General features: G+C 34.4%; 2 pseudogenes; both read right to left on the bottom strand.

Annotated features, from left to right (window-relative positions):
• Nucleotides 1-40008: 40008 nt before the first annotated feature.
• LOC149569490 (DNA-directed RNA polymerase II subunit 2 pseudogene) lies at nucleotides 40009-42849 on the bottom strand (annotated as a pseudogene).
• A 3223-nt stretch (nucleotides 42850-46072) lies between these two features.
• Nucleotides 46073-47629, bottom strand: LOC149569489 (DNA-directed RNA polymerase II subunit 2 pseudogene; annotated as a pseudogene).
• Between the last annotated feature and the right edge of the window lie 24460 nt (nucleotides 47630-72089).

Below are 72089 nucleotides of genomic sequence, written 5' to 3'. Positions count from 1 at the left end.
ATTGGTTCCATCCAACTTTCCTTTGTTACCCAAGTGAGCCTAGTTAACACTCGCTTTCTACAACTTTTCTTTTGATGCCTAAGTGAACTTGGTAGACACTACCTTCTGAACTAGGCAAACATAGGAGCACTTGGTAAACACTGAGAGTTGTCTTCACTGCCCAAGTGAGCTTAAAAAATACTGATTGATAATGATATGGCATTTTTGTAACATCAAAGACAACACACAATTAACCAATTGTATCCAACAAAAAATATACCAACATTCTAAAATGTCTACATGTAGAAACTTAGATAAAGAAAAAATGCTTGATCTAAATGAAGAAAGAGGTAAAAATAGAATAGAAAAAGGAAAAAATATACCAACATTACAAAAAATGATGATTAAGATATACCTTAAGATGACATAGAAATAAATTGAATAGATAAAAACTTTCAAAAAATTATGTATATCTTGATGAAGGAAGCAAAAGGGAAATGCTTTCTTCAACTAGCTAAGCAACGGGCCAAACTACCTCTACATTATGATGTAGACACTATTATAAACAAAGAGGAAGAAAACCAAACATCCAAAATCTATAAATATATCCAAGCAATGTAGAAACAATTATAAAAAAAGATGAGGGACAAAAATAAACCTTCTAAATAATAAACTTTGAATTCCATTTGTCTATTTCCATTTGACAAGAATATCTATAAACCTACTTTTCCTTGAGGAATTCACATACAAAAATATGACAAGAACTTGGACATTTCTAACTCCCAAGACCATCGAAGAGAGTTTGGCACCTTCTCTATGGAGTTCATGCACTATCAAACTTACCTCATGAATTTTTTTTCATGTAGTATGGGTGGACAAGCTATAGAGTGGCTTTCTAGGTTGCCCAATAGAATCAAAACCTTTGATGAAATTTCAAACTTGTTCATATAACAACACTCCAAAAATATTAAATATTTGATTAATATAAAAAATATTTGTAACCTTAAAAAAAAAAGGAGAGTCATTCTTGAACTTAGATGGAGACAACTGTATACCAAATATTCCCAAAAGATACTTGAAAAATGAGAAAGTGCTATCTTCATGGATAACCTTCTACCTAATTTTGGTTATAAACTACAACTCCAAGTAACCCACTAAACTTGACGAGATGATTAAACAAGCTATTTGCATAGAGGAGTTCATGGTCAATATGGGTGAGTTTATCTTACATAAGGAATACAAACACATATCTAACTTAAGAAAAGATAAGACCAAATATGTCAATAAAAATCATGACATAGTGAATGATGGAGTAGTGGACACTGTAAGTCCCAACCTCCTTAAAGTATCCTTAATCTCATAAACAACATACAAGAAGCTAAAGCTACCAAAATGGTTTTCACAAATGCTAAACCAACTAGAAACATCTTTAAAGATAGACCTCTAGGGCTCCTAGACCCAAGCATGACTATACACCTCTTAGTGAACCTCTAGAAGTGATTTTTAAGAAACTTCTCCAAAATCAAACCATTAGTCCCCTTGATAACTATTTACCATATGATCAAAAACCTAGACCCAATGGTGGAATAATGATGATTACTATGAATACCACCGCAACAAGGGTTACAAAAGAAACAACTACATATAGTTGAGACACAAGATTTAGGATCTAATCAATGATGGCAACATAGTTATTGGAGGACATAAAAAAAGCTCTAATCATAAAGAATTCAAGAACCATTTCCTTCATATGAGAAATCAGAGACATCTAAACCAAAGGACAAAAAAAAGGTTAACTATGTGTACTATAATAATGATGTGATAACATGGTTGAACCTATGAAATCTAAACAATCCAATTTCATCACCATAAAGGGGAGACCCCATTTGTTCTTAAAAGAGTTGAACATTCTATACCTGCTAAAAAACAATCCAAACTTTGAGAAAATGTTATTACATAATCGTATGTAAAACTAGTACTAAAAAAACTTGCACCTTTTACATCTTAACAAGAAAAGACAAAGGAAAAAACCCATAGCTAGTACTACCAACAATAATTTAAGGCCAGAAACATTTTCTAGTCCTACCAATTAAAACATCTTAGAAAAATTACAACAAGCCAATGTTCAGATCATAATCTTTAAACTATTGAAAATATCACCTGATCATAGGGAGATCCTTGATAAAGTCCTCATTGAGTCTAGTGTACCAAATGATTTAGATCTTGATTGGTTTCAATCCATGGTGGGTCATCTAACTTTACCACACTACTATAAATTTCTAAGAAGGATGATAACACTCTAATTCATCCTCACAATCAACCACTACATATGAAGGTCATGATCCATGACCTACCTCACAATAGGTGTATAATAATCATGCTCAAGGCCATGCTTAGGAATAGTATATTCAATCCAAGGATTATTTTTCCTCACCATGAGGTGCATTTAATCTTGTCAACCCAAAGACATATACTTGAAATGGTCAGAAAAGTATGTGTACTAGGTCTCTTATGATGCAAAGGTGGCAAAGAAATATGGTGGAAGCAAGGTCCCAAATACAAACTCAATCCCAAACACAAACTCAATCAAATACACAATTGAAACTAGTGACCAAAAGTGCCTCCAATAAGTGAAATGGTAAATTATCAACCAAAAAGTCTTATGATGTGATCCAATAGCCCTAAAATATATAATCCAAGGTACTTGAACAAGTTTCAGACTTTCTTCAATAGTTTAGACACCAAAACTTCAATAGTCCTCAAACTAGGCCTAATAACGTGCCTTGTAACAGCAGCAACAGTAATAAGGACTTTTCTTCAACTTTTTCCAAAACACTTGGAAAATAAATTATATTTTTGAGTACCCTTTATGGATTTATTTAGCATACCAAAAGGATAGGGTAGGTTTCTTTGGATGGTATATGACTATTTTCACTATTTCTCAAATTTTTAAGGCCTAATCCTTATGCATTTACAAAGGAAGTGCTAACCATTCAAACTCCCAGGCTCCAAATCTTTGCATAGTGTCATAAATAGTTTCAAGTAAAATAAATATGAAGTCAATTTGACTCCAAGAGGCTTCTAGGTACCAAAGCCCCAAATTGTGCCCTCAAACCCCTTAAATCTAGGGCTTCTTCAATGTCACACTTCCCAAAGTTTCCTGCAACAAATAAAGGTTGGAACACCTTGTATACAGCATATATATACACATTCCATCATAAAATAGTGCCCTTGTTTGGCCAAGACTCTCTAACATTCAGCCTACCCTCCAAATTCACATAATTTCATAGTCTTCTTATGGTGATCACCACACAAATTCATCAAACTTGCATTTCCAAGATTGGTAAGATGTTGTACATGTCAAATGGATGTCAATAAGATGCCATTCTATGAGAATCAGAGTGCTACATTCATAGTGTGAAATCTACACAAAAATGTCTTAAAATCTGATTTTCCAAAGACTGAACATCACAAAAATGATGAAAAACAACTATAGTAGGGTATTAGAATGTGAAAGAATTCAAAGAGGTGAAATTTGAATGATAAAACATTATACAAGGAAATACAATCAGCAAGAACTTTGAATCATACAAAAAACCCTTTAACTTTGCAAGAAATCAGATTTTTTCATTCAATTTGCTGTAGAAATTTGTACAATGGATTCTCTTTCTAAACAATAGACTTGTGACACATTTAATAAACTCCTATCAACTACCCTAACTGATCCAAATTGGTTGGATGGTTTAATTTTTCTTAAAACCAGTAAAGAAACTAATTCCCTCCTAAATGTCCATGACCATTATAATTTGAAAATTCAAATTTATAACTTTGTAACTTTTGAATTTTTTGTAATTGCTAAGTGCTAAAACTTTACCAAACCATTTAAATGGACTTATTAACCTATTAAAAGGACTAATTTATCCTATTTGAAACCTTTAACACTTAATTCTATCCTAGACTCCCATTTTAGTCCTAAGGCTTGTTAGGCCTTTTTATTGCAAAGTTATTACATTGATTAACCTTATAGGTCATTATAGGCTCCAAAATACTCCAATTGATGTCATTGGATGTCTTAATTTTCACTGATGCCTTTTTGATCTCCAAAGGTTTATTGAACTCCTTGTGTCCTCTAGGTGCCTCTACACCATGTTCACTAGCTTTGAAAGGATTGTTGTCTCAAGAATTAGTCCATGCAATAGATGTCTGAGTCTGAACCTTTAAGCCATGGTTATGGTGCCTTGGGGAAGGAATGAAGTCCCCTAAGGTCACTAGCCTTCTCTTTGAACCTGTACACACTTTTTGAAAAGCATTAGTACCAAAAAATTTAGGTGGAGGTTTTGATTTTAAATTAGATTGTTGCCCTGCTATTACAACTAGTGTACTGAGTACAGTCGGCAATTTATGCTTCATGGCCTACCTTGGAAAATGTTGTAACCCCTGTTCTTTGATATAGCCTTTGTATTCTTTGATAGGACAATAGATGGAGCCAATTTGAATGCTCTCAAAGTCTACAAATTCTAACTGTGGCAGCCCCAAACATCTCTGATTTGTAGGACTATCTTGCTGAGTTCTGTTCAAGCCTTGATTATGTCCATGCTGCATATACCAACCAATATCATTGTGAATGTTTCCTTGCCTACGAAGAGGTATATTATCACTAAAATTCATCAATATCTTTTCTTTATCCCTACAAGTCAATGGATTCAAGTTAAACTTCTCTTTCTCTCTATGAACAATATAAGTATTTGTGTAGCCATCATGAATTGTTCTTCTCATGCATTGCCATGCTACCTAATATCATGTGTCCACAGTTCATAGATATTACATCATACCAAACTTGATCATGATATGGCCCAATTGAGAAATTGACAAGAGCCTTATGACTAACCCTCACATTCAACTCTTGGTTTACCCAAGTGGCACTATAAGGATTAGGATGTTCTACCAATGCCAACCCCAACTTGGAAACCATATCATGGGAACCAAGTTACTATGTACCCTTGGATCAATAATTAGAGTACATACCTTGCCTTGACCTAAACATCTAGATTTAAATATACATTCTTGTTCTAATGTTGGTAATGATTCCCCTTTCTTCATGAGAATAAATTCTCCTACCTCAGGATTTGCCACATTAGTTTCTTGACTCTCTTCTTCTTCAATCAAATGTATCCTCCTTTCCTTGCCTTGATTATAATCCATCCATTTAGGACACCTAAAAGATTTATGTCCAACTTCATTGCAATGAAAGAATCTACCTATAAAGATTCCACTTCCTCTTACCCCTCCAATTCTTCCACCTCTTTGGGTGTGTCCTCCTTTTTCCATAGGAGTAGTTCCTTTATCCTTTTCCCAAACCTGATTTGTTCTTAAATTGAAGAACCTCCTCTATTGCTGCTATTCTATCTTTTACTCTTCCTCTTCAACTTCTCTTCTATTCTAAGAGCCGACTGGTAACATTCCTTCACACTTTTGGGGTTAGAAGCCACAAATTCATATTGAATACTAAATCATAAACCACCTAAATACCTAGCAACTTTAACAACTTCATCTTCTTCCAATCCAGATCTTATACTTAATATATAAAATTCATCATTATATGTTTTAACATCTAAGTCTTTTTGCCTTAAACCTTGCATTTTCTTATGCATTTGTACATCAAAATATTTTGGAAAAAAATTACCTTTCATCTTTGCTATCATCCTATCCCAAGAGACAATCTTTGGCTTACCTCTTCTCCTCCTATCTACCTCCTCATGATCCCACCATAGGAATGCATGCCCTTTAAGTTTTATTTTTGCCAATCTAACCCTTTGTTCATCCAGTACGTCTTCATTTTCAAATTAGGCATCCAAAGATATTCTTCTTTCAAACTTCCATCATGCATAGGGATATCTCCCCTCACCTTATGCTACTCATTCTTCACAGCCTTCAATATCCTAAGTGTCCTCTACTATTCAAGATCTACTTGTTCCTCTTCTACCTCTTCTCCCCCTCCATTTGGGTTTCTTCCTCTTCTTCACTATCAACACCTTCATCTACCAATATTCTTTGATTGGATTCTATTGCTTTAAGCCTGGCCAAAAGTTCATTGTAAGAATTCTGCAACCTTGTGTTCTTCTCTTTCAACTCCTGGATCTCCTTGGTAGTACCTACATTCCTTGGAGGCATTTTCACAAACAATAGTCAAACTTCTTTATCAAAGTTTTTCTCTTTCCTTTTAAGGATCTATTAATGTGCTTTGATACCACTTGATGTAGAGGTGGAAAAGGAATATGGTGGAACCAAGGTCCCAAATACAAACTCAATCAAATACACAATTGAAACTAGTGATCAAAAGTGCCTTCAATAAGTGAAATGGTAAATTATCCACCAACAAGTCTTATGATGTGATCCAATAGCCATCAAATATGCAATCCAAGGTACTTGAACAGATTTTAGACTTTCTTCAATGGTTTAGACACCAAAACTTCAATAGTCCTCAAACTAGGACTAATAACATGCCTTGTAATAGAAGCAACAGTAATAAGGACTTTTCTTCAAATTTTTCTAAAACACTAGGAAAATAAATTATATTTTTGAGTGCCCTTTATGGATTTCTTTAATGTACCAAAAGGATAGGGTAGGTTGATTTGGACAATATATGACTATTTTCACTATTTCTCATACTTTTAAGGCTTAATCCTCATGCATTTACAAAGAAAGTGCTAACCATTCAAACTCCTATGCTCCAAATCTTTGCATAGTGTCATAAATAGTTTCAAATCAAAGAAATATGAAGTCAATTTTACTCTAAGAGGCTTCTAGGTACCTAAGCCCCAAACTGTGCCCTCAAAACCCTTAAATCTAGGGCTTCCTCAATGTCATGCTTCCCAAAGTTTTGTGAAAAAAATAAAGGTTGTAACACCTTGTATACAGCATATATATACACATTCCATCATAAAATAGTGCCCTTGTTTGGCCAAAACTCTATAACCTTCAGCCTACCCTCCAAATTCGCATATCTTCTTAGTCTTCTTATGGTGATCACCACACAAATTCATCAAACTTTAATTTCCAAGAATAGAAAGATATTCTACATGTTAAATGAATCTCAATAAGATTCCATTCTATGAGGATTAGAGTGATACATTCATAGTGTGAAATCTACACAAAAATGTCTAAAAATTTGATTTTTGAAAGACTGAATAGCACAAAAATGATGAACAACAACTATAATAGGGTTTTAGAATGTGAAATAATTAAAAGAGGTGAAATTTGAATGATCAAACATTATACAAGGGAATGCAATCAGCAAGAACTTTGAATCATACAAAAAACCCTTTAACTTTGCAAGAAATTAGATTTTTTCATTCAATTTGCTGTAGAAATCTGTATAATGGATTCTCTTGCCATACAATGGACTTGTGAAAGATTTGATAAACTCCTATCAACTACCTCAACTGATCCAAATTGGTTGGATGGTTTAATTTGACTTAAAAGCAATAAAGAAACTAAATCCCTCCTAAATGTCCATGACCATTATAATTTGAAAATTCAAATTTATAATTTTGTAACATTTGAATTTTTTGAAATTGTTAAGTGCTAAAACTTTACCAAACCATTTACATGGACTTGTTAACCTATTAAAAGGGCTAATTTATCCTATTTAAAACCTTTAACACTTAATTCTATCCTAGATTCCCATTTTAGTCCTAAGGCTTGTTAGGCCTTTTTATTGCAAAGTTATTACATTGATTAACCTTATAGGTCATTACAGGCTCTAAAGTACTTCAATTGATGTCATTGGATGTCTTGATTTTCACTGATGCCTTTTTTATTTCCAAAGGTTTATTGAACTCCTTGTGTGCTCTAGATGCCTTTGCACCATCTTAATGAGTCATTTTGATTATGTTGTAGGAAAGTAAAATGCAAGGAAAGAACTTACACTAGTGTTTTAGGAAACTAACACACTTAACTGTTGACTTAAACAAATATTGGAAATGAAATGAAATGCTAACATATATTCCAACTCAGTTCATCTACTATAACTATTCTTATAGATTCTATAGGAAAATTCACAAAGTATGATGCTATAGGAAGGAACTCACAACTTCTACTTGCAAAACTAAAAATGCTTGAAAATAAATCTATACTACTCTAATCTAATCCACCTCCCAAGTGGGCCCCCTTGGTTGGCTTTTACTAAATTGCTAACAAAAAATGTAAGGCAAGAACTATTTCATTATGTTTCAAAAATTTATTACATGGGAACAATACAGAGAACTGTAAAACAACTCATTACAAGAGTTAACAATTTGTTTTCATAAACTTTCTTCTTCTAACCATAACATAATTGGTCTAATCCCTATAAATAGAAGATTGACACTTATTCCTAAAATAGAAAAGAAAACTAACTATAAATCCATAGGAGAAAAAGGAAGGAAAGATAATAGCTCAAGGAAGGAATAATAAAGTCTGGACAACCACTTTGACATAAATAAATGCAGAGAATATAGAAAGTCTTCATAGCTCCTCCATCCTCGCAACCATATCATTTGGTACCATTATGAATTTTTTCCACTACGGCTTAATGTATTTTCTCCTTGAATGCTATTGGATGTTCTTAATGTTCCCTTTGAATGCTTCCAACCATCTTCAACTCCTTTTGGTAATCAGGTTGTTTATTATGCAAATATATTTCCAAATAAGCATTATCAAATTAAATTCAAATATGAGAACACACATTCTGATGGTTATATGAAATACTACATTATATATATAATATTGGCAAAAGATGGCATACTATCTACCCATAGGTTAATCATCAATTTAGGTAAATAGAAGTTCACAAATGTCTTGATGAAAATAAAGCAATGTGTTAAATAAAGTGTTTAGAACTATCATAAAATAGGGGCAATAATTAGCCTCATCATCTACCCCCTGGTAAACTAATGCTTGTCCTCAAGCATTACATTTCTTAGTTAGTGACTTGAATTCCCCAACTTTAGTTCTTCATTTCTTGCTACTCTTGAAGGTATAGTAGAATCCTCATGTTCTTTCCCAAACTTCCCTTCTATTGTCTTCCTACAACTTGTCAATTCTATCAGCATTAATATTATATAGAGGCCACATGAGCATTGGTGGTTGTGTAGTGAGTGGGCACCATAGTTCTGGTCTAGCCTATTTCCCTAACTCTATACTTTGGAGATCGGTGAAGGGAAACCTCCAAATTGATGGGACTACGTGGCTCTGACCTTTTTAGTGTCATAGGTAATCTAGCCCATCTACTTCTCACACCAGTCATGGCTCTTTGGAAGGAAAAGTAGGGTAAGTTCTCATAATCTACATAGGTGTATGTTCTAGTAGTGAAGATTCTATCTATTACTCCCTTGTTCTTATCCTCATAAGTTAATCTAAACCAATCGCTAAGAATTTATAGTGGTTTACTACACTCAGCTCTTAATGATAGGTGTTATGTTCTTTCCTTGTATCTATAATTATTTAGTTACCTATCATAGTTTGCTTCATTATACATCTAGGACATCAAATCCCTCAAATGTATATATCCTATATAGAGTAAGGGATTCAGTTAGGTTTCTTATAGGATAATAAAATTGTGCACATATAATTCATAGAGAAAATTATGTTGCTAGGATGGCAGAGTATAATATAAACCATAAAATTCCTGAGCTGAATTAAATTTTGCATTTATATTCTTAAGGGTTAGCATAAGTTGGAATAAAAGAAATTGTTCCTTTAAACACATAGCATAAACCTAAGGTGGTGTCCTGTAGGAAAGTGCTTGATCAACCCATTTGAAGCCATGATCCATTCTTTTTTTTTAATTTTCTAATTGCTCCTTCAAATATGCAATTTCTTCACCTTGGGATGCTATGACTTTCCTCATATTTTTCCTCTCATCTTCCCATAAGGCCACAACAAACATATGTTATCCAAACAATTGGAAACAGAGTTTCTGCAGGGTAATAGAACCATTGTTCTCTTCATAGTTACTTTTCCTCTTTCTCTTTTCCCTTCATAATTGTTCTACAAAACCAATAAGTCATGCTGATTTATAGAGAACTAGGCCAGTGTTTGGATAAACTTTCTTAGGAACTGTTTCATCTTTACAACTTGAAGTACCAATTGGCTTGTTGAGGTATCATTTTGATTTTCATTGACTTCAATCCTACATTCCTCATTAGGGTTTTTAGGAATGTTTGTAGTTTCAGGGTGAGGAGGAGAGTTATTAGGAACAATTTGTACTAGGTATTCTTTAGTAGATGGTTTGGATGGAGTGGATTCTTTAGAGATTTGTCCTCTCATTCTGTAACTTCTTCTGATAGGGGTTTCTTTTGGTATCATATCATTCTACCTATTTCTTCCTTTTGGTGTCTTTTCTATAGGAGTGATTGTTGTAGGACCCATCTTAGTTCTCTTTTGCCTTAGGACTATAGGGTTTGGCTTTTCTTTTACCAAAGTAGAGATCTCTTCTTATAATTTTCGTTTTCTCTTTGCTTAACTAGAGGTAGGTTTTTGAGTTTCTTGAATAGGTAAAGACACATTTTCTTGCACATTCTCAGTTCTAGCATTTTCTTGCACATTTTTGGCTTCAACATCTTGAGTGCTTTTCTCAGTAGGTTCATCAGTGGGAACTACATTCTCTTCACTAGGCTATTCATTATGGACAGCTTGGGGTTTTAGGGTTTTAGCTTGGAAAAATTCTACCGATGACATGGGAGAGACATCCCTAAGAAATCTTTCTATGAGTAATTTAATTAGGGCATGATCGGTGATAGAATTGTCCTTTCCCTTTTGGGTTTGTTCAGCACTAATACATAGCATATTATACAAGAAATTTTGAACATTTGCTAGATAATTATGCCTTATACAACTGAACAATTTAAAATGATGTGCATGTAAATATGAAAATCTTCCTTCACATGTGAGGTACCTGATAATGTGCATGACCAGCTCATTATATGGTGGTAGAAGAGAATTAGTTGGTATGACAAACTGAGCCTTGGTTGATCTTGCATCATGCATATTAGGATAATGTTCTCCTATTTCTAATAACCTAGTTACTAAAACCCAATGACATTCCTATTTATTTGTAAAGATTTTTTCCAAATCTTCATACTTCCTTTATTGATGGAATTCAATTTTTATAAGTATGCAAGTGTCTAGGTGTTGTACCCCTTATTTTTGAATGATCCCTTATTGTCAGGTTGTGACATGATCTATATTTAAATTTCAAGTGTTCTGAATCCCATTTTCAGATGATTTTCACACATCCATGATTTACTCTCATTAAAGCCATATTATTGCTCATAAAAAATCATTATGACATTAATTACCTATTAAATGAAATGTGAAAATGGTTCTGTAAAACAAAAAAAGAAGTCTAAATTCATAAGGGGGAAATAGTGCAAGTAGTGCAGATAATGAAAGTGTTAAGTAGAAATGGGTGGACAATTGTAGTGATGAGAACTAGTGGAGCATACCATTTTTCTATGAGATGTAGAGGTAGTGAGGAGATTTAGGATTAGTTGAATGTAAAAAATTGAGCCCTGGCTAATCTTGCATCATGCGCATTAGGATAATGTTCTCCTATTGTTGATAATCTAGTTACTTCTGTAATTCACTCTTCTGTACCAATCATTGTTAAACCCCATACAAAAGCTTCTCCCTCATCAAATGTCCTTGTGAATTTTTTGGTTTCTTCTTCATCAAATGCAGTTAAACTTAAGAAATACCTTTACTAGCCACACACATTAAATCTCCACACTGCCTCTACATTTGAGATTAAAATGGTATGTTCCACTAGTTCTTGTCCCTACAACTGTCCACCCTTTTCTGCTTAACACTTTCACTATCTACACTACTTGCACTATTTCCCCCTTACGAATTTAGGCTTCTTTTATTGTTTTATAGACCCATTTCCACATTTCATTTAACAAGTAATTAATGTCATAAAGAGTTTTTTATGAGCAATAATATGTCTTTAATGAGAGTAAATCATGGATGTGTGAAAATCATCCAAAAAAGGGATTCAGATCACTTGAAATATAAATATAGGTCACATCACAGCCTAAGAATAAGAAATCATTCAAAAGTTAAGGGGTATGACACCTAGACACTTGTGTACTTATGAAAATTGAATTCCATCAATAAAAGAAGTATGAAGATTTGGAAAAAATCTTTACAAATAAATAGGAATTTCATTGGGTTTTAGTAACCTTTCCTGCCCCCTACAAAATATGGACAAGTGTCCACACTTGTCAGCCTTAGTATGAGGTATGGAACTGGCATAATGCCACCATAATATAAAGAATGCAGTATTAGATATAAGAAACAAAATCTGTAAAATATATATGAATAATAATTTTAAAATCTTATAATTATTAATTGATTATTGCACATACCAAAAGGTGGCAAATGATACATCAGCAGTGAAAACATCCATCATAAAACTTGTGGTGTTTATTGAAAGCATTAGAAAATGATGACATGGAAGGTAAAGAAATCAAATGAGGTGGAAAAAGAAGAAATTAGAAAGTGAATGGATAAATTTGGAACTTTATGTGGGCATAAATTTTTTATTATGAGCATGCACAAAGAAATTAGTGTTGAAGAGTTGTAGGTGGAAAGTTAGAACCTTCAGCTACAAGAAGAGTTACTTGGTTTGTATTTGAATCTGGCCACTGAAACTACTGCAGTTAATCCTCTTGTGTTTGGGGTCATTTATATAACTTGATTCTATGACCATTGACTAATAATTTAAACCGCACTAGGTCAATAGTAGTCAATTGGATGGCTCCATTTTTAAAGACATGGCCAATTTCATATGGACCTAGCCATCTTGTCTATAGCTTGTTTGGCATATCTTTAAATCTACAATCATATAGTAGTGCCAAGTCACCAACTTGAAATTTTTTATTGCTAATGTGGGATTCATGCCATTATTTTCTTTTCTTCTATATAATTTTAGTGCATTCTAGAGCAACTTTGCACATTTCATCCACAGAGTTAAGATGTAGAAGATGTTCTCTCTATGCCACAGGAAGTTCAATGTCCAGCTCCGGTGTAGTTCTTAAAGTTTTATGTTCAAATTCAATGGGGAGCATTGCTACTTTCCCATATAGGAGCTCAAATAGTGTGAACCCTATAGTAGTCTTCCATGTTGTTTTGTAGGCCCAAACAAATTTTGGCAATCTTCTATTCCAATCCCTACAATGCAAATGAACTATTTTTGTTAGGATATTGTCTATCTCCCAATTTGTGACTTTGGCTTGTCCATTAGCTTGAGGGTGATAGGGACTTGATTTTTGGTGTCTGGTGTTATATTATTTCATCATCTCTGAGATTAGATTAGAAGTAAATTGTGCACCTTGGTGAGTGACTAGTTCTTTGGATACAACATAGCAAGTAAAAATATCTTCATATAGAAATTCTGCAACTTTGCGATCACGAGGATGCTTCATGACTTTGACTTCAACCCATTTTGTTAGGTAATTAGTACACACAAGGATATATGATTTCCCATTGGATGGAGAATCAATTGGACCAATGAAGTCCATGCCCCATTTGCCAAATGGTGTTAATGTCATTTTTGGGTTGAGAGGCATTTCATCTATTCTTGTTGGTCTCCCCATCCTTTTACATTTGTCACACTTCCATGTATAGTTGGCTACATCTTTGTGAAGTGTAGGCCACTAGTAACTAGTTGTCAAGATTTTCAAGGCTATTCTTTTTGCTACAAAGTGAAATCCACATAGTTCATTATGACATGCATATAGAATGTCATATGTCTCATCCTTTCTCACACATCTTCTCATAACTTGATCACGTCTAGTGTAAAACAAGAGATTATCTATCTAAGAGAAATGGAAACTTTTCTCTACAAGCAACTTCTTTTCCTTGTAAGAAAAATGTTATGGCATTTTATTAGCTGAAATCTAGTTAGCAATATCTACATACCATGGAGTTTTAGCAACAATATGAAATAAATGCTCATCTGAAAATGCATCATCTACCAAAGTAGTGTTATTCTCATCATGATGGATTCTTGATAAATAATCAGCTACCACATTGGCTCTTCCAATCTTATCAATGATATTTATATCAAATTCTTGCAATAATATAATTAACCATCTTGCTAACCTACCTATTATAGTAGGTTTGTTCATGAGATATTTGATTGTTCATGATCAGTATGAACAAATATGGGATAGCTAGTTATGTAATGCTAGAATTTGTTCAAGGCATAAACTATTGCTAATAGTTCTTTTTCAATCACTGTGTAGTTTAATTTTGGTCCATGAAGGCTCTTGCTAATATAATGTATTGTATTTTCAAGATTTTGAGATTTTTTTCCTAGAACTGCACCTATGGAATATTCAAAAGCACTTGTATATCTATGAAAAGGTAAATTCCAATTAGGGCCTTGTAAAATTGGGGCTATAGTCAGAAGTTTCTTAAGCTATAGGAAGGCTTCATTATAGTTAGGTGTCTAACTAAATTTAGCTTCCTTTGTTAGTAATTTATACAAGGGACTAGCTATTTTACTAAAATCTCTTATGAAACATCTATAATATCCAGCATGACCTAGAAAAGATCTTACATCTTTTAGTTTTGTAGGTATGGGTAATGTTTGAATTACCTTTATCTTAGCTAGATCCACTTGTATTCCTATAGCTGATATGAAATGACCAAGTACCACACCTTATTGCATGAGCATGAATCATTTTTCACTATTAAGTGCTAGATTATGTTCTTGACACCTTATCAAAAAAATTTCAAGATTCATCATTGCTTCCTCAAGGTTGAATTCAAATGTTGTGAAATCATCCATATATATTTTCATACAATCATGTGATATATCAACAAAGATGTTAATAATAGCTCATTGGAATGTTGCAAGAGCATTACATAAACCAAATGGAAAAATAGAGTATATAAAAGTGCCCCATGGGCATGTGAATGTGGTTTTCTCTTGGTTTTTAGGAGCAATACTGATTTGATTATAACCATTATACCCATCTAGAAAAGATAAATACTTCTTTCTAGCTAGAGTGTCTAGAACTTGATCTATAAATGGTAAAGCAAAGTGATCCTTTTTGGTGGCCTTGTTCAATTCTTTGTAATCTACACAAATCTACCATTTTCCTCCCTCTTTGGGCACTATGACTAGGGGTGACACCCATCTACTATAAGATATATGATGAATAAAACCAGAATCAAGAAACTTCTGCAATTTAGTTTTAACTATTTTTATAAGGCTTGGATTTATCCTTCTTTGGGGTTGACAAAGTGGTAGAAACCCTTCACTGATGTATATCCTATGGGTGCACAATGTAAGACTCAACCCTTTCATATCAACATAGTCCCATGCAAAAGCCTCTTCATGCTTTTGAAGCAACTTTTTTAACTATTCCATTTGTGTGGATGTTAATTTGGGGTTAACATGGAGATTATGACCTATAGACAACTCAATAGTATTGGTAGAATCTATCATAAAAGCTTCAGAGATTAGACTTGCTTCTAATTCACACGGTATAAGTTGATGAATAATGTTCGGTTCTTTGAGTAGAGTATAGTTCTCATCACATTCCTCATATGTAATTAATTCCAACATAGAACTTTTAGATACATCTTTTTCTACCACACAATTGTTAGTAAGAGTGCTCTAAAGTACTAAATCTTCCTCCTACAACTTTATAAAGGATTGTCTATGTAACATCATGAGCTGTGCTATAGAATTTAACTCTTCTTCTTCATCCCCTAAATTTGGCTAAACATATGTGCTTAAATCTGGTAATGGTTGTGCTAGAGGATATAAATCAAATTTCTTTGTTGCTTGGCCATTGGATATAGTCATATTCACTAACCTAAAACTTATATTTGATCAGCTATAGCTAACCATGGTCAACCTAGGATGAAAAGGTAACTAGATAGACTAACTTTGGGGGACAAAATCATGAAGTCTGTAGGATACTCTAGAGAGTCTAAGCTTACAATGATGTTTTCAATCATCCCATCAAGGTGACAGTAGAACTGTTTGTAAGTTCTAGAATTGTTGGAGTAGCCCTTAATCCTTCTATTTTAAAATTCTTCAAAGTGTCCTTGGTCATGAAATTTATAGAAGCACCAAGATCTATTAAAGCATTTTTAATAGACTACCCATTTATACTCACATCCATAACTAGACTACCCAGATTAGAATATTTTGGGGTGATCAATTTTCCTAACATAATGTCAACCAATTGTCCCACAACATGGACTATGATGGGGTCCTTTTTTTCCTTCCAAGCCTCTTTATGTAGGCATCTCTAATGGATTCTCCATAGATTGGAACATATTTAATAGCTTGGAATAGGGGTATTTGGACATGCATGTTCTTAACTGATCAACAATATCAAAAGGTTATTCCTTTGTTTGTATAGGTTTACTTTGTATGAGCTTTTTGGGAAAAGGAAGGTTCACTACTGGTTGAGCTTGGACTAAGATAGTGACATTGGTTGGGTCAACCTCTTTAGAGACTGGGGATTCTGATGCTATAGGAATATCTAGTATTTTAGTTATAAGAGGTGGTTTAGGTGCTAGCAAAGTTGTATAAGATCTCAGATGTATATTTGCAACACTCATAGTGTAAGCAGGATATTGCTATTTGGATTTGGCTAAGGTTGCGTAGGTAACTGTGTCTACTTTTGAGGTCTAGGATTTGTAGGTGGTGGCATTAGAGTAGGTTGTGGAACTAGGGGTGGTAATTGTGGAGTACCAGTATTTTGGTTAGGTGACTGTTGCGATCCCCTCCATTGGTTTGTAGACTACCAATTCCCTTAGGGTGATTTCCATTGGTTCTACTAGTTTTGCTAGTAGTTCTACTAGTTCTACCATTAGTTATTCTATTGGTTGGGCTAGGATGGTTGGGAATTCTGAGGCCATTAGGGCTGTTGTGAATTTTTTTTCCCAACATTATTCCAATTAGGTTGATGATATTGTGGAGGACCTTGGGGATTACAGTTTTTCCATTGATTACCATATGAATTTGAATTTTGAAAAGCATCCTAAGGTATACCTTGATGTTGGGCCCATGGCTAGCATTGAGAATAAAAAAATACTTACTCATCATCTCCATCTATCTTGAGGTACTCAGTTGGAAGATGTTGGTTCTCCATACTTGCAACCAGTTTCCATTTGAAATCCTTCTTTTGCTTCTAGCAATGAGGGTAGTATTTAGCTAGTTGTAACTCAACTTCTACATACTTCTTCTTGGCATTCATTGTGTCAAGATGTGTAGCAACATAATTTATGATGTCCTGCTTGAAATTTGGTAATAGGTTAGGTATATCAAGCTTTGAAATACCTTGATTGATTCCTTTAGTGACTATGAAACAAGGTTTGTGGCCTTTCTTCATAGTTGATATTGAATATTTTTGATAGATCTTCTTGAGATCATCCCAAGAAGCTTGATATACATCACCACCAACCATCAAGTCTAGTGCTTCTAGACAGTTATCATTAACACCTCTCGAAAAGACTAGCTTTTGTAAATCCTCAAAAAACACATGTTGAGGGTTCTTCTACAATGTATACAAGAAACATGAAACATAGTATTCCAATTTTTCTTCCTCCTTTTTTGATATCCTAAACATATCATCTCCTCTTGAACCAGATGCTTTGCAATACTCTTTATATTTATCCAAAAATAGAGTTTGCATTTCATCCCAAGTTCCTGCTACATTGGCTCCTAAGCTCATGAACCATCGTAAAGATGACTTTTTCAATGTTGCTAGAAATAATTTGAGCTTATGGGCATCAATGTTATAGTCAAAACTATGATAGAGTATGTCAAATTCAAAAAATAAAGTATCAGGGTCTTTGGTTGCAAGGCCATAGAACTTTGGAAGAGTAGCTATAAGTATATTCTTGAGATTATCAGTATTTATGAGGTTTGGGAGATGAAATTGAAAAGTAGGTTGTGCCTATATTGGAGGTATTAGATTATGAGGTTGTTTCTAAAAAGGAACATTGGGTACTAGATTATTAACAACTTATGGATTCAGAGCAGTATTATCAAGGAAACTTGCCAAAATTTCAGCAAAAGGTTGAAGACCACTCATATCTATAGGTTCTACTCTTGAGGATGGTTTTGTAGGAAAAATAGGGCTTGCATCTTCAAAAGGAAACTCAACTTCTTCTTCTTCAATTTCCTCATTCAAATTAATAGACTCCCATGGAAGAAATTTTCCATATTCATCTTGTCATCTTCCTTTTTGATGCATGCAATTGAATTCTTCACACTAGTGAAGAAAGCTTTAAAACTACAAATTTCTAAAAACTTTAACTAAGAACTATGAATCAAGAATGCTCCTACCTTGACACCGTCCCTAGCAATGGTGCCAAAAATGACCTGTCTTAATCATGCTCAAGGCCATACTTAGGAATAATGTATTGAATCTAAGGATTATTTTTCCTCACCATGAGGTGAATTTAATCTTGTCAACCTAGGGACATATACCTGAAATGGTTGGTACAGTATGTGCACTAGGTCTCTTAATGAGTTATTATGCTTATGCTACAGGAAAGTAAAATGCAAGGAAAATTCCTACACTAGTGCTATGGGAAACTAACACACTTAACTCTTGATTGAAATGAATACTGGAAATGCAATGAAATGCTAACATATATTCCAACTCAGTTCATCTACTATAACTATTCTTACAAATGTTGTAGGAACGTTCACAATGTTAGGATAAACCACAAATAGAAATAAAAACTACATGCAAATATAAATAATAACAGAAAATAATAGATCACACAGAAATGAACACAAGGCACCAAGATTTAACGTGGTTCACCCAATCACTGGGCTAAATCCACCAAATAGCAAGTCCAATCTTATTACAATCCAGTGATTACAACCTGATTACAATTCGTAATCCCTTACAGCACAATATTGCCACAAGAACCAATTTTGCATCACAACATAATGAAAATACCCAACCCTAAACCCTTTTATACAAGTATTAAACCACTTTAGGGTTATAACATGTTGGCCATAATCAGCCATAACTTTAGTGGCGAATCTACGAATGGCGAATAGTACTCTACGAATGGTGAATAGTACTTTCCTAACCCCACTAATTATGAAGTATGTAGAGTACTTTCTTGATTAGTCACCACAATCTAACAATCTCCCACTTGGAGACTGATCCTATAGCAATACCACTACCACATGGGGCTCCCACTGGATCAAACCAACCTGGACTCTACTATTCTTTTATTCATGTCCAGTCTAAAAGACCAACCAAAGTTGAAGAGGAGTTTAGCTTCTCCCATGTTACAACCTTTGTCAACATATCTATGGGATTGTCATTAGTACTTATCTTCTCCAACTTTAACTATCCATCCTCCAAAACTGACCGAATGAAATGGTATCGCAACTCAATGTGTTTGGTCTTAGAATGCAGAGCTGAATTCTTAGCAAGATGAACAGCACTCTAACTATCTGTGAACAAATAATTATCCTTCTGAGGATGTCCCAATTCTTCCAAGAAGAACTAAATCCATATCATCTCCTTGGCTGCCTCTATAGTAGCAATATACCCTACCTTTGTAGTGGATAGAGAATTTATCTTCTGTAACCTAGAAACCCAGCTCATAGCTGCCCCACCAACAGTAAAGACATAACCTATAGTACTCTACCTGGTATTAATATCCCCTACCAAATCTGAGTCAACATAGCCCTGTAAATTAGTAGTAGAGCCCCCAAAGTGTAAACACTTATTGGATGTTCCTCTCAAATATGTGAGAATCCACTTGACAACATTCCAATGCTCAAATCCTGGATGACTCATATACCTGCTAATGACTCCCACTGCATGTGCAATATCTGGCCTAGTGCATACCATAGCATACATCAAGCTTCCTATAGCTGAAGCATAGGGTACGTTGGACATCTTATCCTCCTATTCTTGTGTCTTGGGACACATCTCCTTAGTCAACTTCAAATGACCAAGTAAAGGTGTGCTGACAACTTTAGCATTCTCCATAGAGAAACATTGCAACACCTTCTCAACATAATCAGCCTGAGATAGTGTTAATGTTTTTTTCTTCCTATCTCTACAAATCTTCATACCAAGGATTTTTTTGCTGCCCCCAAATCCTTTATAGCAAATGCATGTGCTAACTGGCATTTTAGCCCCTTAATATGATCCATGTTAGACCCAGCTACAAGCATATCATCAACATATAAACATAAAATAATGTAGCTATCATCATCCAACCTCTTAAAATAAACAAAATAATCTAAATGACACTTGTTATAGCCATGCTCATGCATAAACTTGTCAAATTTCAGATACCATTGCCGAGGTGCTTGCTTCAAGCCATATAAACTTTTCTTCAATTTGCACACTAAGTTCTCCTTACCTTTGAGCTCAAATCCTTGTGGCTGAGCCATTTAGATTTCTTCATCCAAATCACCATGAAATAAGGCTATTTTAACATCCAACTGATCTAAATGAAAATCTTTAGTAGCCACAAGACTTAAAATAGTACAGATCGAAGTCATTTTAATAACAGGAGAAAATATCTCATCAAAGTCAATTCCCTTTTTCTGTGCAAATCCTTTTACAACTAACTTGGCCTTAAATCTTTTCTTACCTCTTTCCTCTTCTTTCAACCTATAAACCCACTTATTCTGTAAAGCATTTTTACCTATAGGCAACTTGCACAAATCCCATGTCTTATTCTTCAGCAAAGAGTCCACTTCATCTTTGACTACAGACTCCCACTGAATCTTAGTATCCACTTGCATAGCTTCATCATAACTTTCAGGTTCACCAACATCAGTAAGTAAAATAGAATACAAAGAGGGAGAAAATCTTTGTGGAGGTCTAATTTGTCTTGTTGACCATCTAACATTCACTAGTGTGTATGGTATTTGTTGTTGCAATTGTTTCACATCATGAGGAATGGATAAAACATTAGCTTTTGGAGTATCATCCAACACTACATAATCATCTTCTTTCTTCTCATGTTGCTACAACAGATCTTTGTACAACACTTTCTCATTGAATATGACATCTCAACTTCTAACAATTTTATGATTTTCAGAATTCCAAAGCCTATAACCAAATTCATTAATGCCATATCCAACAAAGAAACATTTCTTTGATTTAGCTTCTAGCTTGGTTCTATTTTTCAGAGTCTATATGAGCAAAAGCTTCACAACTGAAGGTCTTGAGAAAAGAATAACTCACCTTCTTACCAGTCCATGCCTCCTCTAGAATACCACAACCCAAAGGAGTAGAGGGACCTCTATTAATCAAATTTATACTATAGTATTGATAGCCTCCGCCCACATGTGTAAAGGAAATTCAGCATGCAACCTCATGCTCCTTGTGCGCTCCATTATAGTCTTGTTCATGTGTTCAACCACTCCATTTTCCTGTGGAGTCCTTGGAATAGTTTTCTATCTATGAATACAATTAGTGGAGCAATAATCTTCAAATTCATGACTGCAATACTCACCACCATTATCAGATCTAAGACATTTTAATTTCTTACCAGTCTCATTTTCAACCAAGCATTTCCATTTCTTCAAAGTTTGAAATACATCAGATTTCTATCTAAGGAAATAAACCCATAATTTTCTAGTTGCATCATCAATAAATGTAACATAATAATGAGAGCCACAAAGGGAAGATACCTGAGCTAGTCCCCATACATCTATATGCACAAGCTCTAATTTCTCCTTTTTGTTTTCCTTCCCAGTCTTTACAAAACTCATTCTCTTTTGTTTTCCATACACACAACTTTTACAGAAATCCATATTAACACATTTTAGACATGGTAAAACTTTCTTTGAATGAAGTACTTTCATAGCTTTCTCACTCATGTGCCCAAGTCTATTGTGCCACAGTGCTGTATCAGAATCTACAATAGCTATTTGTTCTCCCTGCTCAACTGTAGCAATTGTTCCTAAACATTCATTTTTCTCAAAAACAATCAAAGTAGAAGGAATAATATGACCTATACAAAGATATAAGGTTCCTACTTTCACACCTTTTGCTACTACAAGGGAACCTTTTGAAACCTTCCAATTTTTATCATTAAAAGTAACTACACAACCCTCATCAGTGAGTTGCCCTATTGTAATTAAATTTGTACTCAACCTTGGAACATGTCTTACTTCATGTAGTAGCCAATGATTCCCATTTTGCAACTTAATCTTAATTTTTCCCTTTCCACCAATTTGACAGGGTGCATTATCCCCCAAATAAACAAGCCCAAAATCCCCTTGGACATAATCAATGAAATAACCTCTATGAGGTGTAGCATGAAATGAAGCACCAAAATCTAAAACCCATGAATCATCAACACTTTCTAAAGACAAAAGAAAAGCATCCTCTTCGAATTTGTTACTTACCACATTTTCCTCCTTGTCTCCATATGATTTATCTCCTTCATTTTTATTTTGATTCCAACAATATTTCTTTTTGTGCCCTAGCTTCCCACAATACTAGAAATCATTTGGTCCTCTTGATTGAGACCTCCTCCCCTTTGACTTTCCTCTTGACTTTCCATGATTTCTAGAGTTACTTCCTCTCTCAGTCATTTTGCCCCTGCTTTGTGCATTCAAAGAACTTCCTGATGTAGATCCACTTAAGGATTTTCTACGAGTTTCCTCACTCAAAATAACACTGATCACATCATCATATTTTAGGGTACTAGATCCAAGAAAAAAATTACTCACTGGCATTACCAAGCCATTCCAACTTTCAGGTAAAGAACACAGAATCAAGAGAGCCTTAATTTCTTCATCAAAATTGATAACCAAAAAAGATAGCTAACTATTAATAGTATTAAACTCATTTAAATGATCTACAAAAGATCCACCTTCTACCATTTTCATATTAAATAAATGCTTCATGAGAAATACCTTGTTTGAAGTGGAGGGCTTTTCATACAGTGTCGCTAGGGTTTTCGTCAAATCTTCATCCGTCTTTGCTTTTGTAATATTAAATGCCACGGATGGTGCCAAGCATAAATGAATTCTTCCAAGTGCCTTTCTGTCCAAAAGATCCCATTCAACCTATGACATAGTTCCCTGATTCTTGGCTTTTCCTTCCAACAGCTTTCATAAATCCTTCTGATATAGATAGTCTTCCATTTGCATCTTCCATAACTGGAAGTTTTGCCCATTAAACCTATCAACCCTCAGCTTACCCTCATCTACCATCTCTCCTACTCAACCATGAGACTCTCACTTAACCATGAGACTTTCCTACAAAGGATAACTAAAAGACAACCTTGCTCTGATACCACTTGTCAGGATAAACCATGGTCAGAAATAAAAACTACATGCAAATATAACCAATAATAAAAAATAATAGATCACACAAAAATGAACACAAGGCACCAAGATTTAACGTGGTTCACCCAATCCTTGGGATACGTCCACCAAATAGCAAGTTCGATCTTATTACAATCTAGTCATTACAACCTGATTACAATCTGTAATCCCTTACAGCTCAATACTGCCGCAAGAACCAATTTGACATCACAACATAATGAAAATACCCAACCCTAAACCCTTTTATACAAGTATTAAACCACTTTAGGTTTATAACATGTTGGCCATAATTAGCCATAACTTTAGTGGTGAATCTATGAATGGAAAATAGTACCAAATTTTTTTTTTTTGATCAGTCACCACAATCTAACACACAAAGTATGATGCTATAGGAAGAAACTCACAACTTCTACTTGCAAAACTAAAAATGCTTGAAAATAAATCTATACTACTCTAATCTAATCCTCCTCCCAAGTGGTCCCCCTTGGTTGGCTTTTTCTAATCTACTAACATAGAATGTAAGCTAAGAACTATTTCATAATGTTTCAAAAATTCATTACATGGGAACAATACATAGAACTGTAAAAACAACTCACTGCAAGAGTTAATAGTTTGTTTTCATAAACTTTCTTCTTCTAACCCTAACAAAATTGGTCTGATCCCTATAAATAGAAAATTGACACTTATTTCTGAAATAGAAAAGAAAAGAAACTAACTATAAATCTACAAGAGAAAATTGAAGGAAAGATAATAGCTCAAGGCAGGAATAGTAAAGTCTAGACAATAGCTTTGACATAAATAAATGTAGAGAATATAGCAGGTCTTCATAGCTCCTCCATGCTTGTAGCTATGTCCTTTGGTACTATTATGACTTTTTTCCACTGTAGCTTAATGTCTTTTCTCCTCAAATGCTATTGGTTGTCTTCAACATTCCCTGTAAATGCTTCCAACCATCTTCAACTCCTTTTTCTAATCAGGTTAGTTATTATGTAGAGATATTTGCAAATATTCATTATCAAATTAAATTCAAATATGAGAACACACATTCTAATGGTTATATGAAATACTATATTATATATAATATTGGCAAAAGATGACATACTATCTACCCATAGGTTAATCATTGATTTAGGTAAACATAAGTTCACAAATGTCTGGATGAAAATAAAATAGTGTTTAAAACTATCATAAAATAGAGGCAATAATTAGCCTCATCAATCCATAAAATTTGTATTTGTCATGTTTTGATAGATGGAGGTGTTGGCCTTAACATCTATTCTATTAGTCTATTAACTCAACATGTCTATTATGAGGATTCTATTAATCCTCATATGATAATCATCATAAAAGAATATGCCAAAGTAGAAAGAAAACACAAGGGACTTTTTCAGCACCTATCAGAGTGGGACCTCTAGAGAGAGACATAATTTTCCAAGTGCTTGACATACCATTGGGTTATAACATGCTAATGGGTAGACCTTGGAGACATGATACATAGAAAGTTCCTTCCACATACCACTAATGCATAAAATTCCTATTTCAAGGGGTGGAATTGACCAAACCCAAAAATGTTAGTTATGGTTGCAATATGCCCACTTAAGTTACAAATAGCTTTGTACAAACTAATAGAGAGGCTATTGAACACCATGTTGAAAAGATGAGAAACATGGAAAATTATTTTAAACTAAAATATATTGGCATGGGGGAATACAAAATAGAGACTATACAATCCTTTACATCACTCCAACCATCTCCCTAATAGTGTGGGGGACCTTTTGAAGAAAAGGAACCTTCTCCTACACCACCTTAAACTATTCATGATGATACTTTTGTATAGACAACGATACCTCTAGAAGATAAGGATGAAGATAGAGCCATTTTTTCTTGCCTATATAATGGATAAGTCACATTAGATATTGGAATCCAAACTTCTAAAATAACTATTGAGAGATATGAGTGAGGCCTTAAGATAATGAAAAGGCTAGGCTAGAAAGGAAAATATCCTCTAGGATGAATCTCTAAAGGATTGATGAACCCCATTGAAGCTAGATTTAGAAGACCTCAAGATGCAAAAAGTCTAGGCTTCAATAAAGTGTCATTTCACCTAGGGATAAAAAATTTTGTGCTAGAGCCTAATAGTCCACTTGAACCTAAGGATTAGTTAGAACCTAAAAATTAGCAAAAAAGATTAGATGGGGAGGATAATTTTCCTTATTCCATTCCAATAAAACTTGCTACACTATTTACAGGTCTTGATGATTTCATCATCCCATGAGTTAGTACTACTAAAATTGATGGTGATTATGATGATATTTCTTCTAATAATCCTCCAATAGTAGAGAGGCTAAGAGATATTCAAATTGAAAACCCTAACTATCAAGGTAAACTATATGTAACTCCACAATTGGGACAGGGTGAATCTAGTTAGGATCTAAGTGTTGGAAAAAAATGAACAAGATCAAGGAGACAATGAAAGTGGAGAATAGTACCCATGGTTGTCGAAGAATACATAAATCTATCTCAATGTAGTACTAATTATCATGAGTACAAGCTCTCTTAGATACAATTGTCGAAAAATATATAGAAAAGTGTTGACAATTGGCTAATGGAGATATGTAATTGTTGTCATTTATGGAGACACATAATGTACATGCTCACAAGAAACCTCAGAAATATAGATACTTAACTTTTGGTACTTAAAAAATTATCTAAGTGTGGAATTTGGTATATAGCAGTGTATTATTTTATTTATAACTTGTTTTTGATGTCATATTATGACTAGAAAAGCTAGATGGAGATTGTATACATGTCAATGATGATGTGTATATTCTTAGAAGTCAATACAAACTGTATGGAAGAAAGATATACATGTTTTTATGAAACATGACAGTGGAATTGAAGGAAAGGATTTTTTTACACAAAATAATTACTTGTCTAATTAGGGATGACATCTTAGATGTTTACTCTAAGTTGAAAAAGTGCATTCTAGTTTTAGCTGACCTAGCAACAATTTGTGTAAAGGCATGGTATTTATGTTAAGGACATCTTGCGATAAGAAGTGTAAGTGATATCTTGAAGAAGTTATGTCGAGCAATTATATATAAACTTTTGTGAAAGTGATATATGAAAGTTTTGTATAAGCTATTTTGTAATCTGAGATCAAGCTAAAGATCAAAGATCAATCAAGGAAGAAGTTACAGTATTTATATTGTAGAAGTTTGATTACTTTTTTGGGTAGTGAGATATTCTTGTAATTGGAAGTTCATGTTTGGGCAGTGGGCTCATCTTGCATCTATTGTACAACAACTCCTAACAAGGTTGAGATCTCCTAATAGGGATTCAAAGTCTCCTAATAGGGACTTCTTGTACTGAATTCACTCATTAACTCCTAATAGGGTCCATCCTCTAACAAGGATCTTATATATCAGTATATTATCTAGTGGGCATCATCACCACTGGGGTTTTCCCCTAGCCAAGTTGTCCCTAGTTAACAAAATATGTCTTATGAGTTATCTTTATGCATGGATACTATTACTATTCAACATTACTTTATTACTTTGTTATGTATGGTTTAAAGTAAGAGAGAATATCCAATTGGTGACTAAAGTTTGTAGATTACTGATTCACCCCCTCTCCCCCCTAGTAATCCCTATTTCTAACAATTTGTATCAGAGTGTATTTATTCTAAAGAGGCTTAATAGTTTGAGTAAGATCCCTATGGATATGGAATAGTTGATGAAGAACCTTGAAGAGGCACTTGAAAAATTTGATCTCTTTACTAAAGAAAGAGATAAGTTGAAGGACAGATACAAAGACTCCAATGTATACATTGGACATTTGAAGGAAAAGATTAAACATCTCAAATAAAAGCCTAAATCTACTGAATCTAAAACTAGTGATGATGACCATTCAAATCTAAAGATAGAATACAAGATCTTGAAGCATGAATTGAAGATTACAAATCTAAAGTTAACTTTGAGAAATGATCCTAGCAAAGTTGAGTCTAATTTGAAAACTGAAAATATAGATCTAAGAACAAGTCTGGCAAAGAAGACATCTGAATTTGAAACATTGAAAGAAGATCATGAAGAACTTCATAAATATAATACTATTATGACAGGTGAATTAACTAAGTGCAAGAAAAAACTTGAGAAACTTTATTCTAGCAGAGAAAATCTTGATGATTCAATGTCAATACAGAGACTTACTTATGCTAAGACTAGTCTTGGATATCTATTTAACATGTATACAAATAAACCTTAGATCAGATTAGATCCAAAAGAAAAAGGAAAATCTGATGATAAAATTGAATCTAGTCAATCTTTTGATAAACCTAAAGAAGTTGGACAAGACAAGGAAGTTGAAATTTTGGATGAACCAAAGCAAGTAGAATCTCCTAAAGAAACTAGGTATGAATTTAGAGTTAATTTTTTTTCATGTAATGAAATAGGTCATATGAAAAGAGATTGTATAGACAAGTCATTTAATCATGTTAAGGATTTTTATTATCATAATTGTCATGGTATGGGTCATAAAGAAATTAATTTTAGAAAACTTAAGTATGATAATGATAGAAGAAATAGTCGAATGTGTAGAAATACTAACCCTACAAATAGAAGAAGATCTAATGAAAGAACATTGAGAGAAGGAAGACCTTATGAATACATAAGATAGATCATGCATTATAAGTGTAACAAATTTGGATACATAGCTCAAAATTGTCATGCACCTGATGATCACTAGAATCTTATAAGTAGAACACTAGAATGTCAGTTATGGAACAACTTTGGGCATACAAAAAAGTATTTTAGAATGGACAAAAAGTTTGGAGATAGAAGGAATAATGGAAGAAACTTTGGGAACAGAAGGAATAATGGAAGAAACATTAGAAATGATAGAAGGAACCATGAAAGGAACTCCAAAACTAAAAAAGACAATGAGAAACAAAGGAATATAGTCAGTGAACTTTGAGAAGAATTAAATGAGGCATTTATAAAATGATTAGACGTCCTACAGATAAGATATTGGATAGTGGAAACCTTATAATGAGGACATTTTAGAATGAAATGAGACAAAGATTTAGAATTGCACCTACAATTTTAGATAGATTTAAATATGAAATTTGTGTTATGGTTGATACAAATTTTACTTATATTCGAGTAGTAGAACCTTGGGAAACATTTCTTGATCCCTTAGGTTATGAATTGAGTGATGATATTATAGTTGGATATATTTATTTTTTGTTGAAATTAGAGAAGGATAAAGAAAAATATAGATTTGGAACATATGATGAGATTACTCAGTCATCGCATCAGGCATCCTTAGAGAAGCTTTCTCACAAGAAAATAGAAACTATTATGAAGAAAGCTTTATCAGAGGTCGGTATGATTGAGAGTATGTTTGAGGCAGTCAGGAAAGCCATGAAACAAGGCATACTAATCAACCCTTGTTAGTACCTATTATAGAGACATCTTTAGAATAGACTATTCCATATATAGTAGTGTTCGATGTTCAACCAAGTGAACCAAAGAGAAAATATGAGATATTAGTGGAAGAAATGACTGCACATACTAAGAGGGTCAAGTAATAAGCCACTGGACCAAGCAAAAAATAAAAGACATTATTGACAATTATTGAGGCTAGCAATGAAGAAGAAGAAGAACAAGAAGTTAAGAAAGAAAAGAGGTGATAATGTCTAAGCAATCAATAGGAAAATATTTCAACATTGGAAGCTAAAGATAGAAAAGATAAACTCATCTATTTCTATTGAGGGAAACTTTGTTCAGATGAACAAATTTGTATAACAATTTTGATAAAGATCAGATTTCTCTAATGTGAGATGCATTATAGAAAATAATCTAAAATTGAATGATATTGAGGGAATAGTAAACTGAAAGGTCTATGATAGACTTATTGAGAAGAATGCACTAGCAAGAGAAGAAGATTTAGAACTTCGGAAGTCTATGCTAAGAACTATTTGCAAGAGTGATGATGAAGAAGAGATTAAGAAGTTATTGAGTAATCTTGTACCTTATGTAAGAAGTAAAGTGAGACCATTTTTTTTTATGGTGGGTGAGGAAGACAATTTAAGAAGTGAGATTGAAACAATACTAAGTCAGATGTTGATAGAATCTAAGGAAACATCTCCACTAGCACCCAGAAACTCAAAAGTGTCACTGAGTGGTGACATTGTGTAGATAGATCAGACCAATATTACCATTAACATTAATGATACTAACCCATTTTAAGGTCCTAAACTTAATGAAACTATTACCAAGGATATTGAAGACAAAATAAGGAAAATTGAAGAGGAAAAGAAATTACTAGAAGAAGAAAAGCAGAAAGCAGAAGAGGTCAAGCAAAAATTGCCTGAGGATGAGAAGAAAAGAAAGGAAGAGGAGAAAAAGAAAAGAATAGTAGAAGGAATAAGAAAGAAAACAAAGGAAAATAAGAAGAAGAAATTGGAAGAGGAAGAGAAGAGAGAAAATGAAAAGAAAGAAAGAGAAAAGAAAGAAGAATAAGAGAGAAGGATCAAAGAGGCAGCCAAGAAGCAAAGGGAATATGACACTAAACCTTCTAGTTCATCTAATCCCCTTTCATTTGTTAGCCTAACAATTGATGATGATGATCAAACTGATTTGATCTCATCCCTGTCAAAACTCATTCAGAAGAACAAAATAGTGAAGAGCCTGTAGAAAACCTTAATGGAGGTTACTAATAGATTACATAGTACTCTAATAGTAAAACACATAGAAGTAGATCAAGAAAAAAGGGCACATACAGTGCTAAATTTATTTGATGAAGAATTTACTAATTTATTAAGTGTTGCAAAAGAAAAGGCACAAATTTAACATGATGCTAAATTGTTTAGCACCATTTGCAAAAATATTAAAAATGATTTGATAATTCTTGATACTTGTATCAAGGAACTTCGAAAATGTCAACAAGATGGCAAGGTATTGTATATTAAGTGTACACTATCACATAAGTTGAATAAGGATCTTGATAATCAGATTGGAGGAAAGTTGAGTGAGCCAGAGGCTCTATCTAGCTAGATCAACATCCATCTTGTAAGATTGATGATTTTGAAGGACAAGTATTCACAATGATATTAGGAACTAAAACTTTAGAAAGAACATATTTTGAAGAGAAAGTCATATTTCAGAGAGTCTATTGCTCTAAAAGTATCTTTCATTGAGAAATAGTTGGAAGAATGTGTCAAGGCCAAGGACACTTATTCTAAATTTTTGTATTCAAACTTTAATCCAGTTGAGATTGCATCATATGCCTTATGTGCAATACTCACCTCTATTGAAACAACCAACAAGACATGGACTAAAGGTATGGATAGCCTAAAAGTAAAATTTGATGATTACATGAAGATCCTATCAGCTTAAGATAGAAGGACAATATTTTTTACAGTAGATGGATAGTTTTTGGATAGTTTTTTGACATTTTGATCTTTGTCATTGATGTCAAAGGGTGAGAGATACAATGGAAAATTTTTAATTAGGTAAAGAAGAGAAAATAATATCATAAATGTTGGGTGATGCGACACACTCCCCTACCCACATGTGGTTAATTATGTGGTGTTCCATGTTCACTGACAGTCATGGCTTTTGGTGCAACGGTAAATGGGCCTGACAATTGGTATCAGAGCCTGGTTTTGGCCTGGTCATGGGTTCAAATCTCCCCGGTGCCATCTCGACCCGCGTAAGAAGCTGGTATGTGCGTCGAGGCGGAGATTGTTGGGTGATGCGACACGCTCCCCTGCCCACAAGTGGTTAATTATGTGGTGTTCCATGTTCACTAACAGTCATGGCTTTTGGTGCAACAGCAAATGGGCCCTACAATTGGTATCAGAGCCTGGTTTTGGCCTGGTCATGGGTTCGAATCTCCCCAATGCCTTCCCAACCCGCGTAAGCACCTGGTATGTGTGTCGAGGGGGAGATTGTTGGGTGATGCGACGCACTCCCCTGCCCACAGGTGGTTAATTATGTGGTGTTCCATGTTCACTAACAGTCATGGATTTTGGTGCAACAGCAAATGGGCCCTACAATAAAGTATATTATAAGAGGGGACATATGTAAAGATGGAAAAATTGTAATAGATGTAATGTTACTGTAATACTATTTTGTTAAGTTTTTGTTACTTAGCCAATTTTCCCTATTTTGTTGCCATCAATGCCAAATGTGGAGATTGTTGACGATTGGCTAATGGAGTTATGTAATTGTTGTCATTTATGGAAACACATGATGTACATGCTCATAGGAGACCTCAAAAATAAAGATACTTAGCTTTTGGTACTAAAAAAATTGTCTAAGTATGGAATTTGGTATACAACAACGTATTGCTTTATTTATAACTTGTTGTTGATGTCATATTATGACTAGTGAAGGTAGAAGGAGATTATATACATGTTGTTGATGATGTGTATAACCTTAGAGTTAGTACAAACTATACAGAACAAAGATATTCATGTTTTAATGAAATAGGACAACAACATTGATGGAAAGGATTATTTTGTTTACAAAATAATTACTTGTCCAATTAGGGCTGACATCCTAGATGTTTACTCTAAGTTGGTTAAGTGTATTGTGGTCTTCATTGACGTAGCAAAAATTTGTGTAAAGGCATGGTATTTGTGCTAAGGACTCCTTGTGATAAGAAGTGTAAGTTCTATCTTGAAGAAGTTACGTTGAGCAATTGTATGCAAACTTTTGTGAAAGTGATATATGTGAAGTTTTATATAAGATATTTTTTAATCTGAGATCAAGTTGAAGATTAGAGATCAATAGAGGAAGAAGTTACAATATTTATATTCTAGAAGTCTGATTACTTGTTTGGGTAGTGATCTCTTCTTGTAATTGGAAGTGAATGTTTGGGTAGTGGGCTCATCTTGCATCTATTGTACCACAACTCCTAATAGGGTTGGAATCTCTAATAGGGATTCAAGGTCTCCTAACAAGGACTCCTTATATTGAATTTTCTCATTGACTCCCAACAAGGTTCATCCTCTAACAAGGAACTTATATATCAATACATTATCTAGTGGGCATCATCCCCACCAAGTTTTCCCTTGGTAAGGTTTTCCCTGGTTAACAAAATATGGTGTTATGAGTTTCTTTGTGCATGGTTACTGTTACTATTCAGCATGAATTTATTACTTTGTTATGCATGGTTTAAAGTAAGAAATAATATCAAGTTGGTAACTAAAGTTTGTAGATTACTAATTCACCTCCCCTCCCCCTCTTTGTAATCCCTATTTCTAAGAACAAGATCTACACATATTAAATTAGATTAAAGTAGGCAAGGGGTATAAGGTTAGGTTTGATGAGTTCAATTCCATAGATTTCAACTTCTCTTCTTCAAATGTCATTAGGAATTAGAGGGGTTTTAACATGCCTCTAAATGAGATTTCTTCAGGGATTGACTTATTGGTCCACAATTTTGACAACTATTCCATGAATGAAACATAGCTATTTAATTCTCCTTCACTCTCTATCTTGAGCTCATATATTTGGACCTCTAACTCTACATCTAGTGAAGTCCTGACATTCCAAAGTGACTATGCTCTTCCTATTACTTAAAAACTATTAAATCTATGATTGATGGGGAGCTTCTTTAGCTAAAAGCTTCTAGTTCCTCCTAGTCCACTATAGGGTCTTCTCTCTTAACCCTAACATAGAGGATCCCTCTATAATCCCCTTTCTCCAAAAAGTTCACCCAACAATTCAAAACTTCAATGCAACTCTCCTAATTCACCTCAAATACAATATTTGGCTTAGAATGCCAAAACTTAGCCAAGAACACCAAGTACCTCAACAACAAAGTAGAACACTCATAATAATGTTCTTAAATCATTACCCATCATTATGCACCATTCTTTCAAGGTTCTCTCACCCAAATCACCAAATTAGCTAATTAGGCCTTATAGCCCTAAAAGCCCCTATTAGCCCTCCTATAAATAAGGAAAGAGCTATAACTCACAAAAACCCTCAATAAGACCTCTTGGTATATACTAGTATTTTGTTCCCTACAACCAACCCTTGAAGATTTTGTAGGTCTAGGGTTCTAGTAATGCACGTACTATACAAATTTAGAAAACCCTACTTTTAAGGGTTTTGGTAGCAATGTTGGTATTTTCTCTCTTGCAAAAATAAAACTCTATACCCATCCTCCACCTTTGAGTTTAGATTTCCTTACACATTTCTCGTATCTTACAAATTAAAGATTGACCCATTCCAATTAGCTATTCTTCATAAGAACACTTTACAAGCATCCCCTTGCACCTTGCCAAGCTTGCTAGTTTTCCTAGGGCTCATTTGCAAACATAGAAAATGACCTTCCACAATCTCCAAAAACCATATTTAAAATATGTATAGAAGCTACTACTTGGTCTCCAAGAGCCATGGTTATTAGACCAAGGACACTCAAGCTATAGTATATTCCATGGTTGATATTCAAAACTAGACATCGGGATTAACTAAAGAAAATAATTTTCTAAACCTTATTTAATGCCTACTAAAAAAAAGAAATATCACACAAATTCAAGACATGAATAGAAGAATCTACTTCATCAAAAAATACCTTCCATTCAATCCAAAAATCCAACCAAAAACTCAAAACTATGCACAAATGCCCAAAAACTATCCTACACTAAATGTTTTCCATACACCCAACTGTCCAACCCTTGGAACTGGGTTGGAAAAATATTAAATAAACTTCTCCTTTTCTCTTAGTCTATTGTTTTAATCATAACTACCCCAAATCATTAGTTTTGAAAAACCACCGAAAAGTTGTCAAGCAATTTTGCAAAAGTGCAAAGTTGTTAATGCAACTTTTTGACAATTTTTTTGCAATTTTTTTCCTAGACTCCCCAAAATTGAAAAGAAAGTTATCAAACCTCCTAGGATGACCTTAGAACAAATAAAGTCCATATTCCCACAACTCTTTTCCCCTTTTCATGGCATTTTACCTCATTTTTCCTCCTAGAGCAATTTTTGCAATTTTCTCTTACTAGAACCTAGTAAACCAAATTAGACTCCTAAATCAAAACCTATCACCTCAAACCTCATAAGCACCCCTTGAGACTTTATAATTAGTCCTTATTAACCCCATGGTTGGTTATAAAATCCAAAATCCAAAAAATAGAATCAGGGTTTGACCTTACCCTAGGTGCTCCTGCACCATTCTCCCTTGCATGAAGAAGTTAAGGTAGTATTGGAGATAGGAACTTAGTTTTGATGCCCACCATCTTGAAGTGACCCTCAATAATTCAAGTTTCCTTAGCCTAAGGTAAACCCATCTATTCCACCAAATTCTCCTTGTAGACCTTATTTCTTGCACTCTTCTTCACCCTGCAGTCTAAAATCATTTCAACCTATGGTTTCTTCTTTTCAGGTATGTTTATATCTTCTACATCCTTGTTCAACTCAACCTGATATTCTATGTCATCCATCTTAGGACCTTTGTATGGTCCTAGGTCTTTAACATTGAAGATTGGAGAAAGAGGCTTGTCCTTTGGTTTATCTATCTTGTAGGCATTGGGTCCATACTTCTTTAGGAGCTTGCATGGCCCAATCCGCCTCATCTACAATTTTTCAAGGATTCTATTTTATGGCCTAGCCTTGTTGAAATACACCATCACCAAGTCTCCCACTTGAAACTACAATTCTCTCCACTCTTCATCCTTCTTCCCCTTCAACTTTTGATTGGCTTACATCAAAATTTTCTTCACCTAATCATGTGCCTCCTTCATTGATTGTAAAAAGTCATCAACTTATCCACTGATCTTGTCTTGTGAGGTTAGGTCCTTGTTGGGCAGTCATTTTACACAAGGTAAACAATAGGAATCCATTACACAATTCCTTTCTTGAAAAGCTAATCTTTTTGGGATCAACTCCAAGGTTCAGTATTTGTCTTGCAATGTACCAAAATCTGATCAGTTGAAGATGTTAGTGTAGTTTTTTATTTTTCCTATTTTGCTAGGTTTTTACTACACTTTTAATAATCTTGCTTAGGTTAATAAAGCATGTCTTATTAGGTGAATGGTTGTGAGCTATCACCTTCCTACATGTGAGCATCCATTAGCTATCTTCGAAAGATACTTTGCTATCTTTAGTTCGATAGATGGTTGCTCTTCATTGGTTGGTGTTGCCACCTCCTCCCTCTTCCTAGCCTATATAAGCATGCTACCTGGCTTGTATTTGGATCTCTTATTTTTTGCATCCTCTTAATGCTATTTTGCTTCTAGCATTTGCATTAATCTCTTGGAGACTAACTCTATGATGCTATTTTGATTTTGTATCATTTGCATTCATAGTTTAGATATTTACTCTTTGCACTAGTTTTCTAGGTTATTAATCTTATCAAATTCTAACATGGTATCAGAGCTTTTCTATGTGCACGAGTAGATTTCAGTTTCCTTATTTGAGAGATTCGGGGGGGGCAAATAAAATTTATTGTAGTTTTTTGAAAAACAAAGTATTCTCTTCTCTTGCATCTTTGGATGATCCTGAGAATTAGAAAAGTTTTGACAAAAAATGATTTTTCTCTAGGGTTTCAATCTCAAATCTGACAACCAACTTGCATATTTGGAGTTTTCAATCAGTTTTGCAGGTTCCAACATGCCATTGATGGAATTAGGAAGCTGATCCAACATTTTCATGTCATATTTTGGTTGCTAGGGTCATTTTTTAATTTTTGGAGCCATTTTTTACTATTAAAGGCATCCAATTTACACTACAGCAACATCTTTTGTACATCAAAAAGAAAAATGCTTTCTGGGTTTTGTTCACAGCCCTAAAAAATCGTTTGGGTATCTTTTAAATTTTGCATGCAAGCTATATATTTTGCAAAATCGAGCATGCAAAGCTATAGCCATACCCCTCTCCGTTGGCAGTTGCAGATTTGAACGTAGTTTTCAAATGTCTCGATCTTGCTCATACAGACTCTGATTTTGATGATTCTTGTTATGAACTTGGATATTTTTTTGTGCTCTATCCACTAGTGGAGTTGTTTTTTTATTTTCATGCATGAATTCTTCAGAAATTGCAGATTCTCAGTCGTGACTGTGCACAATTCTCGTTTTGGAAACTTCAGAGGATCATAACTTTCTCATATGATCTCGTATCGAGGTGATTCTTTTTTGAAAGTGCATGATTTTTTGAGTAGATCATAGTGGTGCTATTTTTTCCTTGATTATTGTGCCCAAGTTTCACTTTTAACATATGCTCTTCATGAGGAGGCACTGTCAGTTTTTCTTCCATAACTTGAGCATACAGATGTATTTTTTCAATCTAAAAAATGCGTCAGAAAGCTGGTTCTAAGATGGAGATAATGGTATATGTTTTTTTGATATTTTCTATAGTTTGGTTGCCTATTTTGGCAGTCAAAGCCAAATGTTCTATTTTGCCTTTCGGGAGCCATATCTCACTTATTCAGACGCTTTTCTAGGCTCACCAGATATCGTTGGAAAGCTAGTTCTATGAGTTATTTAGTTGCAAAGGTCTTTTATCTAGATTCTATGCTAGGTTCTTTCTCCTTTGAGTTTTTCACTTTCGCACTCTAAAATCTCTTCTTCTATTCTTTTGGCTCACTCTTCTTTTTGACTTCTGAGCATTGTATGCTTCTATTCTGTTGCATTCCTTTTTCTGTAAACACACTGAGATAAAGTGCCTACTTTTGTATATCTAGGATCTTGTACACCTTGTGTTTGTTTGTACTCGCACTCAGTTATAAATTGCCATGGGGGGTCATGATGTTTTGCCATTTTGTGCTCATCCACCTTTGTCAAGTGAATTTTTCTTCCACGACATTAGCCCATGTAGTGTGTCGGTGACACCACCCTTTATCCTGTGCTTGTACTTCTATTGCACTATTGGTGTTCCTGATTCTTCTTCTTGTAGATGTTTTTGGCATTGCATTTTAGTGTTCCTATCACCCCTCTCCCTGTTTAGTATAATGGGGGGCTTCACCTGTTAGTTCTATTACTTCTTTGGTTCAGTTGAGTGATCTACGTATTCAATTTTTGTTCCTATGTACTAGGCGGATGCAGTGGCTAGGCACCTATGCATTTCGGTGAGATGGTTCATCTACTATATAGACACTCATTCATTCCTACCTTTGGAGGTCACCTCTTCAATTGATTAGCTCTTCAGATTTTGTCTTCTCTACCTGGTCATTCACTATTTCAGTGGGGGTTCCAGCAATTTCTTCTGATAGTGTTTGCAGCTTCATGCTTCAGAGATGCTTCATGCTCTTTTTTGTTCCTCTTTTTTGGACATTTCCTAGATTGGAGGCTTAGTTTCCTTCATCTAGTTCTTTTTCTTGTATTGGGTACCTGATCAGGCCTTATTGTCGGGACCCATTTTCCTACTTTCATAGCTTTGCTAGGTTAGCTTCCTCCCAAGCTTCGCTTATGGGGGGGTGTTAGTGTAGTTTTTTATTTTTCCTATTTTGCTAGGTTTTTACTACACTTTTAATAATCTTGCTTAGGTTAATAAAGCATGTCTTATTAGGTGAATGGTTGTGAGGTGTCACCTTCCTACATGTGAGCATCCATTAGCTATCTTGGGAATATACTTTGCTATCTTTAGTCCAATAGATGGTTGCTCCTCATTGGTTGGTGTTGCCACCTCCTCCCTCTTCCTAGCCTATATAAGCATGCTACCTGGCTTGTATTTGAATCTCTTATTTTTTGCATCCTCTTAATGCTATTTTGCTTCTAGCATTTGCATTACTCTCTTGGAGACTAACTCTATGATGCTATTTTGATTTTGTATCATTTGCATTAATAGTTTAGATATTTACTCTTTGCACTAGTTTTCTAGGTTATTAATCTTATCAAATTCTAACAGAAGATAAATGTGATTGTTCATGAGGAGGTCGTTGTTGGTTCTACTATGATCTTAGAATGAAGTAAATCTCTTTGTTGTCTCAAAATCACACACAAATGAACAACATTTTTTTATTTTTTTATTTTTTAATGAATGCAATTACACCAATGCAACTAAAATGAGTTCTTATTCTAACAAGGGGTTAGCAAAGAAAATAATGAAACTGAAAAAAAATAACATAGAATTGAAAAAACTTGATATTAATATCCTAAACAAACATAAGCTACTAAAAACAACATGCTACAAGTTAAAATTTCAAAGAAATTGGTAGGAAACCAATGAAAATAGGAGCAAGGCTTCCTAGAATCCACTGATGTAATCATTGATGGGAAATTTAAATAACTAAATGATGTTTCACTCTTCATCAAATCGCAACGCCACAAAAAGTGCACTCATGCGAGACAAAGAATTATGCAAGCACAATTTGGTGATTTCTCCTCAAGTTCAATACGTCAGTGGAATTCAAAAACCTATAGCAAACACCAAACCTAAAAGATTGCACAACCAAAAACAATGCAATAAACCTTTCGCTCAATCACAATCTCATGAATAAAATTCACAAAAATATGACACATTCAAGCAAGAATCACTACACTCCAAATGCAAGCACCAAAACCATAATTTTATTCCATAATAATGGCGGCCCTTGTTACATTTTACAATGGGGTATTTATAATAAATCATCTCCTCAATTTTTGTTGAGAGTGAGAGATATCTTCATGCAATAGAATTCTCTTAAAACATTAAAAAGAACTAAATATATACAGACTAACAATTAATCTAGTGCCTAGAGGGATTCCATCCATATTTTATTCATTAATTGGATGCATGAGCCCTTTAAATGTCAAAAATAGAGAAATCATGATAGAGAAAGTAGGAGGAAGCCTTCAATCAAAGTAGGAGTGTCTGGACGTGCCAAAAATAGAAGGTGATCCTTCACTAGGCCTATGTCAAAGTTAAACTGTCGTCAGAATGAGTTCCTCATGCGTGGAAAGTGTTATTTTTGTAACTATTAGTTAACTATCAATGCACCTCTAAATTTTGGACCTATGTACCTATGGATCTACACACCTAAAAAATGTGGAGCTACATACCTTTAGAGGTGCGCACCTTAATAGCTCAAATGGCCAAAAAATTAGAGTTGTCAATTTTGAAAATGGTTTCTAGGTTATGCTCAAATAAGGTTTTAGATCACTTTTTGTGTACATACTTTGCCCCTTTTTGATGATTTATACCCTCTTTATAGCCAATCACTTTCATAAACTTGAACTCCTTCTACTTCTTCAATCTAAAATCCCAAGGCACCTGTGTTGAATCTTGTCATTAATAGCTGCATAAGATGAGGAACCTATTTCGCTTCACATGTCCAACCTCTATATCTTTGACCTTTTTCTTCTCTCCAATTGCCTTATCCTTCTCAGTGAGAAACCAAGTGATCCAGATGATCAAATGTTTGAAACTTTTCATATTTTTTTTACAAGATTTTCTAGGCATTTTTAAATGGCTTTTTCGAAGATTTTTTGCTCAAAATTTCAAGTCAAAACCTTCATCAGTCCCTAAAATTGGGTATCCAAGGGCTCACTATTTTAGGGATTAAAATTAGATCTTTAGTTCTTCTTTCCAACGGTGTAAATGGTTTTGAATTATGAGCTCCAAGTCAAAAGTTATGACCCTGACAAGTTAAGGATGCCTTTTTAACCTACAAAAAGAAGAAAATATTAGTCTGTAGAATTGAAAAATGCTTAATTAAGACACACCCTAATGACATCAGAATAAAAAACACTAAAAACTAGTTGTGTAGTGCACGGGAGGTGAATGGGAGGTGTGGTGGCATGCGTGGTGCAAATGAATGTGTAGAGGAGTGGAGTGTCCAGTGCGATGTGCAACACATTGTGGTACGCATGACGCATATGAAACACACGCTCGGTCTAATCTTTTGTTTCCATAATGATCTTTGTCATCTTTTGGTCGACGACCAAGAGCACATAATAAAAGTTGATGGATGATGTATCCAAAAAAAGTAAGCTTTCTTAGTTTCATTACTCCTACACCAACATGAGGCAGCATTTCCTTCTAAAGAATGTCTTTTACATACTTTATATGCTTTTCTTTGGTAACACCAACGATTGATCCTTGCTTCCCAATATAATCCAAGGTAACCTATTGGTTTTGAATTATGAATGCCTCCTCCAATGATGGTCTGAACAACTCCATCATTGTAGCATCACTAAAGTCGTAGCATATATGCTCTAGAAAATCTTTGTCAGCAACAAACCCAAGGGCTCTAAAAACAATAATAATTAGAATGTCCGAACGAATATAAGGCAATGTTGCTCAGATAAAATGCCCAGATGAACCCCCTTTGGACTTGCTCTTGAAAGCATGCGCATAAACATGCTACTTGGTGGTCTATTTTGTGCTTCAACCATAGACCTCACCTTGGAAACATAAGAAAATTTGTTTGGTTGACGTTTCTTAAAAACATAGACATGATTTGTGCAGATTTTTTCTTGAGCAATTAGAACCTTTTCACTACCATTTATTATGCAACCTTGGTCATATGGACACTCCCCAAGCTCATGGAGATCCTTTTCATTGTTGGAGATAATGTACAATATGTAGAATGCAACATTATTGGTACCTTCCCAATAAACACTTTTGTAAGATCTTGTTTATCTGCTAGCTCTTCACAATCAAGTCCATTTCTGAAAACACGTTTAGTAACATCAACATATAGTGGGGCTGAGTAGGTCAAATTCCTTAAACGAGCTGCTTTGGGAAATAATGTAGCTGTTTCCCCATCAGATTCTGTCATCATAGGTTTGTTCAAATATATCTGACCAAATCTTATCTTAAAAATAGTCAGGAGACATTTGGTGATTGACTTATATTTGACTCATCTGCATTCAATGGGGAGCTAACATCTTGACATATAGCAACTATGACATGAATCGTCTGTATCATGAGTGGTGCATATAGCTTGTGTTCCCTTCACTGCCATTAACATCTTAGGAACCCAAAATTCCCAATTTGAGTTGAGAACTGTGTAATCTGTAGTGAATTTAATGGACGATTAAATCATAGTGTTATTCATCTTTTCTAGGCTATGCTCATGCCAACTGAGGTCATTGAGTTTGTATAAGGAAGTACGGGGAACTTGACCATTGATTGGTGTTTAGCTCATTTCATCAAATAGTTGGCTTGTACTCCTTTGTATTCTTTTACATCTACCCTAACTTTCATCGAATTGAAAAAAGTTTATGCTACTAGCATCATTGGTGAATGATCAGGCAATACAACTTCAGACTTGTTACTCCACTGGCATGTAGACACAAGAAAACTTTCTGCTGATTCCTTGCAAGTGCCTGAAGATCAAGATCTATCATCATCATTTCATCTTATAAAGGACATCAATTGGAGTACCATTTCTTTGCCAGGTTGGGATCTACAGCCTACCCAAATAATGAGACTTTTAAGACAACCCACCCAGCTAAAACAATGAAGGCCATGGAAGGAAAACCCAACAAAGATTTCTTATCCTAGAGGAGACCTTAGGCCTAGACACCAGATTGACTAGACTGACTTGACATGACCATGTGACTCAATATTGCCAAAAAAAATGGGTGACTTAAAGTCAGGAAACAGTTGGCTCTGACTGGGGAATATGTACTACAAAGTGCATAGAGAATCCAACATCTCTAGTTAAACAAGTGCCTTTAGCATTGGGTTGTGGAGTCTAGACCAAAGATCAATGAGAAAATGCATATAGGGAGGGCGGAGGGGAGCAGGGAAGACTAAAACAAAGTGAGAGAAAACAACCACAATAGACTAAGAAAGAAGAAGCTACACTAGACAAACCAAAATTGGAAGGAAAACTTATTTACAAAAGGTGAGGAGACCTCACCAATAGGACCAAAAGCAAGTAAAGATTCAAATGTGGCCATTCACAGGAAGAGAAAAATATGAACCTCTTCTGAATAGAGGAAGATACTCCATCAATCTGAAACAACATTGGTAACCTTTAGCCACTCCTTCACTGTTGAACTTAAGCCCCAAAGCTATCTACAACATGATGACCCACAAGACCTTTCCAAGTAGCCATGCCTCATCAAATACTTCTATTTCTTCTATACTTGCCTGCATACTATCTTTCACATGCTCCATCCTGTTTTGTGAAGAAGAAAACTCACTGGACTCTGAAAACATCATTGAATCATACTTACCTCTATTATCCTCAACCTTGTCACTTATAACAAAGATATCAATATTCAAATCCAAACTGGTAGGATATTCAAGCAATTCCAAATGGACTGCTTGAAAACACTCACATCTGTTTACTCCATTATAACTCTTAGTAAAGATATCACCTTTCAAATCAGAATGAACATAACTAGAAAATTGAACAGCTTCTTGAAGTGAACTAGCATCATACCAATCACAGGCTCTATCATTAGCAACTTCAGATTTCAAAATGGGGTTGAAATTGAAGGTTTCTCCATTTGCTACAGCGTGCATCCAAACTAAGACATTTTCTTCATTTTCTATAGCAAGATGTTCATCTGAATCCACAATTTCAATATCTGGATTAATTATGGAAGAGGACTCACATATGATTGGCACCATAACTTGATTAGATTTTATTTCAAGATTAGAAAAATCTTCATTTATTTCTCTGTCTTGCTACAATACTTCATTTACATGCTCAGAATATGTTGTTGCATTGATTTCTTCAACATTATTTTCAATAAGTTGGATATCTTTTTCATCCACACAAAATTGATTAGCAACATCTAGCATTGTATCATCTTCAAAACAAAATGTTTCAAGAATCTTATCTTTATCAGTCATAGTGAAAAAGGAATCATCACTATTATGTTCTTCCATAGCATCAAAAATTCCATTTTCAAAAATTCCATCAGCCTTAGAATAGTTTTCTGGAAAACACTTTGAAAATCATCCACATTCTTTTCAACTAATTCACATCTTTCATCAATACAAGGAAATGAAAACATAGATACATTTTCAATTTTGTTTACCTTTTCTTCATGATCTTCAAGAATCTCCATAGGCTAGAAATGTTCTTTTTGCCAGTGCCTCTTCCAAGGTAATTCATTATCACTTTCATCCATCTCATAAGAAGTTACATTCTCAGACTTAGTATGATGACCATTACAACATAATGCAGCCAGCACATTTGTTTCAAGACAATTTTCAGGAAGACAACAATTTGAAGCATGATCCCCATTTATTTCTCTTTCAATTTTGCTTATCAACTCTTCGACCATATATTCAGATTTGACAAAACATGTTTCCACTTTTTCTTCAAGACACATAGATTCTAATATAGTATCATCACAAACCTTTGCAACTTGAAAATAAGTTTCTCAACAATTTTCAATTGAATTCAACTCTTCATGTTTTGCATTAACTATCTGATTATTCTCATCAGAGACTTCATGCAAAGGTTTACCTTTATTTTCTTCAAATCTAAAACTTTTAAAATCAGAGGTAAATGAAGGAATGGAAGAAAATTCTGTGTCAACTATTCTTACCGATTCTTCATCATTGAGAAGGCTGTCTGAAAGTTGTGCTTCTAGGAAACCAGGTTTCTCTTACTATTTAGAAATCAAACCATTGGTTGATATGATCTCTTCATTCTTCTTATTGATTCTATCCACTTTAGGAATGCTTTCTGCAACTTCAATGATTTCAACATGCTGGACTGAAACTGATTCTTTTGTTTGCAGTTCTGAGAGCGGTTCTAGATTCATACTTACTACATTAGGTTTAGCATTAGGAGAACAAGTCTCATTTCCAACCTTAAATGATGGATCTAAAGGTGTAACTAATGATTCCACAGGAAATACTGTTGAGAAGCAAGGAATAGTAACAACCTTTTCTTCTTCTTGTGATGGTTCAGGCTGGAAATGCTTTTCATGCTTATTACTTTCTTCATGCTGATGGCTCATCCATGGTAACACTAAGGATGAAGAAAATTTAGGCTCTCTTAAAGCAGCGAAGATGGGGGGAGATAAAGCATCCTTTTTAGAATTCACATCAGTGCTTTTCTATCTAAACTCCTGGAGAACATAGAATCTCTTTTCAATCAGCTTCAAAAATTCTCTAGACTGATGGTCTTGAGCTCTACTCAAGTTATTTCTTGTGGCATAATTGATACTCTCTTTAAATTGACTCCAGAGTTGTTGAAGCATAGGATCATCATCAATCACAATCTCTTTAATAGATGGTGAAAATCTCTTTTTATATTTTAAACCATTTCTCAGAGGAATTTGACCTTGATACATTTCTTGAGATTATTTGCACAATAGAGTAAAAAAAATCTAAATCAAATTTATTGAAAGATAATGATGTTACCTCGATCATGAACAACCAATTTTCCAGATAGTTCTTCAAAAAATTGTTCTTATAGCCAAGATAATAAAGTTTCTAAGAATGAAAGCACTGGACTCTTCAACCAGAAAATATGAGAATAAAAATGGAGTTGCTAACTTCTTGTAGAGATAACAATAATACTAAGGAAGTAAAATCTAAACACTGATCTTCTTTTCCAGTCCTCAGTGGAGTTGCCAAAAATATGTTGGTAAACAGATTGTCCTTTTAAATAAACTCTCCAAATACCCAAATCTGAAAGAACAATTAGATGCCAACAGTTGGATAATCTATCATGAGATTGATAGATTTCCTTTGAATTGGAAGGTACAACTCCCTTATGAAATGATATGCAATGAATTTTTTTTATTGCCTAAACTAACTGGATACGTTCTTAACTTGAGAACAAAAGAGGAAAATCGAGTCAATCCTAGGCAAGATTTACTCAGGCAAAATTTAGATCCTAAACCTAGCCAACTTTGAGAACTCACACATCTTATGACTCCTCAGCTTTGGTGATGCAATAATGTTGTTAGTTATGCAAATGCAGCGACATGAAGTTAAAAAGAAAACATCTGAAACTTTGCAACATGAACAGATGAAAGTACTCTGATCTATCACCCATTCACCATTTAGCTAAGAATGCAAGAAAGTGTTTAAGACTGATTATAACAATACTCTGATTGGAAGTAATAAAAAAAAAGTGATGCCTAAATGCTCAGATTCATAAGAAAACCTTTCTTGTTTTGAACACATCAAACATAATACTCGGATTACATCTGCTTACAATCTACAGCCAAATCTATTACAAAGAACCAAAATATCCATTTCTAATGCATGAATGAAAATGCAGAAAATTGAATGCTCTCCCCTCTACTCCAGCTCTCTGACTGTATGCAGAAAAAGTAGAACCTATATGCAATGCAATAAAATATCTAAACTAAATGCCTTCTCTTCTATTCCAGCTCTCTGACTGTCTGCAGTCAAGAAGAACACCTTATTCTAAATTCTTTTCAAAATTTATAGACTTCTTTACATCACATAGAGTTCATAAGAACTCATAACCTTCCCTTTTCTTGAATACCAAAGGCCAAGAGAATAAAACATTATAAAAATATAAGGAATATGTATCAATTTCGAACTTGTCCTCTCATTTTTCCAGATCTTCCTTATGAAGGAAACTGAAAAGTTCCTTGTCAAACCAATATGTTTCATTTTCGATAGCAGTCTGTGCATCATAAAAATACAGACTTGCAATGCCTCTGAGATTTTTATTTCCTTAGTCAAGATGAATCCATTAACTGTTGAATCACTTTAACTATCTAAAGCTTTGAATTTGAATCTTCAAGCAACAAATTATCCACCCCTTGATTTATGAACAATTATTTATTTAACACCTTTCCATCTCCGTGATGCTTCAATTAGTAATGTAACTGATTCTTTGGAATCAAAGTGTTTAATAATTTCTTAAGAATACTTTATTTTTGCTCTCTTTGAATCCCATTCTTTTAACTTTCAATACTTTAAACATTCTAATAGTATCGTTCTTTATGGGTTCAAGCAAATTATTTCCCAAAATTTTCAACAATCTTCTAAATATTGGTATTGTTGGAATTGTTGCTGGAGATATTTCCTCAAAATTCTCTGTGATCCATTCTTCCAGAAACTCCAGAATTGGATTAGCAGATGAACCAATAGTGATGTAAACCATTAAGGCCAAATTTTTCACTAGCCCACTAGCCTGTCCTTCAGGAGTTTTTGTAGGACACATCATGCCTCAATGTGAATTATGTAACTGTCTAGGTTTCGCCAGCTTACCTTCATGTCCAATTTGAGAGTTCAACCTTCGTAAATGCGATAGGGTTGACACAAATGTTAGACAATTCAAAACCTGTCTCTAGCCCTTGTCCTTACTTCATTTTCTTGACCCCAATTTCTAGTAGCTAAGGAGTATTTTAAGCCACTAAAGATTGTTTTTGATTTATTTGCAAATTCTAGATTCACATCTTTGCCAAAATCAACACACTTTTGCAAGTAAGACCTCACATACTTGGTCATCTTTCAAAAAAGCATTCTAAACAGTCCTCCAAGTAGAGGGCCAACTAGGTCCAATATTTTGTTCCCATAATGATCTCTGTCATCCTCTAGTCGACAACCAAGAGCACATAATAAAAGTTGATGGATGATGTATCAAAAAAAAAAAAGATTTCTTAGGTTCATTATGCTCTCCTACACCAACATGAGGCAGCATTTCCTTCTGAAGAATGTCTTTTGCATACTTTATATGCTTTTCTCTGGTAACACCAATGGTTGATCCTCGCTTCCCAATATAATCCAAGGCAACCTGCTAGTTCTAAATTACAAATGCCTCCTCCAACGATGGTCTCAACAATTCCATCATTGTAGCATCACTGAAGTCGTAGAATATATGCTCTAGAATATCTTTGTCAGCAACAACCCCAAGGGCTCTGAAAACAATAATAATTGGAATGTTCGAATGAATATAAGACAAATTTTCTCGGATAAATTACCCATATGTACCCCCTTTGGCACTTGCTCTTCAAAGAATGCACACAAACATGCTACTTGGTGGTCTGTTTTGTTCTTCAACCATAGACCTCACCTCGACAACATAAGAAAATTTGTTTGGTTGATGTTTCTTAAAAACATAGACATGATTTGTGCTCATTTTTTCTTGAGCAATTAGAACCTTTTCACTGCCATTTATTATGAACTATCCACCTTGGTCATATTGTTGGAGATAATGTACAATATGCAGAACACAACATTATTGGTACCTTCCTAATAAACACTTTTGTAAGATCTTGTTTTTCTGCTAGCTCTTCACAGTCAAGTCCTTTTCTCAAAACATGTTTAGTAACATCAACATATAGTGGGGCTGAGTAGGTCAAATTCCTTAAACGAGCTGGTTTGGGAAATAATGTAGCTATTTCCCATCAGATTCTATCATCATAGATTTGCTCAGTTAGATCTGACCAAAGCTTATCTTAAAAATAGTTAGGAGACATTTGGTGATTGACTTATATTTGACTCATCTACATTCAATGGCTAGCTAACAACTTGACATCTAGCAACTATGACGTGAATCGTTTGTATCATGAGTGGTGCATATAGCTTGTGTTCCCTTCACTACCATTAACATCTTAGGAACCCAAAATTCCCAATGTGAGTTGAGAACTATGTAATTTGTAGTGAATTTAATGGACGATTAAATCATAGTATTATTTATCTTTTCTAGGCTGTGCTCATGCCAATTGAGGTCATTGAGTTTGTATAAGGAAGTATGGGGAACTTGACCATTGATCGGTGTTTAGCTCATTTCATCAAATAGTTGTCTTGTACTCCTTTGGATGCTTTTACATCTGCCCTAACTTTCATCGAATTGAAAGAAGTCTATGCTACTAGCATCATTGGTGAATGATCAGGCAATACAACTTTGAACTTGTTACTCCACTGGCGTGTAGTCACAGAAATTTTTTTGCTGATTCCTTGCAAGTGCCTGAAGATCAAGATCTATCATCATCATTTCATCTTAGAAAGGTCATCAATTGGAGTACCATTTCATTGCCAGGTTGGGATCTACAACCTACCCAAATAATGAGACTTTTAAGACAACCCACCTAGCTAAAACAATGAAGGCCATGGAAGGAAAACCCGACAAAGATTTCCTATCCTAGAGGAGACCTTAGGCCTAGACACCAGACTGACTAGACTGACTTGACATGACCATGTGACTCAATATTGCCAAAAAAAATGGGTGACTTAAATTTAGGCAATAGAATACTCCAAGCGTATTTCAAGTCACTTTGTAGTCAAAACCTTAGAATCTTGAATCTCCAAGTTTAGTGTGTGTTTAGTGTATAAATTTCCTTCAACATCGATGGATACAGTCTTATCAAAGTCTTCCAACAACATTGAAACAATTTTCCATTCTTTCTGGTTCATTCATGTGAGATCTTGATGGAGGTTGTTCATCAATCACTTGCTTGACTAGATGAGGGAATCAGTTCGAGGGCTCTTGGCAGGGTGTCACTTTCCTTTAATTTCTCGGCAAATTTTGAAGAATCACTCCATCTAGCTTGTAATTTCACTACTTGATGAAGCACTATTTTAGTATGAGATACTTTATTTTGAAATAGTATCTTTCTACCATTCTAGATCTTTAGAATCCTTTAGTCTTAACACCATCCTTTTCTTTTTCTTTTCTTTTTCTTTTTTTCTTTTTATTTTTAATTTCTTTATTTTGTATCTTGACTATGCTTAGACTGTGTAGCAAGGACATCAGTGTCATTTCTTGTATTCGATCTTCAGTGAACATCCCTTGTGTTCCTCTTTTGAACTTTTAGAAGCTCTCAAGCCAAACAATGATCTTTACAACCCTTCAAGAAGATCCCTCCTATTTGAACCAATTGGAGTTTGAATCATCCCTTTTTATCTTCAACTTTTGTTTAAGAACACCTAAGATTATTGATCTATAAATTTGCAAAAGTGTTGTGAACTTGTTGGTCTGTAATCCTGAATTCAAGACTTAAAGTCCCCTTTTACTGCAAGTAACATCCGTTCCTTAGCTTGTATAAGAAACAAAATCATCAAAATGTTTTGACAAATAAATACCTCTTCCTAAAAGAAAACACCAAAACATGGTTTAATGAGATACTTCAAGATAAAACCTTGATTGTACCTAACCCCCAAACTGACATGACTAATAAAGAAAAGAAGTAGACAAAAACAAAACCCAAACAAAAGACTCCACTCAAAGCAAACTAACACCTAACTAGAAAGACTAAAAAGACTAAGAAAAACAAAAACAAAAACAAAAACTTATCACAGAAAACCTTGAATAATAAAAATGTGGGGCAGTTATCAGAAAACCCCATATAGTTCTCAAAAATACTGACTTATCTTTGTACACAAAAAAATAAAGCTTGGACAATCTTGGTTCAAATTCCAGGCACAAATCACACAAAATCAAAAGTTGTGGTAACTCTTTATGTCCATGATTAATGCACAAACAAGTTCTCTTAACTTTAGCATCATATTCAAATTGAAAATCATGAAAGTAAGAGAGATAATGGAAATATATCACCTGATCCAGTGAGTCCCCCACCATAGAAGTACACTCACACATTGTAATTTCTCCTTCTAGTGGTCTTATCTCATGGTACAAAACTTCACGCACACATGGAAACACTTTAGGCTCTGCTTTATGTTTCTTTGGACTAGAAAACTCAATCATCAGCATTCCTTTTGGAATATAGGATTCATTACTATCATTGATCAAGATGTTTTCTACCTCATTCTTCCAAATGGAACCCAAATGGATGTATTCTACATGATTTAGTTATTGCATGGTTTGATATGTGTGTTGAATATGCACAAACAGACATTTCCTCAATCAAGCTTGAGACCAAATTGAGCACTCTATCCATCTTTTCTAATGACAAATCTTGTTTTGAGGGAGGTATCTAATCTTTATCCAATGGAGAATCAATATCATAGTAGGAAGAATTGGTATCTTCTTCTTGATGACTTTGTGATCCAAAAATCTCACCAACCTTGGGATCCTCTGCATTTTCATCACCCTTTGCAACTTTGTGGAATTTTGGAACTTAAAAATTTTATACACCCTCAAAATTTCTTGGCATATCCACACTTATTGTGACATCAATGCTAGGAATAATTTCTTCATTGAATGGGAACACAAACTCCTCTTGACCATCTTCATAATTTAGTCCTCATCTAGATCTATCATATGATTCAAACATCATGGAACTAAACTGCAAAGTTTTTTTCTCCATGATTTGGGGAGGCTGATCTGAAACATCATTGTACCCATATCCATTTTCACTTGGACTCATTCTTGTAATACCATTATTCTCATTGTTGATGCTACTGTAAAGGCCAAAATTTCTGCTTTGGTTTTGAGAATAATTGTTTCAGGCAGAAAGTTGTCTTGGATGATTGCCTTGGTTTCTTGAGGAATTCAACTTTATTCTCACAAGTTCACTAGATAAAAGAGACATCATCTCCTTCATGGCCTTAAACTCTCTAGCCATATTTCTTTCTGCTTTAGCAGATGCAATTGCCTTTTGGGACTCATAGGCTTAATATGTAATTGTTGACATTGGAGCAGCAATAACCTGTTTTGTGAATGCAATAGCCTCTTTGAAGACCTTTTCAATGGTATCAATGTCTCTGGGTGGGAGCCTTCTTAGAAAAATAGAGGTTAATGAATCCATTTTCACAAAATAGATCTGGATGGCAGCCTATTATGGTATAACGTAAGGAAACTCCATTCTTTGATACATCCTATAGAAGCGATGATTAAATTGTGAAATAGTCTCATGGGGATCCCTCTTAATCAAGATGAACTGTTGATATAATATAGCTGGATCAATATAGATCTTGAATTTTTCTAGAAGCTTTCTCTCAAAAGATCTCCAATCCCTTATTTATGTTGGTGGCAGATTGAGGTACCAATTGAATGCCATTTCCCCCAAAGTGTAAGGAAAAAGGTAGCATACCACATCCATATGCTGAATCTAGTTTCTATTACAAATCCTTCTTTGAAAATTTTAAGTTGATCCTCCATTTTTTGTGATTCTCCTAGATGAACCCTAGGAAAAACCTTTCAGGATTTTTGGACAAGTCATGTAATGGTCTAGTTAGGTTCAAAGGTGAACTTTGGGCATTGAAGAAAGACATGGTGCATAATGATGGAAATGTGTGAAGTAGAATGTAAAGCAAATGCTGATGTTGGAATGTGTAATGTGAATGGGTGGAGCTCTTAGTATGCCTTTATCATTGTGATGCTTGTGAAAGTGATTGAGTTGTAGGAACTTGTGTTTATTTTGGAAAAGCACACCTCTAAAGTAGCACACTTTCTAAAAATAATGCACCATAGAGTTTTTCATAGCTACACAGCTGCAGAGTTGCAGATCTGTAGACCTACATAGTTGTAAACCTATAGATCTTCGTATCTATAGACTTATGGACCTAAATTTGTGAAAAACTCAAGAAATTTTCTAAAATTTTGCGAAGTGTAGATTATTGTAGAGGTGTAAAATTCTAAAACTTGGACAAACTCTCTTCCTTTTTGGGAGTCTAAAGGGGCCCCTCCCTCTAGTGCCACTTCTATTGGGTAGTCATTTTACACCAGGTCAATAGTAGGAATCTATTGTACAATTCCTCTCTTGAAAAGCTAATCTTTTTGGGATCAACTCCAAGGTTCAATATTTGTCTTGCGACCTATCAAAATCCACTCAATTGAAGATAAATGTGATTGTTCATGAGGAGGCCTTTACTAGTTCTACTATGATCTTGAAATGAAGTAAATCTATTTGCTATCTCAAAATCAAAGAGAAAAGAACAAAATTTTTGTATTTTCTATTTTTTTAATGAATGCAATTCTACCAATGCAACTAAAATGAGTTCCTATTCTAACAAGGGGTTAGCAAAGAAAATAACAAAACTAAAAGAAAATAACATAGAATTGGAATAACTTGAAATTAAAATCCTAAATGGACATAAGCTATAGAAAAAACATGTTGGGAGTTAAAATTTCAAAGAAATTGGTAGGAAACCAATGAAAACAGGAGCAACACTTCCTAAAAACCACTAATGCAATTGTCGATGGGAAATTTCAATAATCGAATGATGTTTCACTCTTCATCCAATCTCAAGGCCATGGAAAGTGTGCTTATGCAAGACAAAGAATCATCTAGGCACAATTTGGTGATTTCTCCTCAAGCTTGATACATCAAGGGAATTGGTAAACCTATAGCAAACACCAGAACTAAAAGATCACACAACTAGAAACAACACAGTAAACCTTTGGCACAATCACAATCTCATGAATAAAATTCACAAAATTATGAAACATTCAGGTAAGAATCACTACACTCCAAATGCAAGCACCAAAAACATAATTTTATTGCATAATAATGGTGGCCCTTGTTACATTTTACAATGTGGTATTTATAAGAAATCATCTCCTCAATTTTTGTTGAGAGTGAGAGACATCTTCATGCAATAAAATTCTTTTAAAACATTAAAACAAACTAAATATATATAGACTAACAATTAATCCGGTGCTTAGAGGGACTCAATCCATATTTTATTCACTAATTGGATGCATGTGCCCTTTACATGTCAAAAATAGAGAAAGCATGAGAGAGAAAGTAGGAGGAAGCCTTCAGTTGAAGTAGGAGTTTTTGGAGGTGCAAAATATAGAAGGAAATCCTTCACTAGGTGTGTGTTGAAGTTAAACTGTTGTCAGAATGCATTCCTGATGCATAGAAAGCACTATTTTTGTAACTAGTAGTTAATTGTCAGTGCACCTCTGAATTACAGACCTACATACCTATGGAGCTATGCACCTCAAAAATATAGAGCTATGAACATGCGTACCTGCAAAGTTGTGCACCTCAAAAATGCATAGCTACAGACCTATGTACCTATAGAGCTGCGCACCTCAATAGCTCAAATTGCCAAAAAATCAAAGTTGTCAATTTTGAAAATGGTTTCTAGTTATGCTCAAATGGGGTTTTAGATTACTTTTTGTGTACATACTTTCCCCTTTTTGATTATTTAAACCCTCTTTATAGCCAATCACTTTCATAAACTTGAACTCCTGCTTCTTCGATCTAAAATCCCAAAGCACCTACATTGAATCTTGTTATTAATAGTTGCATAATATAAGGAACCTATTCTGCTTCATGTGTCCAACCTCTATATCTTTGACCTTTTTCTTCTCTCCAACTGCCCTATCCTTCTCGATGAGAAGCCAAGCAATCTAGATGATCAAATGTTTGAAACTTTTCATATTTTTTTTACAAGATTTTCTAGGCATTTTTAAATGAATTTTTCGAAGATCTTCTGCTCAAATTTTCAAGTTGAAACCTTTTTTAGTCCCTAATATTAGGCAACTAAAGCCTCACAATTTTGGGGACTGAAATTAGATCTTCAGTTCTTCTTCCCAACGATGTAAACGATTCTGAATTTTGAGCTCTAAGTCAAAAGTTATGACCTTGACAAGTTAAGGATACCTTTTCTACCTACAAAAAGAAGAAAATATTAGTCTATAGACTTGAGAAACACTTAATTAAGATACAACCTAATGACACTAGAATAAGAAACACTAAAAATTAGTTGTGTAGCATGCAAGGGGTGAATGGGAGGTGTAGTGGCACACATGATGTGAATGAATGTGCAGAGGAGCGGAGTGTCTAGTGTGGTACACAACGCATTTTGGTGTGTGTGGCATGAATGAAGTGCATGCATGCAAGTATGAAGCATGTGGAGTGACTTGAGCATGTGTGATGCTTGGTGCGCGCGGGGCGTATGGCGCACGCAGTGCGCTTTGTGGTGCATTTTTTTTTTAAAACTTATTTTTTATTATTTTCTTTTCTTTTCTTTTTTAAAATTTTATTTTCTTTGATTTTCTTTTTGGTTTTTCTTTATTTTTACTCTTTCAACTCCTTGAATTTTTTGGATCCCGAATTGTGAGTCTGGGGATCAAAAAAAAAAGTAGGGGATCCCCATTCCTAGTGGGGAATGGGGTGTGCATTGTGGAACTACAACAAATAGACCCAACAAAAAGGAAGAAATGACAAAGGCATTTCTTCATCAGCAAACATTTCTCTAATATGTGTCCAACACCAACTAAATCATGAATACTCCAAGTGTATTTCAAGTCATTTGTAGTCAAAACCTCAAAATCTCAAATCTCCAAGTTTAGTGTATGTTTAGTGTATCCATTTCCTTTGACATCTCAAGATGCAGTCTTATCAAAGTCTTCCAACAACAGGAAAACAATTTTTCACTCTTTTTGGTTCATTCATGTTGGATCTTCATGGAGGTTGTTCATCAATCCCTTGCTTGACTAGATGAGAGAATCAGTTCAAGAGCTCTTGGAGGTGTGTCACTTTCCTTTAATTTCCTAGAAAATTTTGAAGAATCACTCCATGTAGCTTGTAATGTCACTACTTGATGAAACACTATTTTAGTATGAGATACTTTATTTTTAAATAGTATCTTTCTACCATTCCAGATCTTTAGAATCCTTCAGTCTTAACACTGTCCTTTTCCTTTTCTTTTTTCTTTTTTTTTTTTTGTTTTGTTTTTTTTTTTTCCTTTTCTTTATTATGTATCCTAACTATGCTTAGACTATATAGCCAGGACATCAGTGTCATTTCTTGGATTTGATCTTTGGTGAACATCCTTTGTGTTCCTCTTTAGAACTTTTAGAAGCTCTCATGCCAAACAATGATCTTTGCAACACTTCAAGAATACCCCTCCTATTTGAACCAATTGGAGTTTGAATCATCCCTTGCTATCTTCAACTTTGATTCAAGAACACCTAATATTATCTATCTTTAAATTTGCAAAAGTGTTGAGAACTTGTTGATATGCAATCCTGAATTCAAGACTAAAAGTCCCCTATTACTGCAAGTAACATCTATTCCTTAGTTTGTATAAGAAAAAAAATCATCAAAAAAATTTTCACAAAGAAATACCTCTTCCTAAAAGCCAAGACCAAAAAGTGGTTTAATGAGATACATCAAGATAAAACCTTGATTGCACCTAACTCCCAAACTGACACGACTAATAAAGAAAAGAAGAAGATAGAAACAAAACCCAAACAAAAGACTCAACTCAAAGCAAACTAACACCTAACTAGAAAGCCTAAAAAGACTAAGAAAAACAAAAACAAAAAACAAAAAATAAAATTAAAAATTGTCACAGAAAACCTTGACTAATAAAAATGTGGGATGGTTGTTAGTATATTTCTCATTATGTGCAATAGTGATGAACCACCCTATATAGTTCTCAAAAATGCTAACTTGTCTTTGTACATAGAAAAATAAAGCTTGGACAATATTGGTTCAAATTCTAGGTACAAATCACACAAAATTAGAAGTTGTGGTAACTCTTTATGTCCATGATTAATCCACAAACAAGCTCTCTTACCTTTAGCATCATATTCAAATTGAAAATCATGAAACTAAGAGGGATAATGGAAAGATATGACTTGATCCAACAAGCCCCCCAGCACATGGGTACACTCACACATTGTAATTTCTCCTTCTGGTGGTCTTATCTCATGGTACACAACTTCACGCATACACAAAAACACTTTAGGCTCTGCTTTAGGTTCCTTTGGACTAGAAAACTCAATCATTAGCATTCCTTTCAGAATATAGGATTCATTACTATCATCGATCAAGATGTTTTTTGCCTCATATCCCAAAGAAGCATATTCAGAATCATACTTTCCCTCCATTGCGATCTCCCAAGCTAACAAGAAATTAGGACAAATTTATTTTAAATGGAACCCAAATGGATGGATTCTACATGATTTAGTTGTTGCATGGTTTGATATGTGTGTGGAATACGCACAAACAGATATTTCCTCAATCAAGCTTGAGACCAAATTGAGCACTCTATCCATCTCTTCTAATGAAAAATCTTGTTTTGAGGGAGGTATCTTATCTTTATCCAATTGGAAATCAATATTATAGTAGGAAGAATTGGTATCTTCTTCTTGATGACTTTATGATCCAAAAATCTCACCAACATCAGGATCCTCTGCATTTTCATCAACCTTTGCAACTTCGTGGAGTTTTTGAACTTCAAAATTTTCTACACCCTCAAAATTTCTTTGCATATCCACACTTATTGCAACATCAAAAGTTGAAAGAATTTCTTCATTGAATGGGAACTCAAACTCCTCTTGACCATCTTCATCATTTAGTCCTCCTCTAGATTTGTCATATGATTCAAACATCATTGCACTAAATTGGAAAGGTTGTTTCTCCATCATTTGGGGAGGCTGATATGAAACATCATTATACCCATATCTATTTTCACTTGGACTCATGCCTGTAATACCATTATTCTCATTGTTGATGCTAGTGTAAAGGCCAAAATTTATGCTCTAATTTTGAGAATAATTGTTTCGGGCATAAAGCTGTCTTGGCTGATTGCCCTGGTTTCTTGAGGAATTCAACCTTTTTTCTCACAAGTTCACTGGATAAAAGAGACATTGTCTCCTTCATGGCCTTAAAATCTCTAGCCACATTGCTTTCTACTTTAGTGGATGCAATTTCCTTTTGGGACTCATACCCTAAATATGTAATTGTTGACATTGTAGCAACAATATCCTATTTCATAAATGCAATAGCCTCTTCAAAGACTTTTTCAATGGTATCAATGTCTGTGGGTAGAAGCCTTCTTATAAAAATAGAATTTAATGAATCTATTGTCCCAAAATAGATCTACATGGTAGCCTCTTGTGGCATAATGTAGGGAAACTCTATTCTTTGATACATCATATAGAAGTGATGATTAAAATATGAAATAATCTCATGGGGATCCCTCTTAATAAAGATGAACTAGTGATATATTATAGCTAGATCAATATAGATCTTAAATTTTTCCAAAAACTTTCTCTCAAAAGAGTTCCAATCCCTTATTGATGCTAGTGGCAGATTGAGGTACCAATTGAATGCAATTTCCCCTAAAGTGTTAGGAAAAAGGTCGCATACCACATCCATATATAGAATATAGTTTCATTTACAAATCTCCTTAAAAAATTTAAGATGATCCTCTATTGTTCATGATTCTCCATAGATGAACTGTGGGCAAAACTTTTCAGGATTTTTGAGCAAGTCATGTAATGGTCCAATTAGGTTCAAAGCTGAACTTTGGGCATTGAAGAAAGACATGGTGCATAAATATGAAAATGTGTGAAGTAGAATGTAAAGTGAATGATAATGCTAGAGTGTGTAATGTGAATGGGTGGATTTCTTAGTATCCGTTTATCATTGTGATGCTTGTGAAAGTGACTGAGTTATAGGAACTTGTGTTTATTTTGGAAAAGTGCACCTTTGAAGAAGCACACTTTCTCAAAACAACACGCCATAGAGTTTTGTGTAGCTATGGAGTTGTGGATCTATAGACCTCTATAGCTATGGACCTGCATACCTGTGGACTTGCAAACTTGAATTTGACAAAAACTCAGGAAATTTTTTGAACTTTTGTGAAGTGTAGATTATTGTAGAGGTTTAAAATTCTGAAACTTGGACAAACTTTCTTCCTTTTTGGGAGTCTAAAGGGGCCCCTCCCTCTAGTACTACTTCTATTGGGTGGTCATTTTACATGAGGTCAATGGCTAGAATCCATTGTGCAATTCCTCTCTTGAAAAGCTAATCTTTTTGGGATCAACTCCAAGGTTTAGTTATTTTCTTGTAACGTACCAAAATCTTTGTTGGTGTTTGAAAATTTTGGAGGGTTTTCAATTATCCCCATGAGAATATGACATATCTAGGGGCAACTAACTCCCATTATCAACATATCATTTTAGACACAGGGCCAACTATAAGGCCAAACCCTTCTTCACTTCAGGCTTTGCCAAACCTAGGCAGGTGAATCTCTTTAGATCTGACATATGGAACCAGTGTAATAAACATAATCAAGATCTAAAATACTAGATGAAACCCCTTATATCTCCTAAAGGCTTATGTAATGACATGGACCTATAGTAGCTAAATGCAAATCTATGACATTCAAAAGATGAGTGAGGGTTAAAATTTTAAGTCCTTCAACATAAAGGGGGGAAAACATTTGATTAATAATGTTGATTTCAACAAATCCTCAGATATTCAACAATAAGACCTAATGATCCTGTAAATTGATCAGTTCCTTAACCATTGGGAAAATCCATGAATCACAAATATGCATATGAATATCTGAGACATATGTGTATCTTCAGATATCTGATCTATCTATTCAACTTGTAAATAGACATCTATGTTCAATTTAATCTCATTCTTACATGATATCCCCCTCAATGAACTTGCAACCTTGTTGAATCTCTGAAGCATTTACACAATTCCTTGAATTATATGGAACAATGAAACAACATACAACCTTAAGGGACTGCAACTATGACCTAGGCTCTTTGTCCCAAGATCATAAAACATCACAACTCAATTGAGAAAGGAGACAAGATTTAAATTGAAACTTAATCATCTATTTCTTTGTATTATTTCCTTGAAATTATACAATAATATGCATGAAATGAAAGACATGAAACAACCTAACAGATCTGAACTATCTGTGTTATCCTTCTACTACTATTCATACAAGAGAATTCTGCTAAAAAATACATGGTATCACAGTATGGGAACATATCAAAACTAGATCCAAAGCTTGGTATCTCAGTAGTGACTCTTTTTCTCCAAAGACTGGAACCAACTAGTTTTTCAGTAAAAAAAACTGGAACCCTACAATGAGGAAAAGAAAAGAAGATATAGGAGAAGAATTAATTCCCGAATCTAATTTGTAACTGACATCTGTCAACCTAAAAAAACCTTCTCAACAAGCTAAAAAAAACTTTCAAATCTTTTCCCTCATTTGTTGAATCAAAATCCTTTTCAGTTATGGCTCTAAGAGCATCAAATATCTAAAGCTATGATTGAACAACTATCTGATTTGATTCTTGATCTTTGCCTATGGTAAAAGTGAAGATCAATTTTTAAAAATGACTTCAAAAAGCCAAAGAAATCTTCTATAATTGATTTTCTTCACATACCAACTTTAAACAGTATTCAAAACTACTCTCTAACTTAATTTTGATGTTCTGAGATCAAATTTGGTCCTTTCACTAAGAATGCCCTAAAAATTGTAGATCTAACTACAAACTAAACTAGTGAAGACCTGTGCAAAATCTGACTCCATATTTGGAAAATTTGGATTCTCTTGGTTCCAACAATATATTGAAGCATGTATTTCTGATAAAAATTAGCCTTCTTATGGCCATTTGAAAATTAAGTCCCTAAACTATATCAAAACATTAAAACTAAAAAATTTTAAAAATATATAGTCAAAACTATATAAACTTTTAAAATAATTCAAATTTTTCATTTGAACAAATCGTGCACGGGAATCTCTAAATTTTTAATTTGAGTTCATTTTCACTTCTCCTTTATACTCTTCCTCCAATCTTCCATCACCATGTGTCAATCTGCTATTGACTGTGTAATTTTGAAATATTAATTAATTAATTAACCCTTTTATTCCACATCCATCTCCCGTAGCACCGTGAGCTTCTAGTGTTTCCCTTACGTTCATTCGCTGCATGAATATTTTATTTGTCTTTTTCATATCTCGTAGCCATGGGAATATGCAAATTTTTCCTTTACGGCTATACGAGGCCCTTCAATTCTCATGACCTAAGTGTATCCTTGGAGAGCTTTAAAATTTTCTTCATGCTCTTATGACTCGAGCGTATCATCATAAGCATTGATATTTCAACCTCTGATCTTACATGCAAGCATAACCTCGTAGAGCCTTGGATTTCACCTCGCATGCATATGCTCAAGCTCATACATGTTGAATGCCAAAATACATTAGCATTGATCCTGTGTGCCCCTCCACCCATTAGCTTACAGCTTGTGTGGCCATGTCTTTTTAGACATTACATTATGTGAGTAGATTGGTATTTAAAAACTTATGACTAGGTGCATAGGAACCATGTGGGATTAAAGGCATATCTCATGGCATGGAAACAAAGTCTCTGCCACCTACGTGAGGTCTTCTTTAGTGCCTATGGCATCCATTTCTTGGTTCTGTGGCTTTTTTATGCTGCTTGGCATTTTTCATTAGTTTGACAATGCTCTTTTTGTTAGAAGACGCCCCTGTAGATTTATCCTCATCCCTACACGTGGATAATTTCTCCTCTATTTTCCTCCATGAGAGCCTCTCCATATTGTGCTCCCCTGTGGCTTGGAACTCCTTGAATTTTTTAAAGGTATGAGAGGCCTTGCTTTACTGTAGCATCCTTTCAATTCTGCCATGCAGTTTCCTTGGAACCTCTATTCCTATTCATGCATGCTTTCTTTGTTTGTTGAACTACAGGTGGGGTTTTTCTTTGACTTCAACGTCTCCATTTTTTATCTTTCAACCTTTTTAAGATTTGGCATGGCATAGAGCATTGTAGACATAGGAACTTCTTTCTACTTCTAACAAAGAAATCTTCTCAACAAAACCTTTTTGTATTGTTTCCAACTAATTTTGGACTGTCGTCATGCTATTCTGGTCTCACACATGGGTGAGTTTTCTTTGACAAGATGGGTTCAATTTTTTTGTAGTGGCTTCAGCTTATTCTTGCCATAGCTTTCTTCAATCTATTCATGAAGCTCTGCTCCTCTTTACTCTCCATGTTGGTGGTCCATCCATATTCTCCTATAACCAAATAGCAACATGATCAGAAACCACTCTCTTTTTCAATTAGCACCAAGAACTTCCTTGAAAACCTTGCATGGCCCCTCAAACTTGGCCTTAAGCTCTTTCTTTGTTGATATGGCAGCTTCTCTTATTATGAATTTGTATTCCATGCAGATCACTACATATATTGGCATCAAAGGCAGTTGTTTATTAGATATCATTGAGAGTTGAAGTATCAATGATGTTTTATTGGATTATCATCCATCCTTACAGGTGAGGAAACTAGAAGTGTTATTGGTGTCCCCTTGGACTCCTCTTCAAATGAAAACCAGTGAGAATTTGTAAACATTATTTCTTTTAACTGAGTTCTATCTTGTTCGGCCAAGCAGAGAGAAAACAGTACCTTTGGGGACTCATTCTCAAAAAGGCATCCTTATCACCTCTACCATTTGTTTATCAATTTCAATTCTCAACCCCATGTTTTCCATTTCAAAAGCATTCAGCTTACTCACCATATCAACAACCAAATCCTTAATGGTTGTCTCAACTCTAATGAATTTAGTCGAGCCCCAAAGTGGGTCCAGCTAAAAAAAAAAAATCATTTCTGGACAACTGATACTCCAGACTGACCAACTGAACATTTCAAATTGATTTGAATTAAGTTTGATCACTGATTAATCAAATAAAACTCACTTTATCACCTTTTGCCAACTTGTCAAATTTTTGCTAGGAGGTCTATTGACTGGCCTTAAAATCTGACATAAACACTTGACCAAGCTCTAAAACTTAGGATATCTATTCTCTTTGACATGTTCAAAAGGCCTACAAAAACTCGTTGCATATCAACATCAGGGTCAAAAGATATCAACCTCTGAAGTTGCTTAATTGAAATTACCTGCAATTAAACATGTCAAAATGCTGGAAATTGTATTTGGAAATGGCCTAGAAGACTAGACAAATGGGCACATGAGTTAATGAAAACTAGGGAATTGGTACATCGCCATGAGGATATTATGGATCTATGATTTAGGTTCATGAAGAATAAGAAGACGCAAATGGCGAGCACTCAAAGTAGGCTACTCAAAATTGTCGACTGGAAACATTGACAAGATAACAATTTTTGGAAATGGAATCGACTTGGAAAAGTGTGCATATGGATTTGTCAAGACTTACAAATTGTCACACTTAAAGTATTTTTAGAGTACTATATAGAGGTACAATCCATTCGATCTCACCAGTGATAGGTTTTGAAATATGACATCATGAACAGGGGTATTGACAAATCTGCAAATACTGACACCAGTAAAACTTCAGAAATTCCATTTGGAATTGTGCTCGAAAAATGATCAAACAGATTCTTCATGAGATGAAACTTGAATCATAACAAGTCTTTGATGTCTATAATGTAATACAATAAGAATTTTAACATTTGGGTGAACTGGTCAAAAGTTACAACATGTCAAACAGGGCTTCCCAGAATTATGAACATTTTGCAAATGTGTGGAAACAGTAACTGACCAACTTTGAGGGATTCAAAACCTAATCAAATGAACTTGAAACAACTCGAAATCTACAATATAGGTTCTTGGGTATGGACACTAGAAACTCCCAAAGCAGAAAGTCACAAAACATTTCTAGGTGTAAGATATTAGATTACAAACATGCCCTCTTGTCGTTGTTCGATACTTAGGGTAAAATGCAAATTAGACAATGGCTCAAAATGGGACTTCGCAGAAAGGCTTGAAATGTCAGTTTATCATCATGGAACGCTTAAACAGGCTGAATGCAAGATGTTAGAAACATTGAACACCATGTAGGCCTCATACTGATAGCTAGGTACAATCTCATCAAAAGGGCATTTATGGGGCTTGATTTCTCAAAATTTGAAATGGGACCAAAAATGAAGCATGCAATTTTATGTCCCAACAATCTTCTCAGTTGAAGATAAATGTGATTGTTCACGAGGAGGCCTTTGCTAGTTCTACTATGATCTCGAAATGAAGTAAATCTATTTGTTGTCTTAAAATCACACACAAAGGAACAATATTTTGTTATTTTCTAGTTTTTTTAATAAATGCAATTCTACCAATGCAACTAAAATGAGTTCCTATTATAACAAGGGGTTAGCAAAGAAAATAATGAAACTAAAAGAAAATAACATGGAATTGAAATAACTTGAAATTAAAATCCTAAATGGACATAAGCTATAGAAAACAACATTCTACTACTTAAACTTTCGAAGAAATTGGTAGGAAACTAATGAAAATAGGAACAATGCTTCGTAGAATCCATTGATGCAGTCATCGATGGGAAATTTCAATAACCAAATGATGTTTCACTCTTCATCAAATTGTGAGGCCATAGAAACTGTTCTCATGTGAGACAAAGAATTATGCAGGCACAATTTTGTGATTTCTCTTCAAGCTCGATACATTAGCAAAATTTTTAAACCTGTAGCAAACACCAAAACTAAATGATCGCACAACTAGAAACATCACAATAAACCTTTGGCTCAATCAAAATCTCATGAATAAAATTCACAAAAATATGACACATTCAAGCAAGAATCACTACACTCCAAATGCAAGCACCAAAAGCATAATTTTATTGCATAATAATAGTGGCCCTTGTTACATTTTACAATCGGGTATTTATAAGAAATCATCTCCTCAATTTGTGTTGAGAGTGAGAGATATGTTTATGCAATAAAATTCATTTAAAATAGTAAAACAAACTAAATATATATAGACTAACAATTAATCTGGTGCTTAGAGGAATTCCATCCATATTTTATTCATTAATTGGATGCATGAGCCCTTTGCATGTCAGAAACAGAGAAAGCATGAGAGAGAAATTAGGATGAAGCCTTTAGTTGAAGTAGGAGTGTTTGGAGGTACCAAAAATAGAAGGTGATCCTTCACTAGGAGTGTCAAAGTTAAACTGTTGTCAAAATGCATTCCCAATGCACGGAAAGTGCTATTTTTGGAACTAGTAGTTAACTGTTGGCACACCTCTGAATTTTGGACTTTCATACCTGTGGAGTTGTGCACCTCAAAAATGCAGAGCTACAAACTTGTGTACCTATAGAGCTTTGCACCTAAAAAATGGGGAGCTGCATACCTGTAGAGCTATGCACCTCGATAGCTAAAATTGCCAAAAAATCAAAGTTGTCAATTTTGAAAACAATTTCTAGGTTATGCTCAAATGGGGTTTTAGATCACCTTTTTTTGTACATACTTTGCCCCTTTTTGATGATTTATACCTTCTTTATAGCCAATCACTTTCATAAACTTGAACTCCTTCTACTTCTTCGATATAAAACCCCAAGGCACTTGCACTGAATCCTGTCATTAAGAGCTACATAAGATGAGGAACCTATTCTGCTTCATGTGTCCAACCTTTGTATCTTTCACCTTTGTCTTCTCTCCAACTGCCCTATCTTTCTCGATGAGAAACCAAGTGATCCAAATGATCAAATGTTTGAAACTTTTCATATTTTTTTACAAGATTTTCTAGGCATTTTTTAGTGGCTTTTTCAGAGGTCTTCTGCTCAAAATTTCAAGTTGAAACCTTCGTTGATCCCTAAAATTAGGCAGTTGAAGGCTCATTGTTTTAGGGAGTAAAATTAGACCTTTAGTTCTTCTTCCCAATATTGTAAACGAGACTAAAAACTAGTTGTGTAGCATGTGGGAGGTGAATGGGAGGCATGGTGGCATGTGTGGTGTGAATGAATGCATAGAGAAGCAGAGTGTCCAATGTGGTGCGTGGCACAAATGAAGTGCACGTGCAGTGCATATGAAGTATGTACGCGACACTTGGTGCACGTGGTGCAACTTGCATGCGCATGATGCTTGGTGCATGTGTGGTGTGCTTTGTGGCACATTTTTTTTAAAATTTATTTATTATTATGATTTTTTTTTCAAATTTTATATTTTTTATGATTTTTTGATTTTTTTTTATTTCTTTTGGTTTTTTTAATTTTTACTCTTTTGACTCCTTAAATTTTCTGGATCCCAAATTGCGAGTCCAGGGATCCAAAAAAAGAGAGTAGGGAGTCCCCATTCCTAGTGGAGAATGGGGCGTGCGTTGTGGAACCACAACAAATAGCCCCGACAAAAAGGAAGAAATGACAAAGGCATTTCTTCATCAGCAAACATTTCTCTGATATGTGTCCAAAACCAACTAAATCATGAATACTCCAAGTGTATATCAAGTCACTTTGCAGTCAAAACCTTAGAATCTTGAATCTCCAAGTTCAGTGTATGTTCAATGTATCCATTTCCTTCGACATCATAGGATGCAATCTTATCAAATTCTTCCAACAACATGGAAACAATTTTTTTAGTCTTTCTAGTTCATTCATGTGGGATCTTCATGGAGGTTGTTCATCAATCACTTGCTTGGCCAGATGAGAGAATCAGTTCAAGGGCTCTTGGCAGGGTGTCACTTTCCTTTAATTTCCTAGTAAATTTTAAAAAATCACTCCATGTAGCTTATAATGTCACTACTTGATGAAGCACTTTTTTAGTACGAGATACTTTATTTTGAAATAGTATCTATATGCCATTCTAGATCTTTAGAATCCTTTAGTCTTAACACCATCCTTTTCCTTTTCTTTTCTTTCTTTTGTTTTTTTTTTTGTTTTTTCCTTTTCTTTATTATGTATCCTGACTACACTTAGACTATGTAGCTAGGACATTTTTGTCATTTCTTGGATTCATTCTTTGGTCAACATCCCTTCATTCATCTTTAGAACTTTTAGAAGCTCTCATGCCAAACAATGATCTTTGGAACCCTTCAACAAGACCCCTCCTGTTCGAACCAATTGGAGTTTGAATCATCCCTTTCTATCTTCAACTTTTGTTTGAGAACACTTAAGATTATCGATTTTTAAATTTGCAAAAGTGTTGAGAACTTGTTGATCTGCAATACTGAATTCAAGATTGTAAGTCCTCCAATACTGTAAGTAACATCCATTTCACAGTTTGTATAAGAAACAAAATCATCAAAATGTTTTGACAAAGAAATACCTCTTCCTAGAAGCCAAGACCAAAATTTTTTTTAATGAGGTACGTCAAGATAAAACCTTGATTGCACCTAATCCTCAGACTGGCATGACTAATAAAGAAAAGAAGCAGACATAAACAAAACCCAAACAAAAGACTCGACTCAAAGTAAACTAACACCTACCTAGAAAGACTAAAAAGACTAAGAAAAACAAAAACAAAAATAAAAAACAAAAATAAAAACTTATTATAGAAAACCTTGAATAATAAAATTGTGGGGTAGTTGTCAGTAGATTTGTCATTATGTGCAATAGTGATGAACCACCCCATATAGTAGATTTCTCAAAAATGCTGACTTGTCTTTGTACTTAGAAAAATAAAGCTTAGACAATCTTGGTTCAAATTTTGGGCACAAATCACACAAAATTAGAAGTTTTGGTAACTCTTTATGTCCATGATTAATCCACAAACAAGTTCTCTTACCTTTAGCATCATATTCAAATTGAAAATCAAGAAACTAAGAGGGACAATGGAAAGATATCACCTGATCCAACGAGTTCCCCACCACAAAGGTACACTCACACATTGTAATTTCTCCTTCTGGTGGTCTTATCTCATGGTACACAACTTTACATACACATGGAAACACTTCAAACTCCCCTTTAGGTTCCTTTAGACTAGAAAACTCAATCATTAGCGTTCCTTTCGAAATACAAGATTCATTACTATCATCGATCAAGATGTTTTCTGCCTCATATCCCGAAGAATCATATTTAGAATCATACTTTCCCTTCATTGCGATCTCCCAAGCTAACAAGAAATTAGGACAACTTTCTTCTAAATGGGACCCAAATGGATGGATTCTACATGATTTAGTTATTGCATGGTTTGATATGTGTGTGGAATACGCACAAACAGACATTTCCTCAATCAAGCTTGAGACCAAGGTGAAAACTCTATCCATCTCTTCTAATGAAAAATCTTGTTTTGTGAGAGGTATTTTACTATTATCTAATGGGGAATCAATATCATAGTAGGAAGAATTGGTATCTTCTTTTTGATGACTTTGTGATCCAAAAATCTCACCAATGTCAGGATCCTCTGCATTTTCATCACCCTTGCAACTTTGTGGAGTTTTGTAACTTCAAAATTTTTTGCACCCTCAAAATTTCTTGGTATATCCACACTTATTACAACATCAACTCTTGGAAGAATTTCTTCATTGAATGGGAATACAAACTCCTCTTGACCATCTGCATCATTTAGTCCTCCTCTAGATTTATCATATGATTCAAACATGATTGCACTAAGCTACAAAGGTTGTTTCTCCATGATTTGGGGAGGCTGACCTAAAATATCATTTTACCCATATCCATTTTCACTTGGACTCATGCCTATCATACCATTATTCTCATTGTTGATGCTATTGTAAAGGCCAAAATTTCTACTCTCATTTTGAGAATAACTGTTCTAGGCAGAAAGTTGTCCTTGATGATTGCCTTGGTTTCTTGAGGAATTCAACTTTATTATCACAAGTTCACTAGATAAGAGAGAAATTGTCTCCTTCATGGCCTTAAACTTTCTAGCCATATTGCTTTTTGCTTCAGCAGATGCAACTACCATTTAGGACTCATACCCTGAATATGTAATTGTTGACATTGGAGTAGTAGTAACCTATTTTGTGAATGCAATAGCCTCTTTGAAGACCTTTTAAATGGTATCAATGTCTCAATGTCTATGTGTGGGAGGTTTCTTAGAAAAATAGAAGTTAATGAATCCATTGTCCCAAAATAGATCTGGATGGTAGCCTCTTGTGGTATAACATAGGGAAACTCCATTCTTTGATACATCCTATAGAAGCGATGATTAAACTATGAAATAGTCTAATGGGGATCCCTCTTAATTGAGATGAATTGGTGATATAATATAGTTGGATCAATATAGATCTTGAATTGTTCCAAAAAAATTCTCTCAAAAGATTTCCAATCCCTTACTGAATCTGATTTCGATTACAAATATCCTTGAAAATTTTAAGATGATCCTCTACTATTCATGATTCTCCATAGAGGAACCATGGGTAAAAATTTTCAGAATTTTTGGGCAAGTCATTTAATGGTCTAGTTAGGTTCAAAGGTGAACTTTAGGCATTAAAGAAAGACATGGTACATAATGATGGAAATGCGTGAAGTAGAATGTAAAGCAAACAATGATGTTGGAATGTGTAATGTGAATGGGTGGAGTTCTTAGTATCCCTTTATCATTGTGATTCTTGTGAAAGTGACTGAGTTGTAGGAACTTGTGTTTATTTTGGAAAAGAGCAGCTCTAAAGAAGCACACTTTTTCAAAACAATGCACCACAGAGTTTTGCATAGCTATGTAGTTGTGGAGTTGTGGATCTATAGACCTATGAACCTATGTACCTATGGAGTTGTGTACCTGCAGACCTCTAGACTTGAATTTGTCAAAAACTAAAGAAATTTTCAGAACTTTTGTGAAGTGTAGATTATTGTAGAGGTGTTAAATTTTGAAACTTTGACAAACTTTCTTCCTTTCTAGGATTTTTAAGGGTCCCCTCCCTCTAGCACCACTTCTATTGGGTGGTCATTTTACACGAGGTTAATAGCAGGAATCCATTGTACAATTCCTATCTTAAAAAGCCAATCTTTTTGGGATCAACTCTAAGGTTCAGTATTTGTCTTGCAACGTACCAAAATCTACTTAGTTGAACATAAATGTGATTGTTCATGAGGAGGCCTTTCCTAGGTCTACTATGATCTCAAAATGAAGTAATCTATTTATTGTCTCAAAATCACACACAAAAGAACAATATTTTTGTATTTTTTGGTTTTTTTAATGAATGCAATTTTACCAACGCAACTAAAATGAGTTTCTATTCTAACAAGGTGTTATCAAAATAAATAATAAAATTGAAGGAAAATAACATGGAATTGAAATAAATTGAAATTAAAATCCTAAACAGACATAAGCTACAAAAAACAACATGTTGTGAGTTAAACTTTTAAAGAAATTGGTAGGAAACCAATGAAAACAAGAGCAGTGCTTCCTAGAATCCATTAATGCAATTGTCAATGGGAAATTTCAATATCTAAATGATTTTTCACTCTTCATCAAATCACAAGGCCACAAAAAGTGTACTCATGCGAGACAACGAATTATGCAAGCACAATTTGGTGATTTCTCCTCAAGCTCAATACGTCAGTGAAATTCATAAACCTATAGCAAGCACGAGAACTAAAAGACCACACAACTAGAAACAACACAATAAACCTTTGGCTCAATCACAATCTCATGATAAAATTCACAAAAATATGACACATTCAGGCAAGAATCACTACACTCCAAATGCAAGCACCAAAAGCATTATTTTATTGCATAATAATGGCGGCCCTTGTTACATTTTATAATGGGATGTTTATAAGAAATTGTCCCCTCAATTTGTGTTGAGAGTGAGAGATACCTTCATGCAATAAAATACTTTTAAAAGATTAAAAAAAACTAAATATATATAGACTAACAATTAATCTGGTGCTTAGAGGGACTCCATCCATATTTTATTCATTAATTGGATGCATGAGCTCTTTACATGTCAAAAATAGAGAAAGCATGAGAAAGAAAGTAGGAGGAAGCCTTCAGTCAAAGCAGGAGTGTCTGGAGGTGCCAAAAATAGAAGGTGATCCTTCACTAGGTGTGTGTCAAAGTTAAACTATCATCAGAATGTGTTCCCGATGCATGGAAAGCACTATTTTTGGAACTAGTAATTAATTGTTGATGCACCTCTAAAATGTAGACCTAAGTACCTGCAAAGCTACGTACCTCAAAAATGTAGAGCTATGGACCTGCATACCTATAGAGCTTTGCACCTCAAAAATGTGGAGCTGTAGAGCTACGTACCTGTGGAGCTGTGCACCTCGATAGCTCAAATTGCCAAAAAATCAAAGTTGTCAATTTTGAAAATGGTTTCTAGGTTATGCCCAACTGGGGCTTTAGATCACTTTTTGTGTACATATTTTTCCCCTTTTTAATGATTTATACCCTCTTTATAGCCAATCACTTTCATAAACTTGAAATCCTTTTGCTTCTTTGATCTAAAATCTCAAGGCACCTAGATTGAATCTTCTCATAATAGCTACATAAGATGAGGAACCTATTTCGCTTCATGTGTCCAAAATTTGTATCTTTGACCTTTTTCTTCTCTCCAACTTCTTCCTCGAGAGAAACCAAGTGTTCTAGATGATCAAATGTTTGAAACTTTTTTTTTTTTTTTTTTTTTTTTAAATTCTAGGGATTTTTAAATGGCTTTTTCGGAGGTCTCCTACTCAAAATTTCAAGTTGAAACCTTCATTAGTCCCTAAAATTAGGCAACCAAAGGCTCACTATTTTAGGGAGTGCAATTAGATCTTCGGTTCTTTCCAACGGTGTAAACGGTTCTAAATTTTGAGCTTCGAGTCAAAAGTTATGACCCTAACAAGTTAAGGATACCTTTTTTAGCTACTAAAAGAAGCAAATATTAGTCTGTAGAGTTGAAAAATACTTAATTAAGACACACCCAAATGACACAAGAATAAAAAACACTAAAAACTAGTTGTGAGGCACACAAGAGGTGAATGGGAGGCACGGTAGCATGTGTGGCATGAATGAATGTGAAGAAGAATGGAGTTTCTAGCGTGGTGTGCAATGCAAATGAAATGTATGCACAACATGTTTGGAGTACGCGGCATGCTTTATGGCACATTTTTTAAATTTATTTATTTATTATTATTATTTTACTTTTTTAAAAAATTTTATATTTTTTATGACTTTTTGATTTTTTGGTTTTTTTTTTTGGTTTTTTCAATTTTTACTCTTTCGACTCCTTGAATTTTTTGAATCCCGAATTGTGAGTCCGAGAATTTGGAAAAAAAAAAAATTAGGGGGTCCCCATTCATAGTGGGGAATGGAGCATGTGTTGTGGAACCACAACAGTTCCTCAAGTCCATTATACCTCTTGGGTGAGTACCATATACCACTTGGAAAGGACTTAGCTCTATTGTCCCATTCTTTCTATCATTGTAGGAAAATTTTGCATGCAAAATAATTTTCTCCCAACTTTATCTATATTCCTTGGTGAGGCACCTTAATAGGTTGCCCAATACCCTATTTATCACCTCTATCTAATTATTAGTTTGAGGATGGTAGGTAGAACTATGTGATAGGTTTGTTCCAAGCTTCTTTCATAATGTCTTCCAAAGTGCCCCCATAAACTTAACATCCCTATCAACTACTATGCTCCTTGGCAAGCCATGTATCCTGACCACCTCTTTGAAGAATAGGTTGGCCAAATTAATTGCATCATGTGTAGTGATAAGGAATTATTGGCTCTATTTTATGTTAATTTTAATACTCTATTTTAATACTACCAAGAAATTTGTGAGCTTATGATTAGTTGAACTTATGATAAAGCCTAGATAGAACTATTAACCCATGGGTAGATAGTTATGTCATATTTTGCCAATATTATACATATAGTGCAGTATTTGATATAACCATTGGAATGTGTGTTTTGATATTTGGATTTAATTTGATTATGCTTATTTGCAATTATTTCTCCATCATAACTAACTTGTTAGGGAAGAAATTGCAGGATGGTCAACAACATTCAAAGAGAAACATTAAGGCCTAGCTATGGTGGAGAAACCATAATGGTACTAGGAGACACAGATGCTATAATGGAGGAGCTATTATTCTAGGAATGCAGGGATGAAGTGTTGTTATATTCCCTCTATGTTTACTATTGTTTTGAATTGGTTATCCAAGCTTTATTGCTTGTGCTATGAGCTATTATATTTCCTTTTTCTTATGTGGTAGATTTGTAGTCAATTTTTTTTCTTTCCTATTTTAGAATAAGTGTTGATCCTTTATTTATAGTGATTGGATCGATAGTTTTGGTTAGAAAAAGTTTATGGAAAAATATTGTTGACTCTCATAGTGAGTTGTTTTATAGTTTTATGTATTGTTCTTATGTAAGGTGTTTTGGAATATAATGAAGTAATTCTTGATTTACATTCTGTGTTAGTAGATTAACAGAAGCCAACCAAGGGGGCCTACTTGGGAGATGGATTAAATTAGAATAGTGTAGATTTACTTCCAATATTTCTAGTATTTCAAGTAGAAGCTATAAGTTTCTTCCTACAACATCATTCTTTGTGAGTGTTCCTA

This window comes from Cupressus sempervirens, chromosome 3 (genome assembly GCF_028749045.1).
Source record: "Cupressus sempervirens isolate cs-2001-9-10 chromosome 3, ASM2874904v1, whole genome shotgun sequence".
Classification (NCBI taxonomy): Eukaryota; Viridiplantae; Streptophyta; class Pinopsida; order Cupressales; family Cupressaceae; genus Cupressus; species Cupressus sempervirens.
This window is presented reverse-complemented; position numbering and strand designations above follow the sequence as displayed.